Raw genomic sequence first — 60,621 nt, 5'->3', positions numbered from 1 at the left:
AGATTTCTTCAGAAATGTCTCTTATTTATTAGTCTAAAGGTTTTGTGAGTTTCAACTTTCAAAAGAAAAACTCTCTCAGGCATATTTTCCTACACAGCTAAAAGAAGCAAAACCTTTTTGAAAAATAGATCTCAACCACTTTTAGTTTCTTATTCTAGTAACTTAAGACTTTGGAGACAACTTTCGGCGTCCTTTGGCCGGCTGTTTGCCGACATCTTGGTGAGTCCGGCGAAGGAGTCGCTCCTCACAACAATCCCCACCTCATCCAAATACACCAAGCTGAATCTTGGAAAGCTTTACCTACAAGGGTGGGTCAAAAGTACAAAGCAAAGATGAAGTTAGCCATGCTCCACCATGATCTTACCCCACCTGAAGTACAAGCTTTCAATGTGGTAATCTCTTCTCTCTCTCTTATTTAAGTCTCCTATACTAAATAAGTTTGAACCTTCTCACCTTAGTGTGAAGAACCATATCTAGTTTGGGTTTTTGTAGCTGAAACTCTAACTCTCAGCTGGTTTTAGGCAAGAAACCACAGTCTTTAAGAGAAAATCATCTTAGCTCTGTATAAAGAACCCTCTCACCTTTGTGTGAAAAACCCTCTCACCTTCGTGTGAAGAACTTGTAGCTTCAAAATGGACAGAAAGACGCCTTACCACCTAAAAGGCAAAGGAAAACAGAGCGATTATGACCCACTTGTTCGCAAAAGAGTCAGAGCCCCAGAGCTAGATAATGTGGATCTCATTGAGGCAAACTCTCTTACCCTGATGGGAAGACTCACAAACCCTTCACATCAAAGAATATGGTCACTCATTCCATTCCTACCAAAAAGATGGAACTTAAGAGGAAAGGCTATTGGATCAGACCTGGGAAATGGCTGCTTCCAATTCCTATTCGACTATGAAGAGGACCTGCAGAAGGTACTTGACGACAGACCTTTTCACTTTGACCACTAGATGCTCATTCTCCAAAACTGGGAACCAATTATAGACCCGAATTTCCCCTCCAAAATTCCTTTTTGGATAGAGCTCAAAGGGCTCCCAAAGCACTTTTGGAAGTTGGAGATGATTACATCTATTGGAGAGGGCTTGGGAGAAATGATAGGGCATGAAATAACTCCCAAAGTCATCATGATGAGGATAATTATCGATGGACTGCAACCTAGAGTCAAGGAAACTATTGTGGAATTCCCAGATGGGAGCGAGACACTTGTGACTCTCATCTATAGAGGCCTCAAAAACCACTGTCTCCACTGCAACAGGTTGAATCACGAAAAGAAAGACTGCCCCGGGTTGACAAAAACTGCTCCGAGTAGAAAGGACCCTCCTTCTCATCAACAACTCCACTCCCTTGCTCTTCACAACTACTCTACTCACAGAGAGGAGAACAGCACATACAAAGAAACTCATGCAAGACACTCTCACCTGGAGTACTCTAGATCCCATGGAGTTTATCGGGACCAGAGTTCAGGAACCAGACTAAACAATAGCTATCATGCACCAAGAGAGAGGACTGAGTTCCAAAGGCCCCATTACAATGGAAAGACTCCATCTAGATCAAGCGAACAATCTCATAGAGGTTCACACAAAAACTATAGCACACCCTACTCGGAGAGACAGTGGCCTAACCTGCAATGGAGAGAGAAGGCTAACTCTAGAGGAACCGTTAGAGCTATCTCCCAGGATTTCTCTGGAACATCTCGACCTAGAAGACCTCCCCTAGAAAGAGCCTCAGCCTTCGAGGTCACTCCCCTTCCTCCTCTACCCCCGATCCCCACAAGGGAGGAAGTCTTAAACGATCTCAGAGAAGTCACGATTCTGTATACGAGTTGTGCCGACCCAACAGAACAAGTTGCTCGAAAACATAGAGTACTCCAAGGTGAGGCCAAAGACCTAATGAATGAAACTGCAGACAAGATCATAGGAGCAGCAACAAATCAGAACTTTACCTTGGCAGAAAAGCAAAGTGAACCTTGTCAGGACTTACCTTTACATCATGCTCTGTTACAAGATCCAGCTCATGCGGCTGCCAAAAAGAAAAGGGGAAGCCCCCCGATGTAAAAACCTCAGAATAAGACCGCTGTTCAACTTACGGGTGCAAAATCAAGTAAAAGAAATAAATTTTTAATCCAAAACTCACCAAAGAGGAAGAACACTCCACAGAAATCAAATCCTACGAGTGAGGAGACCCTTCCTACAACCATTGCTGCCCCTACAAACCAAAGATTCACTGCACTTAGCGAGGAAGGCGGACCCTCTACGAGTAAACCAGCACCAAAAAGCACCATCATACCTCCTATGGTGAAGAAGAAGGTGGATTTTCAGAATCCACCTCCACCTCTTCCTTAAGAGTTCTGAGCTGGAATTGTTGTGATTTGGGGAACCACATGCCAGTTCTTAGACTGAAGGAGATTCAAAAGCTATCTTCTCCTGATATAATTTTCCTCATGGAGACAAAGAATGTTGATGACTTTGTTCTCAACAAACTTCAATGCCTTGGATTTTCAGCAAATAAGTTGGTACCTCCAAATAGTCCTGGTAGTGGTAGACTAGTGCTCTTATGGAAACAACATGTGGATATCGAAATCCTCCAGGTCTGTCCCAACTTCATTGATACATACATTACTGCGGAAGGAAGATCCTTTTATGCTACTTTCCTATATGGAGAACCTGAAAAAGCAAAGAGAAAGGCAATTTGGGATCAGCTTTCGTCCCTGGGCCAAACTAGAGATGAACCATGGTTTCTAACAGGAGATTTCAATGATATTATAGACTCATCTGAAAAACAGGGAGGACCAAGTAGACCGGAAGGATCCTTTGTCGACCTCAGAACATTCATGTCTGAATGTGACCTATTTGATCTCCAACACTCTGGTAATTTCTTGTCTTGGCGAGGACAAAGATACGACCATATAGTACACTGCCGGCTAGACAGAGCAATGTCTAATAGCTCTTGGGCTGAAGCTTACCCTCGGGTCGTGCTGAATACCTCAGATTTGAAGCCTCAGACCATAGACCTTTGATCACCTATTTCGATCTGAGAAAAAAGAAAAAGAAAGGTCTATTTAGATATGACAGAAGGCTTAGAAGAAACAAGGAAGTGACACAACTAATCAGAGAACATTGGGGAGTGGAAAAGGTGGAAAAAGTATAGCACAAGATTGCTAGATGTAGACAGGCAATCATTCAGTGGACCAGAGAAAACCACAAAAATAGTCAAAAGCTAATCGAAAAAGCTAAGTAGGAACTGGAGCTAGCTATGACAAACCCCTCCTCCACTACTATCACAATTGCTTTCATAAACGATAAGCTAAAAAGGGCTTATAATGAGGAGGAAAAATTTTGGAAGCAAAGAAATCGACAACTTTGGCTAACTCTGGGTGATAGAAACACTGGTTACTTCCACTTAGTCAGAAAAGGAAGAAAAGCTGTGAATAAGTTCTCTGTTATTGAAGATGATAATGCGACAGCTTTCTACGAAGAAGATCAAATCCTCAAGGTCATCACAGATTATTATCAAAAACTTTTTACAATAACAGGCCACACAAACAGTTCCACTGTCAATGAAGCCCTTAGTCCTTGTATTTCAGAGGAGATGAATGATATACTAATAGCCTTACCTTCAACAGAGGAGATTAAAGCAGCCTGCTTCTCCATTCATCCTGATAAGGCTCCGGGGCCTGATGGCTTCTCAGCTTGCATCTTCCAATCCAACTGGCAAACAGTGGGACCTCAGCTATCCCAAGAGATACAACAGTTCTTCACATCAGGAGTTCTACCACAAAGGATCAACAACACACATGTTAGGCTGATACCAAAGATCCAAAGCCCAAAGACGATTTCAGATTACAGGCCAATAGCATTATGCTCTGTATACTACAAGATAATAGCAAAGATCCTTACCAAAAGACTTCAACCTATTCTCCATAGCATCGTGTCTGAGAATCAGTCTGCCTTTGTGCCACAAAGAGCAATCTCTGATAATGTCCTCATCACCCATGAGGTACTCCATTACCTCCATTCCACTACAGCAAAAAAGAGATGTTATATGGCAGTTAAAACTGATATGAGTAAAGCATATGATAGAATAGAATGGGGATTCCTAGCTGATGTCCTAGAGAGACTGGGTTTTCACCGAACTTGGACAAACTGGATCATTCAATGTGTGACTACAGATAGCTACTCATACCTGCTGAATGGCTCTGCTCAGGGGCTGATCCAACCTTAAAGAGGAATCCGGCAAGGCGACCCACTCTCCCCATATTTGTTTATTCTGTGCAGTGAAGTCCTAACAGGACTCTGCAAAAATGCTCAACTGGATCAATCTCTTACTGGGATCAAAGTTGGAAAGAATAGCCCAAGAATCACTCACCTCCTCTTTGCTGACGATACAATGTTCTTCTGCAAGGCTGACCAACAAAATTGCTCCACTATGACTGAAATCTTGAGGAAATATGAAGAAGCGTCGGGCAAAACGATAAATGCATCAAAATCAGCCATCACCTTCTCAACAAAGATATCCTCTAAAATCAAAAACAATATCAAAGAAAAATTAGGGATCTAGAAGGAAGGAGGATTGGGAAAATATGTAGGACTCCCTGAACTTTTTGGCAGGAAAAAGAAAGACCTTTTCACAGCAATAGTGGATCGAATCAGACAAAGAGCCCGCAGCTGGTCTTCAAGGTTCCTATCCACCGTGGGTGAGACCACATTGTTGAAATCAGTATTGGCTGCAATGCCAACATACTCGATGACCTGCTTCAAGCTCCCCTCCTCCCTATACAAAAGAATTCAATCAGTACTTACACGATTCTGGTGGGACTCTAGTATGGAAAAGAAGAAAATGTGTTGGGTTTCCTGGCAGAAACTAACACAATCCAAAGGAGAAGGAGGCTTAGGGTTCAGAGATTTACAACAATTCAATGATGCCCTTCTTGGAAAGATCAGCTGGAGAATCCTAACAAACCCAAACTGTTTGCTGGCAAAGGTTCTTTTGGGAAAATACTGTCATACAAACTCCTTCCTAGATAGTGTGGCTCCGGCAAACACATCGCACGGATGGAGAGGAATATGCATTGGAAAAGACCTGCTCAAGGGCCAGTTGGGAAGGGTAATTGGAAATGGGACTGCTACTCATCTCTGGGAAGATCCATGGATCTCTCTTACCTCTCCACTCACCCCAATGGGACCAGCTACAGAAACGACTAGGAATCTTACAGTTTCTCACCTTATCTCGCCTGTCACGTTGGATTGGGACAAAGAGAAAATTCAACAAACTGATACACAGAGTTTTAAACCCTATTTTCCTACTGCAAGTGCACATCAAAGAAGTAGTACTTAGGGGTCGAATCCCACGAAGACCAAGTTTTACTCTATGGTTCTTTTGGTTCAATTTCAAGCTAAAACAATTCAAAGTTGGGTTTGTTTGGTAACAGTAACGCGATTAAAACGGTATAAAAAGGCAATAAGCAAAACACTAGATCAGGGATAATTCTCGGGAATCTCAGAGATAGCAATTAAACAACTATTCAGGGCATAGATTAAGTACCAGTCTAGAACTCAAACATAAATATAAACTGATCCACTGTCGTGGTATCAATAACTCTATCTGATCGATTCTGTGCGGAAACGCGGAGCACATGCTCAGACATCCGGAGCACATGCTCGGCGGTCCATAAACCCTAAACTGTCGTTTGAGCCCAGAATCGCAGACAAGCATTAAAGAACAGGAATGATAAGTTCACAAATCACCTACACATCAACTTTCGCAGGTCTAAGATAATTTGCCCACTAATGTCTTTTCTAGCAACCTATTACACTTTTGATGAATAGATAAACCTAAAATCATAGATTGGGTGATCAAATCAACCTAAGCATTAAGACTAACAATAGTGAAGACAATCGATTATATAGAACCCTATTTGTGTTCTGTTGCTAACCCATGAAACCCCTTTTGAAACCCCTAATCTAGCAAAGAAAACTACTCAGACATAGAGAAATGAATCATAGCAAAAGATGAGAAATTCAATGACATAAAAATAAAAAGGGTTCAGAGAATGCTTCACAAGGTAGCCGCTCTTCTCCCTCTCACAAAAACGTCGCTCAAAAACAAAAAGAAAAGGTATTATTTTCTCTCCTAAAAACCCTAGGTTAAATAGCATACAAGTAGAGAAAAAAAAAGGAAAGAATCCAAATCAAATCTCCCTATTAAAAATCGATCTCCTCCCCCTTTCTCTCACAAAGGATCGCCTAAAATAAGGGGAATTAGGCAGGAAATTGGCGCCTAGATGCTTGCCACGTGTCGTCATGAAACCGTAGAGTTGGGAGCATGTGCTCGGAAATCGGGAGCATGTGTTCCTGGGTCTAAAATCAGCTTTTCTGCTCCAATTCAACTCCTTTCTGCTCCGATTGCTCCTGCTGTTCCAATCCTTGCTTTTAGCTTCTTAGCCTCTTATTATAACCTGAAAAGGACTCAAACAACTACAAAACTATCAAATAAACGGGGTCAAAGTGAGTCAAAACCATAACATATCAACTCCCCCAGACTTAGATCTTTATTTGTCCTCAAACAAACTCAAACCAAGCGCCAAGAGAGCCAAGGTGGGAACTCGCAAAAATCTCAGAAACCGTGAGTAGACCATGACCTGCAGACCACATGTGTTAGAACAAGCTATACCAAAAACTTCTCCAGCAAACATCTCCAAAACCAGAACCATAATTGGCAATCAAACCCAGAAAAAGATCACTTTCCAGACAAAGACTCTTTACATTCAATTAAAATTGGCGTGAGCTTCTCATTAAGGGCATTAAGCTAGTGAAATCGAGGCTTGGTAGATAAAAGACTGTTTTAATGGTGGAGCTATAGAGTGCTTAGGGGTTACCATTACTTCGAACGAGATGCAGGATATCGCACAAAATGGTAAGGGAGAGTGGACTCATTGATGTCCACAACCTCTAATCACTCTCCTCTTCTTATCTTCTCAAACTCAGCTTCTCTTTTCTCCTCAGGGTACAACGCATGCTCGGGGGTGTGTAACACTAGCTCTGGTCCCTTTCCATCATCCTTAAGCGTTTTTTTTTTTTTTTTTTATATATATATTTTTTTTTTAGAAATGAAGGATGATGGGGGATCTTCTTCTGATATTGCCCCTGGAGCATGCGGACCGTATCCTAGGCTCTCTCTCTGCTCAAAACAACTCGCGGACTCGGATGTATATAATTTCGGAGCAGGTGCTCGCTGGGTTGGAGCACGTGCTCTGTCCGTCCGGCTCTTTCCTCTTTGGTTCTCCAGCAAGAGCGAGTTAGAGATTGTGTCAGTCCTGCTCTCCCCGACCGTTTTGCACATAGCTGCACAGAATGAGAAAACAAAAATACAAGTGCAAGTGGTTTGAAAGGAGGTTAGGCTCGGGGTGGGTACTAACTTAAAATGAGCTAGCTATTCAGGATCAGCAAGATTGGCAAAATGAATAAGAAGTCCTGAATATGTGACATGTTCCCTATCCTAATGCCCAAAACGAGAAGAATTTAAATCCGGTTAGGTTCCAATAAAGTAGAGTCTAAGTCTTTCCGGTGAAACCTTAATGGGATGAAGCTTTTCTGGCCAGGAGAAGGGTCCGAATGTGAAGAGGTATTAGCTCGTCTCTGTACTCTTAGTTCTGCAACAATGGTCACTAGGAAAAACGGTCAAACTCACAAATGGTTAAAAACATCACAGATTTCGGTCCTAATTCCCACAAGTTTTGGTTCGACTCACATGACAAACTGACTCAATAAAAAGAAAAATAAAGAAAACCAAGGTCATAGGTGACCCTCCCCCGGACTTACTTCACACCGTCTCCGGTGTGAAAATAAGCCAAAGAGAGACCTAGAAAATAAGAAAGAAAGAAGAAGAAGGAGAAGAAGAAGAGAGGAGGGTGTGCGATTTGGTGGGTTACCTGGGCCTGGTGGGCCTGGGCCTGAAATTCATTAAACTTACCTGGCCCAATCGCTCTTCTCTTTTTCTTCTTTTGTTCTCTGTTCGCCGAGCATGTGCATCGGGTTGCTCGCGTCCTGCGAGCATGTGCTCCGCATCTTTTTTCTTTTTTTTCTCAGTTCGCCGAGCATGTGCATCGGGTTGCTCGCGTCCTGCGACCATGTGCTCCGCATCTTCTTCCAACATTCCTGAAACCAAAAAGAGAAGAAACAAATCCTAAAAAGAAAAAGAAAAACTCAGCAATATATACCTGGTGGGTTGCCTCCCACCCAGCGCTTGTTTTAAGTCATTAGCTTGACTCGAAAGCTCCTTAGGTAATAGGAGGGTCGCCTAGGGCGAAGGTTTCACCCCTTGCGTGCTCAGAGGCGACAAGATATGGTTTCAGCCTCTGTCCATTCACCACAAATTCTCCTCCTTTTGTGTCCAGCAACACAACAGCCCCATATGGTCTAATCTCCTTGATGGTGAAGGGTCCGGACCAACGTGATCTTAGCTTTCCGGGAAACAGTTTCAGCCTAGAGTTGAACAACAAGACTTGATCATTAGGAGCAAAGGTCCTAGTGAGGATCCGCTTGTCATGGTAGGCTTTGGTACGCTCCTTGTAGAGTTTTGAGTTTTCATAGGCGAGGTGCCTAATCTCCTCTAGCTCATGCAGTTGCATCTTCCTCCTTTCATGGGCGCTCTTAGTGTCAAAGTTCAGCATTTTCACTGCCCAAGCGGCCTTGTACTCTAGCTCAACTGGAAGGTGACACGCCTTACCATACACCAAGTGAAACGGTGTAGTCCCCAGGGGTGTTTTGTAGGCGGTTCTATAAGCCCATAGAGCCTCATCTAGCTTCAGAGACCAATCCTTCATTGTTGTGTTCACTGTTTTTTGCAAAATGCTCTTGATCTCCCGGTTAGAGATCTCAACTTGGCCGCTTGTTTGTGGGTGGTAGGGGGTGGCGACCTTGTGCCTCACTCCATTCTTCTTGAGAAGACTCTCAAAGACCTTATTAATGAAATGCGATCCACCATCGCTAATGAATACCCGTGGGACACCAAACCGTGGGAAAATAACCAACTTGAACATCTTGAGCACGGTCTTTGCATCATTATTGGGGCTGGCCAAAGCTTCTACCCACTTGGACACGTAATCTACAGCCACCAATATGTACTCATTGCCGAATGAGTTCGGGAAAGGTCCCATGAAGTCAATTCCCCAAACATCAAATACCTCAACCTCCAAGATGAAATTCTGAGGCATTTCATTCCTCCTGCTGATGTTCCCTTGTCTCTGACATGTGTCGCAAGTAGACACGAACCGCTGTGCATCTCTGAACATGGTAGGCCACCAATAACCCGCTTGAAGAGCTTTGGACACGGTTTTGAAAGTAGCAAAGTGTCCAGCATAGGGTGAGCTATGGCAATGAAACAAGACTCCTGGAACCTCTTCCTCAGTCACACACCTCCTGAAAACACCATCCGAGCAATGCCTATAGAGGTAAGGCTCATCCCAAAAATACCGCCTTATGTCTTTTAGGAACTTTTTCTTCTTGTTCCCCACAAACTCAGTAGGTTCTTTCTCTGCTGCTAGGTAGTTTGCATACTCTCCAAACCAAGGAAAACTCGGCTGTTTGTTGGTATCGATTGCCTTGCACGGGGTTTTCGGAGCATGTGCTCCCAGGCGGAGCATGTGCTTGGCGGGATCAAAGATGCCAATCGAGTAAACATGTTCTTCAGGAAGGCTATCATCCAAGGGTATCTCTTCTTCTATCCTCATTCTTGACAAGTGATCTGCAACTCCGTTCTCAATACCCTTCTTGTCTTTAATCTCCAAGTCAAACTCTTGAAGCAACAAAATCCAACGGAGTAGCCTTGGTTTTGCATCCTTCTTGGTCAGTAGATACCTCAATGATGCATGATCAGTGTGAACAACCACTTTGGAACCAACAAGGTATGATCGGAACTTCTCAAAAGCAAACACAACCGCTAAAATTTCTTTCTCGGTTGTAGCGTACTTGCACTGAGCCTCATCCAAGGTGCGGCTGGCATAATATATCACGTGCAGCTTCTTGTCTTTTCTCTGTCCCAGAATCGCTCATACGGTATAATCACTCGCATCAGTCATGACCTCAAAGGGAAGGTCCCAATCTGGCGGTTGTACAATCGGAGCGCTAACCAAAGCTCCTTTGATCGTGTGAAAGGCCTCCAAGCAAGCAGAATCGAAATCAAACTTCACTTCCTTACACAACAGCTGGGTAAGTGGTTTTGCTATCTTGGAGAAATCCTTAATGAACCGTCTGTAGAAACCGGCGTGGCCAAGGAAACTGCGGATCCCTTTTACCGAATTAGGCGGTTGTAAACTTATCATCACCTCAACCTTGGCTTTGTCAACCTCAATGCCCTTTTCAGAAATCTTATGTCCCAGCACTATCCCAATGACCATGAAGTGGCATTTCTCCCAATTCAGCACCAGATGTTTGTCTTCACACCGCTGCAACACCCTGCACAAATTAGACAAACAAACTGAAAAGGAGCTCCCATAGACGGAGAAATCGTCCATGAAAACTTCCATTATATCCTCAATCAGGTCAGTGAAAATGGACATCATGCATCATTAGAAGGTCGCTGGTGCATTGCACAAGCCAAACGGCATTCTGCGGTAAGCAAAGGTGCCGTAAGGACATGTGAATGTGGTCTTCTCTTGATCGTCGGGATGGATTGGGATCTGAAAGAAACCTGAATAGCCATCTAAGAAACGGTAATAAGGATGGTTAGCCAATCTCTCAAGCATTTGATCAATAAACGGCAAAGGAAAATGATCCTTACGGGTCGCAGCATTAAGTTTTCTATAGTCTATGCACATGCGATGTCCCGTAACTGTCCTAGTAGGAATCAACTCATCCTTATCATTCTTAACCACTGTAATTCCACCTTTCTTAGGGACTACATGAACTGGACTAATCCAGGAAATATCAGAAATAGCATAAATTACACCCGCATCTAGAAGTTTCATTATCTCTTTCTTAACAACATCCTTTAGATTCGGGTTCAACCTCCTCTGATGTTCTATCGAAGTCATTGATTCATCTTCTAGATGTATCCTATGCATACAAAGATCTGGTGAGATTCATGGGATGTCATCTAGTGAATACCCTAGAGCATTTCTATACTTCCTAAGTTCACAAAGGAGCAAAGCGGTCTCTACATTGTTTAGTTCAGAGTTCACTATCACGGGGTATGTAGAGTTAGGACCGAGGAACGCGTACCTTAGGCCGGCTGGAAGTGGTTTCAGCTCTATCTTTGGAGCTCTTAACTCGCTCCAAGGACCGTCCGCTGACTTTACCAGAGCATGTGCTCCGAAATCCGGAGCAGGTGCTCCCTCGGCGGATTCCTCCCCTGATTGGTTCTCATCGTCTAGGCTGGCGTAAGCTACCAGTTGCTGGAACCGTGTACCTGCATCCAAAATGCGTGTAAAACCATCAGCTTCCTCATTCAAGAATCCATACTTACCCTCTGCCTTTGTCAAGGCAACCTCCAACGGGTCGAGAGTGAGAACTTCATCGGTGACCTCATGTGCAACCTCTGAACCATCATCAACCACAAAAGTCTGACCATCTATCATAGGTTTCTTGAGCAGCTTATTCATCTCAAACCTTGCGATCATATCCCCCAGCTGGAGATCGATCGCTCCCCCTTGCACATCTATAATCGCGCCAGCCGTGCATAAGAATGATCTACCTAAGATCAGGGGGTCACGTGGTTCTTCTTCAAGTTCCAGAACCACAAAGTCTGCTGGTATAAGCGTGTCCCCTATCTGGACATGTAAATCCTCCAACAGTCCTATGGGGCGCTTGGTGGATCTATCCGCGAATAGTAACGAAATCCGTGTAGACTTGAACTTCGTGTATCCCAGCCTTTTAGCCACTGAATATGGCATAAGGTTCACACTGGAACCTAGATCACAGAGGGAGTTTGCAAAAATCGTTTTACCGATTCTCACGGATAAGACAAATCGCCCTGGATCATCTCTCTTCTTTAGCACTTTGTTTTGCAGCACAGCACTGCACTCTCTTGAAACCATCATCACGTTCTCTTCCTCTGACACTCTCCCAGAAACCAACCCTCTCACATATCTCTTCAAAGCAGGTATCATCTGAACAACATCAGTTAGGGGTAGTTTTACCGTCAATTCTCTCAACATCTCCTTGCACTTTGCATCCTCCAAATCCTTGCGAGATTTCTTAGGAGGAACAGGGTAAGGAACCCTAGGGGTGTACACGCGTGCAGGAGGTACCTCAGTAGGAACGGTCTGATCGGGAGTCGGGAGCACATGCTCGCTGGATGGGAGCACATGCTCGCCGGATGCTTCGACTTCTTTTTGTCTCAACGGTAGAGTCTCAGCAGCATGTTGAGGAAGGTATTCTTCAGCAATACCTTTGCCCTTGTCAAGCCTAGCGGATGGTGCTTCTCTAGGGGGTAACTTCTTTCCTCCCCTTAGCTCAATCGCATTGACATACTCGTTCTGCGGGTTTGCTTCCCCTTTTCCGGGCAGAGTCCCAGGAGTTCTTTTCACGGCTTCAGCAGTCTGTGCAACCTGAACATCAAGCTTCTTCACATGTGACATTACTGCCTCATACTTCCCATTAAGGTCATTGTACATGGTATCGACCTTAACGTTGATTTCCACTGAAGCTTTTTGTTGATTCACCAAGAGTTGTTGCATCATGTTTTTCAGCTCATCCTGAGAGCTGCTAGCAGATGAAGGTCCCAACTGCTGGTTCATGAAAGGCAGTGCTTGCTGAGCGCTTGTATATGTCTGCTGGTTCCCCCCTTGGAAACGGTTTTGAGTGGGCAAAAACTGTTTGCCTTGGAAGTTTTTTGAGAAGGTTTTCTGATAACCCATCTGATTCTGAGCTCCTTGCTGCGGATACACCTGATCCTGAGGATTCTCCACGTTGGTGCTTCTATAGGACAAATTCGGATGGCTTCTGTAGTTCGGGTTGAAACCCCTGTTCTGCACAAAACCTTGCCCACTCACATAATTAACCTCCATCGTTTCATCCTCTCCATCACAAATCTCCTGAGCTAGCGGCATGCCTCCGGTCTCATCGACAAAATGGACAGTTTTCTGGCTCCCCTTCAGAAGAAGGTTCACCTTGGCTGTTAACTCGTCAATCTTTTGCGTATCGACACTGTTGACCTTCACGGACCTGTCATACTCAGGAGCCTTGTTGCTGGAGCTTGCAGCTAGGTTCTCAATCAACTGATATGCTCCTTCCTTAGACTTTGTCATAAAATCCCCATTACTGGCCGAGTTGAGAACGTTTCTGTAGTCCCAGTTAACTCCATCATAGAAAATGCCCAGAATCTGTTCATCACTGAATCCATGGTGCGGACACTCTCTACGGTACTCTTTGTACCTCCCCCAAGCCTCAAAGAAGGCTTCTCCAGTGTGCTGTTGGAACGATGAAATCTTGTTCCACAGGGCAGCGGTCTTAGCCTTGGTGTAGAAATGGTCCAGAAACGCAGACCTACACTGTTCCCATGATGTCAGAGACCCAGGTGGCAATGACTTCAGCCAACGTGAAGCTCTATCCGCAAGAGAGAAGGGAAAGAGCTTGCACTTCAGAAAGCCTGGCGGTATCCCATTTGAACCAGTGGTGCTACATATCTCCTCAAAATTCTCGATGTGGTCCATCGGAATCTCAGCTGGGAGACCGTGAAATAGGTGCTGCTTCACTAGAGAGATCATCTGTGGCTTGATCTCAAAATCTTGGTTCGGGATGGTGGGAGGAACAATCGCCGCTCGGTTGGTGTAGAACACATGCGGGTTGTCCTTGTCCCCAATGGACGGTTGTGGCGGCGCGGCTCTTTCGTGTTGAGCACGGAGCAACTGCTCCAACTGTTGTCGAAGTTGCTGCAACTCGGCAGCCATATCCTCATTGTTTCTGTTGTCACCCATGTTGACGGATTGAAACTTTCTATTCTTGCGGTTTGTTCTTTCTGCCAAAGAGAGCTCTGCGACTGACAAAGCAACTAGTTCTTCGGTGTTGTTTCTTCTTGTAGATCTTCTTGACATGCACCTGAAACACACGCAAAGAAGAAGCAGAAAGACAAATCAGTAAAGTCTTAGTCTAGTAATTTCGCCGAAAACCAAAGGTAAAAATTTGGTCCCCGGCAACAGCGCCAAAAACTTGATACACAGAGTTTTAAACCCTATTTTCCTACTGCAAGTGCACAGCAAAGAAGTAGTACTTAGGGGTCGAATCCCACGAAGACCAAGTTTTACTCTATGGTTCTTTTGGTTCAATTTCAAGCTAAGACAATTCAAAGTTGGGTTTGTTTGGTAACAGTAACGCGATTAAAACGGTATAAAAAGGCAATAAGCAAAACACTAGATCAAGGATAATTCTCGGGAATCTCAGAGATAGCAATTAAACAACTATTCAGGGCATAGATTAAGTACCAGTCTAGAACTCAAACATAAATATAAACTGATCCACTGTCGTGGTATCAATAACTCTATCTGATTGATTCTGTGCGGAAACGCGGAGCACATGCTCAGACATCCGGAGCACATGCTCGGCGGTCCATAAACCCTAAACTGTCGTTTGAGCCCAGAATCGCAGACAAGCATTAAAGAACAGGAATGATAAGTTCACAAATCACCTACACATCAACTTTCGCAGGTCTAGGATAATTTGCCCACTAATGTCTTTTCTAGCAACCTATTACACTTTTGATGAATAGATAAACCTAAAATCATAGATTGGGTGATCAAATCAACCTAAGCATTAAGACTAACAATAGTGAAGACAATCGATTATATAGAACCCTATTTGTGTTCTGTTGCTAACCCATGAAACCCCTTTTGAAACCCCTAATCTAGCAAAGAAAACTACTCAGACATAGAGAAATGAATCATAGCAAAAGATGAGAAATTCAATGACATAAAAATAAAAAGGGTTCAGAGAATGCTTCACAAGGTAGCCGCTCTTCTCCCTCTCACAAAAACGTCGCTCAAAAACAAAAAGAAAAGGTATTATTTTCTCTCCTAAAAACCCTAGGTTAAATAGCATACAAGTAGAGAAAAAAAAGGAAAGAATCCAAATCAAATCTCCCTATTAAAAATCGATCTCCTCCCCCTTTCTCTCACAAAGCATCGCCTAAAATAAGGGGAATTGGGCAGGGAATCGGCGCCTAGATGCTTGCCACGTGTCGTCATGAAACCGTAGAGTTGGGAGCATGTGCTCGGAAATCGGGAGCATGTGCTCCTGGGTCTAAAATCAGCTTTTCTGCTCCAATTCAACTCCTTTCTGCTCTGATTGCTCCTGCTGTTCCAATCCTTGCTTTTAGCTTCCTAGCCTCTTATTATAACCTGAAAAGGACTCAAACAACTACAAAACTATCAAATAAACGGGGTCAAAGTGAGTCAAAACCATAACATATCACAAACACTGCCAAACTATCTGGAGTAGATCCTGGAGATCAAACTGAGCAAACTTGGTGGAAATGATGAATTTGCTTGGCTCCCCACAAACTCAGGATTATACTCTGCCAAATCTGGGTACTACGAAAGCGTAACAAGGAATCAAGACTCCTCCCTGCAACAAGACATAAACAGAGATTTCAATTGGAACTCACATATTTGGAAATTATTGGTCTCATCAAAAATATAGTTCTTCATGTGGAAAATGATGAAAGGAGCATTACGAGTGGGAGACCAACTCAGAAGCAGAAATATCAACTTGGAAGCTCGCTGCCCTTTCTGTGGCGATGTTAAAACCACTAACCATCTCTTTCTCACCAGCATCTTTGCAAGACAGGTATGGTACTCAACGCCTTTCAAGGAGCAGATGGATCCGGATCAATTCACCACGACCAGAGCACAGCTGGAATTTCTCCATCACAGTATTTGTCTACCACCGATTGGAATTGGCGCCGGACTGCTTCACCCCTGGATTATGTGGAAGATCTGGACGGAACGGAATAGTCAAGTTTTCAACAAAAAACATGCGACACCAAGCGAAACGATTCTTCAGGCAATTACCTTAACTCGAGAATGGCAGGAGGCACAGATAACCTCGACAGACCCCCAATCAGCTCGAAACAAGCAAGTGCTCAAACCCCTTGAATCTGACGTAGTACTGTGCAAGTCAGACGCAACGTGGGATGGGACATCAAAATTAGCGGGACTAGGATGGGTATTCTCCAATCGCAGATCGAACTACCACCTTGTAGACTCAAGCAAAGCAGACCACGTTAGATCGCCTCTAATGGCCAAAGGATTGGCTGCTCTCCACGCTCTCAAACATGCATCAAGGCTTGGCTTCACAAAAATATCTCTAGCTTCTGATTCAACTCAACTTATCGAAGCCATAAAATCGGTGATTCCGCAGAAGGAGCTCCATGGGATTCTCCAAAATATCCTGATTCTATCATTTTCCTTTCTCTTTTATGATTTTCGCTATGTCTGTAGAGAAGAAAACAGGGAAGCTGATGCATTGGCAAAAGCCTCCCTAATGAACTCTGTTTCCATTTAGGCCTTTAATGAAAAAGCCTAGCTTAGTCCAAAAAAAAAAGATTTCTTCAGAAACTTGTGTGTCAAACTGTTATTGGCTGGAGAAAAAAAGAAAAAAAAAAAAGAAAAAAAAGTTTTATTTTATATGTTTTGTTATTGTTCGATTTCGTCTCTCTCTCGAGAATCATGTCGATGGCTAAAGCTTCGAAGAAGTAGAAGAAGAAGACATGAGAGAGGTGAAACAATCGAATAAGCTAAACGGTCGAAACACGGGTTTGAGTCATCAGTTTATGAAACAGCTTAAAGGAGATATTTTTTCTGGAAAAATTGAGGTTTTTAAGTAGAAATTAGAGTTTTTGAGTTGTAATTAGGGTTTATGAATCGATTTGTTTCAGTTTAAAGGAGAGATTTTTCTGAAGAAATTGAGGTTTTGGAATAAGAAATAGAGTTTTTAAGTATACATTAGGGGATTTGAGTCGAGACTAGGGATTATGAATCGATTTGTTTCAGTTTAAAGTAGAGATCTTTCTGGAGGAATATGGAGTTTTGAGTAGAAATTATGGTTTTTTTTAGTTTAAATTAGGGTAATAGGGTTTATGATTTGTTTCTTCTTTTGTGATTGTTGTTAGATTGGAGAACACAAGTCCAGTTATCTACACTGATGGGATCAATGAGAAGAGTAAAAAAACAATTAAACGAGGGAATGTGGTGATTGGTGAAGGGGCAAGGCCTGAGATTTACACTGAGGAACATGAGAAGCTTCTTGGGAATACAGAACGAAGTTGGACTTGTTTTGTTGATGGCTATGAGAAGGATGGGAAACGGATTTATGATCTGTTTAAGGGTAAGACTTGTCACTAGTGCAGGTAAAGAACAAACACTCATTTTTGGTATTACAAGTTGCAGATACTGTGAAACGTGGTTTGCTCAATGCTTTAGTATGTGTGTGTTCTACGTGTGCGTGTTACAGGCAGAAAACGATGGGACATCGTACACAGTGCAGTGAATGAAACATGGTTCAAGGACAATTCTGTGGAGATTGTTTGTTCATGAGGTTGGATGCTGTATGGTTGCTAGCAGTGGAGTTTTACTGTTATTTGGTGGTGAATGTATTTTAACTGTTTTTGATGAACATATATGGTGAGATGTGCTGGAAGCTCTGGAGAATGCAGACTGGACCTGCCCTGTTTGTCGCGGGATTTGCAACTGCAGTTTGTGTCGGAATAATAAAGGATGGGTTCCAACTTCCAACTGGCCCAATTTGCAGAAGGGTAGATTGTTTTCTTTCAATTGTTCTTTTCTATTATCTTTGAATAGATTCAAGAGCTTAAGATTTCTTTCTTTATTGGGGTTGTTTTTTAGATAGCTGCACTTGGCTTCAAGTCTGTAGCACATCATCTGGTTCAAACCAAACGGTCCCAAACAAACAAGGCTATGACGTTCGTCGGTGGATGAGAGGCGGTCACAGGCTTGTTTAGTGGTGGCGAGAGTGAAGTGTAGGTCGGTTCGTGCGAGATGTTTGGCGTATTTGAGCATCAGAATGGTAATGCTACCATTAGAACATATGTCTTGCTGATAGATTGTTGGATATAAAGTTGAAGAACATCACCAAAGGCATAGGCTTTGCTTCTGAAGGTTTTCAACCATTACTTATTCAAAAATAAGAAATCTGATTCTTTTACTGATTCATTGTGCGTTTGTTAAGAATTCATTTGTAAATCTTGTTTGATCTCACAATGATGTAACATCAAACTGGAATTGCAATAGAAAATGTTTGATTAAACCGCGGGTGGCTAGCCCAATACAATCCAAACACGCAAAAGAACAAAATAGACGACGATGAATAGAAGAAGCAAACATACTGAACAAAATGAAAGGAAAAATAAACTCAAGTCTCACAACACAATAACAATCCTAACAGTAACCATAGCCAAAATGACTCAAAATATTGATTAGGATGATTTCAATATCACAGCTGCTCTTCTAGCCTCAGATTCTAGTGCATGTTGAAGTTGTAACTTGACATGTAGTTCATGTTGTAACTCGGAACATAACTCCATTATTGTTGTATCCAAACAATGGTGTCTGGTTAGAAAAAGCCATGATTGGATTATAGTTGAATGTATTCCATTCTTTGATCAAACAGATCAATGCCGCCAACATCAACATTACGATCACCACCAAAAACAGTATTTTCTCCCATGTAATTATGATGAGAAACATTTAATTGAGGATAGTGAGACATGTCACTTACCAACGTCTTCTTTACATTTTGAAGAGCGCTAATCAGATCGTCGGTTTCGGTCAGGTCGAGTTCTTTCACATCTTTTTCATACCAGCAGATTCCTCTTCGTTCTCTTGATTGTTTCACCATGTCCAATGTCATTCTATTATGTTCAGCTTTTTCCTGTTTGGCCAGCACCTGCAATGATGAGATTCAATCATTTAATTTTGTGAAATAAGAAAAGAGATATATATTGTTTATGCACATATGAACATTGAAAATAATAAAAATTATAGTTATATTTTACATGAGTGAGCATCTCGTTGAGGTATTGGACATTTATGTCTGGACGAGATTCAACAAGCTGTAGGTTGTTGTTTGGTTGGTGGGGAATGAGAGAATTGTTGTTGTTTGGTTGGTGGGGAATGAGAGAATTGTGATTAAAGTTTGTAAAACGATAGATTAGTTCTCTAACACCAGGATGACCGAAAGAAAACACTTTCCTACCGGGAGAGAACACAATCATCAAAATCTCTGCACCACACAATGTGCAAAGTTCACTGGCTTTTTTGAAAAGACCAAACCTTCTTTTCGAGAAAGTCACTTGAAGGTTCTTCTCATTTCTCATTTTTTTCATCTCTATTTTCTGACGACCTTTGTTACTCTTCACCATTTTCTCAAAAGCTTTGGATAAACAAGAGACAAAGCTGATGATGATTAAGAGTACAACAACTTCTTTTTATTTATAGAGGCGTGTATGATACATAGAACCATTTATTATTATAAGCCATTCTAAGTATTATTTTTCCTACCAACCCTTATTTTTATCAAAATTGAATTTTTCCCATTTGAAAAATATTTCATACTTATCTCTAAAATTTCTTAAGAATAGACATTCATGGTAATTTAAATGCAATATCATTGTATTAGTTTGACAAATGTATGCATTAACTCCCCCATCACAGACACAATAAATTATTTATGAGCTGTTTTATAAACACCTATTCTATATATTAGGGAACAATTTAATAAAATTATTCATTTTATTATTTAGAGCCAATTTTGGTCTTTTTTTACAGCTAATACAAGTAATCTATAAACAGAAAAGAATATTATCTATTTTTGAGACATTTCAAGCATGGCCACATCATATTCAAATTTTAATTCAAATAAAAATGGATTAAATGAGATTTTAATTTTGTGTTATGGGGGCTCAAAATTTTCAAGATAGATATATATAATTTACCAGAGTTTAATGTTCCTAATGATAGTGAGTTATGTTTATTAAAATCAACAATTATAAGATATGATTCATACTCAAGTATTGTAGATTTTTGTCACTCTCTTTGTTTTTCAATAAAATGTTTGAAGATTACAATCATAATTGATTCCTGTAGTAAACATTTTCTTTCACATAAAACGTTACTTAATTGGTTCTTTTGTTGTTGTTACATCAGTACCAAAAGAATAAATCACGAAGAGCAAATGTATAATACACACGATTCTAGCAACAGTCAATTGGACTTATCAAAACAATTTACAATCAAATTGCATGCGTACGTAATGTGCAATTTGATTAGTTTGCTAATGATAAAATAGAATAAATATAATGTAAAATTTTTAGTTTTATTAAGCATCGATCGTTAAATTAGATGTTTTAAATTTTTTTAGAAACTTGTGTGTCAACCTATGATCGTTAAACTTGTGTATCTGCTAAGCGTATTGGCTTCGGTTTCCTAAACCGGTTATGAACATGTTTTCTGAAAACCTTTTAAGTTTAAAGTATTGAAACTGCCTCTACGTGGCTATGACCACGGGGTCGGGTCGGGAAGACACTGGCCCTGCAACTACAAGTCCTAACCAGGAATCAACACGTGGCAAATAAGTCAGACATTACTTCCCACCTCTTTAACCGCCACGTAAACATCGAATAACACACGTGTCTATCGTTAACCGCTTATCTAGTGAAAAAAAGGGAACACACCTCTCTCTCTCATCTGATAACTATAAACTTCCTCCGTAGAGATTGGAACCAGAATACAAAGCATAAACTATCACAAATCGGAAATTAAAAAAAAATTGGGAATGATGGCGAAAAGAAGTGTCATGATGATGATGATGCTTATGATGTTGGTGATGCCGACGTGGCCAAATGAATGCTATGGATGGGGAACAGAGACGGCAGATGATATGGTTAGAAGCAAAGCAGAGGATGCTGGTAACGCAGCCGAGACCGCTCATGACAAAACTGCCTCTTGGACTGGTTGGGTTTCAGACAAAATCTCCACGTAAGAGTAATCTATTGTTTAAGCGTGATCATACTTTTATTTTGGATCTGTGTTTGTTTCTTTATATAGAACCATATATAGTTAATATCTTTGGTCTTTGATAATAATTACAAAAAAAAAACTTTTCTAAATTATGAATCGTAGTTTTGAGTTTTGTTTTTACAGAATGATTCTTTTATTCATGTGCACGCTTCACTTGCATTTCGAACATTTAAGTGATTTAGTATTTTATTTTTATTTTTGGTTGAACAGAGGATTGGGAAGCAAGAAAGACGAGGCAGAAGAAGCGGCTGAATCTGCGAAGAACTATGCTTATGACAAGGCTGAATCCGCATATGACAATGCGGGTTACGCCAAGGACTTTGCAGCAGACAGAGCCGGATCTGCTTACGATAGTGCTCAAAATGCGAAACATTATGCTTATGATAAGGCTGGTGATGCAAAGGATATGGCCTATAATAAGACCGGTGAGGCTAACGACATGGCTTACAACAAGGCCGGTCAAGCTAAAGACATGGCTTTCGACAAGGCAGGTCAAGCCAAAGACATGGCCTATGACAAGGCGGGTAAAGCTAAGGACATAGCCTACGACAAAGCCGGTCAAGCGAAAGACATGGCCTATGACAAGGCCGGTCAAGCCAAGGATAAGGTTTATGAGAAGGCGGGATCAGCCTACGACATTGCTGGTCAAGCCAAAGACAGGGCCTATGACAAAACCGGTCATGCCAAAGATAAGGCATATGACACGGCGGGATCAGCCTACGAAATGGCCGGTCAAGTAAAAGACATGGCCTACGACAAGGCCGGTCAAGTTAAGGACATGGCTTACGACAAAGCCGGTCAAGCCAAAGACATGGCATATGACAAAGCCAGTGAAGCCAAGGATAAGACCTATGACACGGCGGGATCAGCATACGAAATGGCCGGTCAAGCAAAAGACATGGCCTACGACAAGGCTAGTAAAGCTAAGGACATGACTTACGACAAGGCCGCTCAAGCTAAGGACATGACTACCGACAAAGCGAGATCAACTTATGACAAGGCGGAACAAGCTAAGGACATGGCCTACGACAAAGCACGATTAGCCTCTGAAAAGGCTGGTCAAGCCAAGGACTTTGCCTATGACAAGGCGAGTCACGTAAAAGACGTTGCCTATGACAAAGCGGAAGATGTGATTAGGATGGCTACCGATAAGAGTAATGAAGCTAAAGATAATGCTGATGAATCATACGAAAGATTCAAAGAAGGGTCTAAGAATGCCAAAGACATGGCATCAGATAAAGCTCAAGATGTTAGAGACAAAACAGCGGACGCATACGGATCAAGGAGCGAAGCAGACGAAAGATTCGAGGAGGCCTTGCGTAAGGTTGGGGAAAGGTATGGTGCAGCTAAGGATTCAATGTCAGAGAAGACAAAAGAAGCTTATGAGAGTGCAAAGGAGAAGGCTTCTGATGCTGCTGGAGAGTACGGTACATATGTGAGAGACCGTAGTGCCGAGCTGTAGAACCGGAGAAGTTATATTTACGTCTAGGGTAAGAGTTAAAAGTATGGTTTTAGATATCTAATCTTCGTTTGTGAAATAAATTTTCTTATATATATGTGTAATATATGTATATGTAAGAATGATGGAGTTACTTGTATTAGTTTCAAAAGCAGATTCTGAATTAAACTTGAGTTGTTTCTTAATCTGGATATAAAGAAACGCTTATTCAATCTCGATACAAATGATCCATATATATCAATATCAAATATAATTTAATTTACTGAAGAGATTATTAATCTTCATAGTGAATGGATGCGAGAAACTTTTTGAGACGCCTGTTGTAAACACAAGGTCTTTCCAAATGTACCAAATGGCCTGCCTTCTTTATACTCTCTATTGATGCCTTTTCACCTAGTTGTCTGAAAAATCAGCGATGAGCAAAATTAGAAGAAAAAAAAAGAGAAAGAAAAAAAAAAAGAGAAAGAAAAAAAACATTTCAGATGGCAGTAATTGTAAAGTTTTAAGATCTTCAAACTCACTCTTTCATGTTTTTAGCCAATTCAAGGTCAAAGATTTGATCACTTTCACCCCACAAGAAATGTATTTTCTGCATGCAGACATGGAATGTTATTATATAGTCTAAATGATAATTACACATATAATATATAGCATTGTTTAAGTGAAAAATGTGATAGACAATAATAATCTTTCGGATGTAGATATTTGTTCATACGTACCCGTGGGAAAAGAGGGATTTTCGCGTCCTTGTTGCTGACCACAACAGCCTCTAACAGTTCAGCTCTTTCTTTCCTGTTGTTGAACATTATCTACCAATTTTTCACCAGTAAAATAGAATTGAGAACCACAACATAATAAATACTCCTTTATTCAACAAAAGTCTTGAAATAAATAATATCTATTAGAAATCTAGTTAATAAATCCTCGGTAGACAAATAAAATATTGCTACCAAATATAAACACGAGATAAAGTTGAGAGCTAACCTCTTCAACAAATTATAGCTAACCTAACCACATATTCTGTATAATAAAATATTTTATATATTACCTGCAATACATGTAGATTTATGTATACTCTATCTTTTCGTCACTGACTATAGATAATGTTTGGAGAACGAATTAGCTAGAATGAACAGAATGCTAAAGTTCGAACACATTTTCAAATGATGAAGAATATAAGGAAAATATATAAGGAACGTGAAGATTTAAGTAATTCTGAATTCTTTTTTTTCAAAAAAAAACTCTGTTTCAATTGACATACAGTAAGCACTAGTTTATAAACACGAATAGAGTTGGTTTACTCTCTGAAGAGGTTTGTTAAATTTAAAGGTATCAGAAAATAGTAGCTTTATATTATAAATTTGAGAATCCAATTTATATCCCACGAACACTATATTTTAATTTTGAAAGAATCAACGAAACCCTACAATCTATGAATAATAATGGATCTGAATAAAATTAGCAGCATTAATCCATAAATATAATTTGTGTAGGCGCCAAAAGAGATTTGAAACTTGAAAGAAAGAGGCAAATAAACTTTGCGAGTGCCACCTAACTCTCACAATCACTCTTTTCTTGGCAACGTGATCCATATGATAATATACCTTGTGAGTTGCGACACTAAATATATTTTTCATAATGGAAAAAAAAACTACAAAATGCAATTAATTGTTAACGGTACATCAAGTTAATGCAATTCCCTATCATCTACTATTTAAAGAAGATTAATAATCGAATTAAATTTGGGCAGTAGTAAATAATTAATTACCTCGATGTAGTCTTTGAACAATCGATTAGGGAACCACAAGGGTTTATGCACAGCAATGGTAAAGAGAGCCTTAAGTCCCTTAACCGAAGTCGGTAACAAGAGTTCCGTGGAAGAACTAAACCCTAACCGGTTCAAGCTCGACTCATTAATGGTGTTGGTCATTGTGGGAATCGAACCAGACACAACGATTGCTCTAACCATGTCCGGGTAAGCCTCAGCGATCTTAAAAGCCACCATGCCTCCGTAGCTAAACCCTACGGGGACAAACTCCTCCACGCCGAGGATACGAAGCCCCTTGACCAAACAGTCGGCTTGAAACGCGGGAGACCGGTCCGGGTTGTCGGAGTAGGATCCACCGAAAAAGAGGAGGTCCGGTATGTAAACCGAGTATTTCTTGGATAGTGCACCGACTTGGAACTGCCACGTCACGATCCCTTCGCCGGCAAAACCATGGATTAACAAGACGGCAGGCTTTTTCGGTTTCTCCGGTTTGGTTGGTTTTCCCGTACCGGATTTCTTCTTTAGGGTTTCCTTAGGGACCCAAAAGTTTATCTTGGTCCCTGGTTCGATCTCTAAACTGTAAGGAACGACGCCGGCTATTTTCATCAGACCGTATAACAATGGTTTTTGTACCTCAACAAAGTTCACCATCTTGAAACTATGTTTGTGTTGTGTTTGCCTTTTTTTTTAAGAGGTTTGAAGGGAAGATCAAATGGGAAGTAACATTATATAACGTAGAGACTTGGCTCCTACTGGCACTTGGATTTGAATTTATTAAAATGTGTTTGGTGTTGGGTTGTTATATATCTTTGTCTGTTGTTTTCTTTTGTTTTTGATTTTTTTTAAAAAATTGGTTTCCTCACCTTGTAGAAGAACACACTAATTTAGAAACTAAAAGTGTCCTATTATCAAAATGTATGTATAACATCCATTAAAATTCCTTATATGATATTGACTGATTAATAAGACCGAAATCACTAGATTACCCATCATTTGTCTTTGCTTTTCAGTATGCATGGTTAAATACAAATTTTAATTTTTGGTTAATCATATTCATTTACTAGTTTAAAACTGTTATTGGATATAGATGATGTATATTTGCTTTAAGCCGCCGCCTTTGCGGAAAAAAATAAAAAAAAATTGAGAGAAGAAAAGAGAGTAAAAATGTCTTAAAACTTGTTTTTCAGTGAATGAGCTATACAAAAGTTTGTTGGATCTAATTACAGTTGGAGAGAAAGCCGGTGGATGACCTACACATCCTACTTCTGTTGGTATCTTACAGTTTCTTAAATAAAAAATCTTTGCGTAGCAGATAAGTAATAGTGTATATACATTAGTTGTTCTTGGTAACATTGAGTTTAATTAGTAGATATATAATTCTGGCGCCTGACAGTGACAGTGGTCTATTCTATTTTTCAAAAAGTCGTTCAAAGTTTGGAACTTCATTTGACTTTAGATCGGATTTAAATCTACTGGGCTTTGGCCCAAATAAAAATCATAAATTATATTCGTGCATAATAGTAAAGCTAAGGGTTTTTTTTTCTTTTTTTGCTATATGAGTGTAAAAAAGCACTTTATTAACTTCGGTTAAGTTTCAGGAAACATCTTGGCATCAAATTTGATTTCAAATCCGATTTTTCTACCGTTTAAATAAGTCATGAACAATCAAATTAAAACGATTTTTAAAACAATACAATGAAAAAGATAAATATTCGTCACATGCAGTTGGCAGCAACAGTGCTAAGCAGAGACTCAGAGAGCAACACACGAAGACCCGTTTGATGGTCAAATTTCCAAGACAATTTGGGCATAACACGACAAACATTCCATCTTGTCCACCCTGCAGATACTTTTTTTTTTGGCTGAATTAGTATTTGTTTTATTTCTCATTTGAGAATTCGGTTCTATTTTAATTATTTCAGTTTGGAAAAAATTGTGAAACATTTATTTCGAATATATTACAAAACCTCGCAAACTAGACGTTTAAGGGAAAACGTTTGTGAAGATAGTATCTGAATCCCAAAACATTCGCATTCTCAGTATAAAAGCTAAAATGCCAAAAAAAAAAAAAAAAAAAGAGAATTAATGGAATAGAATATGTATTCTTGATATTGTATAATATCACTGAATCATGGTCAAAGTAGGACACACGTATGAAAAGGTTATAAAGTAAGTAATGTATCATCAGTTCATTACCCGAGACCGAGAGAACATTTAAAAAGTCATGTAAGGAAAGCACATACACAAGTAGCTTCATGCGAACTTTAATTATAAGAACAAAAACAAAAACACTTACACATTGACCCAAAAAAAAAAAAAAAAGACATTCAATATATATAAAAGAAAGTAAATAAAGAATTTAACCAAGGCTTAATAGAGTACTTTTCTTTTTTTCGTTTAAAGGTATCCAAGGCTAAGATGAGTTGGGAAAATCTATGTATGCAATGATCACTCATCACATCGTAAAATCGTGGACAAGGCTGGTCCGGTCGGCGACGTTAAGCCTCCAAGACAAGAACGGGTCGGACGTGGCGTCATGATCAACGTCTCTGACGTCACCAACGAATGTGTATTCGTTATTCGCCGGCGAGTAATTATAAGGCGTGTTATGCTGATGGTGGTGTACCCAAGGCGACGATGAAGCATATTGATCACGATTGCTAAAATTATAATGATTTGCACCCGCTTGATGATCCGAAGTTGGAACTCCAGCCGCCGTTGATCTTCCGCCGGTGGTCGAGTTTCCGACGGTCGATGCCCGTCTCTCTTCTTTCTTGAATCGGATTCCACACGCGTTACACAATGACTGACCAAATTAGAAATCATACAAAGTTATTATCGATATATTTTTTGAGTGTTAAATATGAGAGTAATCACTATTGGTTTACAAGGAGTCATTTTAAATGATTACTGAGCTTAAAAAGCTACAAGTTTAAATTTTAATTTGATTGACTTTTGGCGTAATAAAAGGAAAGTTAGACTAGAGTATTTGGTTTGATATAAAGACTGATGTAGAGGTTACATGTTATCTACCTTAGGACCTCTTGGACCGTTTCTCCAAAGAGGAGTAGAAGTGGTGTCGCAGTTGGCGCAACGGCGAGAGAGGAGGTTATTACCGCCGCCTCCACCGCCTTTCTTGGCACCGTTCAAGAAGTCCCAGCCTAAGGCGTCGGAGGTATGTGAAGAGAATCTACATCCATCGTCATCGTTGCAGAGGCGAGTGGAGGGAGTTCCAAGCGAGAGAGTGCAGTCAACAGAAGCATAAGGAGAAGAATGATGGGCCGCGACGTCGTTTTCAGAGGAGAAGAACATTGAGAAACCCATCAGTACACGTAGATATGTGATCTTGGAAACCCTAGAAAGTTGATATTATATATATAGAGAGAGAGAGAGCCAGCGAGAAGTGTGTGTTGCGTTTGGTGGTTTACGAGATGAAGAAGTTGTAAGGAAACGGTGAAAGAAGAGTCAGCCAAAACAAAGAAAGAGTCCACGTTGCTGTTATGAAATGAAGACAAGACGTATTTATAGAGAATATGGGAACTTGACAAAAGAGGAAATTTTTTGGTCTCGGTCTTATCTATGTATGGTTGAATTCATTATTCTTCTGTTCTTTAGATTTACATGTGATTGCTCCTTTAATTTGTCTAAAAAGATGTTGCAATGAATATTTTAAATATGTTTTGGGTCTTTGTTCAGTTCTAGGATAATTAACTTTATTGAAGTTTCACCATTTCCATTTCTTTTTGTATTGGTGATCCACACATATTAACACACGACTAATTACTTTCAAGAATTTTCTTATTAAATTACCAAATAATTTTCGAAACCATGATTTTAGTTTTACTCTAAATGAATAACAGAAAGAAAATAGATTAATATGTATAATTTCTTAGTTAGTTAAGTTCCTTTTTATGTTTGATAATCCTATCATTTTTAAGCGATTTTGCCATAATGTAAAAAATATATATATATAAAAGACAGACCACGGCTATAGTAAAACGTTTCACCTAGTAGATTATGCTGACGAATTAGGCAAATTCATTGAATACTTTTAATTTTTAACGTGGAGGAAGTTTTACTATACCACCACCAAGTGACCAGTCTTGTTTAACATAGCTAAGCAAACTACAGTGTTTTTGATGTGCACTTCTATGGAGTAATATTTTAAATTGTAAAGTAAGTAAATAAAAATGATAAGTACATCTGCAGTTAAAGCAGCAGCAGAGAGGGGAAGGTAGTCAAAAAAGAAGCACGTGACTGGCAATGTCACGGTCTTCCAAGGATCTGGTCTCTCTCTCTCTCTCTTTGATCACGATCATCTCGAAACCCTCTTTCTCTTATCTCTCCCCTTCTTTCACACGTCATCGCTTTGCTTCACTAATTTGACGTGTCCTACTCTCATCTATGCATGAGGAGCCTATTGTATTTTTATTCACTTGATTTGTATGTGTAAAAAGCCTTGAATGTTGATACGATATAATGGCCAATGCATGAGAGATCGTAATCGCCAAGATCGGTGCTTTTAAGGAGTTAAGGAATCAAACTAGCCAATGTTCTAGTTAGAAGTGGAATAAAAAGGAATAAAGGTAAATGTGACCCAAGTGAGATACTTTGCAAAGATTTTAAAGCAATTAAACATATTGTGTTCTTTCTTTAGCTTGATGAGACAGAGATAGAGAGATTCTATATTTCTATTGATTAGTCAAAGAAGCAAACTCCAACTCAAATTTAAATTATATAAAATAAAAAGGGTACAAAGAGAATGAACTCATCAAATGAGTACACTCTGTAGCTCTAAGCTCATCTTGACTTTATCCCTTATCCTCCTCTTTCCCTTCTATCTGTTATTTTTGATTCAAATAACGAAGTTACGTTATTCTCCAAGAACATATATATATATATATATATATATATATATATATATATTCATCCAGCACCAAGTAATATGGTTTTGCATCAATAATAAATTTAAATTAGATCGACCGAACCAATTTCAGTTAAAGCAAATGATTCAAGTATGGGTTAGGTCAAAATGTGTTACGTTTTTTAAACTATGTTTACTTTATAAGCTTTGAATTAAAAATCAATTAATATTAAATAATTGTAAGTTTTATGTTTGTCATATAAAAATATTTGAGATACATTATCTTATTTACGGTGTACATTTTTCAATATAATTAAGTGTTGTCAAAACACTAATATTCCAGAACAAACATACTGAGGTTAATTTATATCAATAATAAAACACAGTTAAGATATATCAATACAATAATAATCTTGTTGATCGTGTGCCGCCAAACACGAATGGACAAAATACGTAAAACAGGAAAGAGTATAAATGATGAATATATAAAGATTAAAAGAACACCAAGAAGAGACCCAGAGAGAGAGGGAACAAAGAGAATCGGATCGGTCTTGAGATTGGTTAATTTTTGGTTCAATTGAGATACGACCACCGCTTTCCCAAAATATGCCTCTCTCTCTCTCTCTCTGCTCTTTGCTTCGTAGAACACGAGATCTAACGATTACCCCAAGACACTATTATAATCTACCCTGCATTTATTCCTAAGTAAGGCACATTTCTTGCTCTATATGTAAAATCATAATGCATGGCATGCATGACAAAAATCAATGTGCTATATAACCTGTTTAAACTTTTAATTACCGATTTAGCATAGGTAACGTCAGCTCGTTTTAGCCATACCGCATCTAACAACTTAAAAATAAGAAAGGAACACAGAAAAAAAAAATGAAAAAGAAAAGAACAATTCTAGACCTCAAAAGCAACAAGATCAGTTACTCCATTCGTTGCATTGCAAAGCCCATAGTTACTCCATTCTTCTTCTTTGGTTCTCTCATTCCCCGACGTAACGAACGAGACAGCGTGTTTTACACCCATTCAAGCCCATAACGTAACGAACTATCGCCTTATATAGGCACGGCCCAATTCAGGTTTCCCGGTCCATCACGTCAAAGCATTTTTTTTTTGAAGTTAAATTAAATAAAGTATAATTGTTAACTAATAAATTTATATATTCAATGATCAAAGAGAGCACCATACACATCACTCATGACCAAGTCCCAATTACACAAAATCTCTTATAGTCCCAATTACACAAAGTCTCTTATATAAACCAACTCAGGAAACAGATTTTACAACAAGAGCCAAACTGGTTTCCTCAAGACCACATCATTGTCAACCAATAAATAAGAAAATACCACAAAAATATTAGCTCCAGCTCTCTATAAACAGACACACAACGAAAAGAGCTTTTTCTTTAACTGCACTTTGGAGTTTTGTAAAAAGAATAAAGATGCTTTAAACCTGTCTTTGTTACAGGAATGATGATGACCTCATCGTCTTCTTCCATGTGATGTCTTTGAAACAGCTTTCATACCTTGAGAATCTCTGAAGCAGACAAAGTGAACTAACGTTTTCCCGTTGGGGTAAACAGCAAAGACGCTTGTGCCTATCTTTTTGTTGCACAATGAGCACATGCTCTCGCTTGTTACTTGCGCTACTCCTTTCCTATGTTTGTACAGTTCTTCTTTCACCTATTTGTTTCACATTTATTTGCTTCGTTACAAATGACATCAAGTTCTTCTTTCACCTATTTCTTTTTATGCTAGGTGCCAGTAGTTTATAGTAAGCATATGTGGTTTCAGTTGACTTATTCCAAATAAGATTTGATCGAGAAAGATATGGGTTTATGCATGTGATTACTTTGACTTCCAGAAACACAAACATACCTGTAAGTTTTCACTCTGCCGCAAACTCTTGATGACTGAATAGTTCCTGTGTGCTTCACTTGAGTTTCTTAGAAGGGGTGCAAGAAACGGAAGCAGGTTCTGTAAGGAATTGGATAAAGAATTGGGTAAGCTTGAATAAGATGCTAGTAACTAGTTACGAGACAAGTCAGATTCAAAACATTTTACCTGGAGCTTCGTTTCTCTAGGTAGAAGCTTGAGGGCTTGTGCACCATTGATCCTTTCCCACCTTTGGCTCAACAGATCAAGAACTTCAGAAATCATAACGGTGGAGTCTCCTTCTTCCATGGGTTCTTCAGCATCAACATCGCTTCTTCCACTGTCAGTGCTGCTACTGAGACCAAATCGCATATCCTCAGCACCTTCTATTGCAACAATTTTCTTGGATCGACCTCCTTTAACTTTTGAAGACAAAACAGAGTCCATCATCTTCGTGGTGTCTGAACTTTCGAATGATCCTACAGCTACAATCCGTTTTGCAAAGTCCTTTGCGCTTTTCTTTGGGTTCAGGTATATTTGCAGCACTGTGAGGTAGATATTGCTTGACGGTTTTCCAGACGGTAGGTAAGAAACGGACTCATATATACGATCACAGTAAGCCAGTGCCAGATCAGGTGCATGAAGCTATAAGAAAAGAAAAAAACCCAATGAGTTAAGCCATAAGAAACACTCCATAGACTCCAAGGATATCTGAATTCTATATAGTTTCACAAATTACTTATCTATACAACGATATATCTACACAATGCATTTGCATATCGAAGTGTTTTATAAGCACAGGTAGCCAACATGTAGAAGATAATTTGTTCAAGGAAATCAATCTGTATATGTGGAGATTATCGATTGGTACCTTATGAACATAGATCGACAAAGCAAGCTCATGTTGATTCATTTTTCCCAATATAACTGCACGCTCTTCATAGAGAGCATCACGTGGAAGACGCTTCAGCAAAGGCTGTGGACTGTACCCAGAGATGCTCTCTAACGCAGACAATAGTTTTTTCCTTTCCGGAGGATGATCCTTCTCATCCCATTGCTGCTGCGCACTTTTTGCAGCATACAAGTCAAGCACCTCCGAAAGGTAGATTTGTACCTGTAAAGTTATCCAAAATGGTTAGTGCCAACAATATGTAACGTAATTTCAATGAAAAATGCTTCCCATAAAGTGATATTTCCTCACCATCTCGTTTTGGAGATTTCCAGAAACTGCGGTTTCATTCATTGCCATCATGAGTTCTAAATATCTACCCTGCATACTTGGAGCATGCTGCTTCAGATACGAATTGACAAGGTCAGCCGAGATATTTCCAGACAAAAACAAGTCGATGGTTTGAGTTGGACAGCTTTCAAGGACAAGCATAGAGTACTCCAAGACAAGCATAGGATCAGTCCTGCAGAGAGGCTGCAGAGAGAAATCCACCAACAGACAATTAGCATCTCACAGCTGCCTCTTAGAATACTCAAGTTTAAAATGGGAATGTAGACTAAGTTATCTTCAATCGGTTCTATTGTTCTAATAAATTTTAGTTTAGAATTTTAGTTTTCTATAACCATTTAGAATCTAATAATAGACGAGACCAAAGGTTAGCACCTAGAAAACCTGCCTTGAGATATTCAATGATCAACTCAGGACTAAATATCTGTGTAGCTTCAGTTTGTGACTGGTTTGATTTGGACTCCTCCGACAGCTGATTAAGAAGCTTAAGGGCTTCATGGTGCATCAAATTACTCTTGAACAATTCTAATAGTGCCGGATAACTTTTACTTTTCATGAGAATCTCCTCACAAATTTTAACGTCACAGTAGTTGACACCCTTTAATAACTCTATCGCAGCTCCAGACTGGCCTGTGTGTAGAAGTGCTTGGAGAAGAGCTGTATCAAGGATCGCAGCCATCTCCCTGGCACCTGAGTTGAGCGGGATCGTACCACGTCCCTGCAGAAAAAAGATGTTAAACCCTCAACAAAATTACTATCAAACATCCAAATCAAGGAAAACTGTTTTCAAGGAAGCAGTCATCAATTAGCTATTAGGGAAGATAAATCATATGGACCTTGCTAGACTTCTTAGACTTAGATGAATCATATGCCCCATATGTTTTACCAACAGCATCTGAAATGACCTCTTCTGTTCCTTCGGAAGTGGCCTTCTCGATAATAGCCGGCCTCCTCTTCTGCAAGTACTTTATAAGAGCCATCAAAGTGTTGTGACTCATTTTCTTAGATTCAAGGGCTTCATTTTCCTCAGATTCCAAAAAATACCGCGGAGATGAAGACTCCATCTCATCTGAAATACCGGATGAACCTCTTGACAGAGATGCTTCATCACCAGAAACGTCCACCATCTTCTCTGGTTGAGGTATAATAGTTGTTTTAGGAAGAACGATGGATGGATACATGGAAAGTACATGCGTTATATCTACTTGAGATGCGAGGAAGTGTTCCATGGCTTCCTCATAGCTCCCGTTATCAAAAAGATAATGAGCAAATCTGTATCATGATAAGGAGACAACGAATATGAACATAAAGATTCCCATGAAACTGCACATTACGATTAATGGGTAACTATTAGAAGGTAGAGAAGGGCTACTAGCTTAACACACCTTGTATGAATCGAACTCTCTTTCGCAGCTCGTAGGCTTGACTCCTCAGGGGGGAGTAATTTGCATAGAGCTAAGGCTTCCTCAAAGTTTCCCGAAGCTGTTAATTGCACAATCTGCGATGAACTCAACCTTATCAAAATATTTCAAAGCATCTACTAGAGTTAAAGCAAATTCCCATTACTTTAACATACCAAGGAAAAAAAACGAGCAAACTGAAATAGTGTCATATTCAACGGATATATGAGATCAAATGTAATATCATATTATTATATTTTTTGTAACACATTCTCATATTCATTCATGAGAAACCATAAGCAGTAGCAAGAAACATTAATATTCTCAGAGCTAAAGTGAATACCTGGGCACCAATGGAGACAGGGAAGAGAACATAAACAGAGTTATCCAAACCAACGATCACAGCATTGTTGCTCTTGACAAGGCGACGAATGTTTTGAAGAACAATTGTCTGTATTAAAGGATATGGACTTCGAAGCAAGCGAATCTATCAAAACAAAAGCCAAAAGGCATAAGAGCAAACGAGAAGAGAAGCAAACTGGAATATCGCTAGGCAGGCAGTCTATATACCTCAACTCGACGAGGCAACAAGGCTATCGCATACGGGTTTTGAATAACAATAGCCGTTGGGGCCTCTGACCAGCAAAGTCTCTCTGTTTGGAGGAGCTTTCCATTTTGATCAACAAAAACTCCAATGTTCTCCTACAAGTACCAGAAGTAACTAATAAAGAAGACACTCCAAAACAATCTGAAATCTACGAAGAGATCAAAGTGACAATACTGGGGCCAAGAAGAATATCACACACAACAACTAACAGATGTTAAAACACTGTTGCCCACGAAACACATTCAAAAACTTAATACAGAGTCCGTAAGAAAACCAAGCCAAACACATACCTTTCCCAAAATAAGTTCACCAGACGGTAGAGATATCACAAGAGGAGGAGCAACCCTACCAGAAGGAAACACCTCAGAGATTGTCCCATTGGCAGTATTAAGTATCACATACTCTTTTCTAATGCCTAAACAAATGTTTTCTCCGGTCCAAGAAATGGACTTGACAGTATCAGGAACTCCATAGTCCCTCACTTCTACAAATCCCCCTCCTCCTGAACAATACCACCAGAAACAACACTCTTCATCAAAATCTAACCCAAATGTGGTAGACTCATGATTCAAAATTGAGTAAACATAATCTCAGAGATTTTACCATCGTGCTTGTAAACACAGACCCTCTTTTGCCTAGAGAAACACAAGTACCCACGCCGATCATCCCAAGAATAAGCATTAGCTCCTTTAGCTTTAGTAATGACAGCAACAGTCTCCAAATTAGGAAGTCCATGAAACGCGATTGACTCAGAGAGAGACAAAAGCAACTCTCTCGAAGCCAACACCTCCATCGCCACAATCGGTTTCTTAGAGAATCCAGATACGGTCGTCTCGAGCACGTAAGTCTCTTGATGCAGCTCCGACGGATCGGAAGCGGAAGATTCCGGCGGAGAGTAAATGCGGAGAGAACCGTCATAGCATCCGGCGAAGAGCTTAGAGCCATAGGATTCAACAGCATCGATCCTAGCGGGACAATCTTTGAGAAGCTGGAACGAATCATAAGCGTTGTGAACCATTCCTTCGAGCTTTTGAAAATTTATGGGTTCTTCTTATTCTTCTTCTGGGTTAATCACCAAGGATTCATGGAGTTCAAATCCAATCAGAACAAAACAAATTGGGGCAAAATCTGGAGAATGATGGGTAGGATCACGAACCCTAAGTCCAATGATTACAAAGAAACGATTTTTATTACGGAAGTTTCATCCTTTTCGATTTCTGAGCTTTGAATTCTACTTGGAGCAGAGACAGATATGATTTTTTTACAATCGAACGTGCGTTTGATTTAGTAAATTTTTGTTTAATAAAAAAGGGCAAAAAAAAATAGCAAAATAATTTATTTTAAATTAATTTAAGCCAAATGGTCCCGGCTCATAAGACCAACGCTCTAACCAACTGAGCTACGGGACCGTTTGAGTTTACTAATCTCCATAAATATATTTAGTTAATATAAATTTAATTATTTCATATGGAGTAAACGACAATAGCAGCAATTATTTCCGATCTGAAATGTTGACATAGAAGTGTAGAACTAGAATTACTTACGAGCACAAAAAGATATTAATCTCATATCTTCAATTAATAAACACAAAACTAGGAATTACACTTGGAAACAATATTCTCACACGTACATAAGCTTTAATGGCAAGGATGGTCTCTGCTAATTTTAAAACATAATTAAAAAGTCTTTGGCTCACTAATGGAACTTTATTAATCGTCAAGGTAAACCAGCACATTCTATAATTGGCTCTTCCTCTATCAATGAGAATAAACCTTTATTTTTCTTCTTTCTCGATATATATAATGTATATATTCAACTCTAAGGTCTCAGCTAGCTGCTGATGCTATAGAAGTCGCCGGCTCAGGAACAACATCGGATGGAGAGAAACCGTTTGGTTTGGGATAGTGCTTCTCTTCTAATCCCCAGTAATTTTCCGTTTTGACATCGTCCTCACACATTTGTCTTGAGAAATCCTCATGGTTATACTCTAGTGTTGCTTCTCCACCAAATTCTTTGGGGAGGTTCTCTACATCGAAGTGTGATGTCATCAGTTCATCACTTGCTTTGTCTTTCGGGTACACAAATTTCACCTTTTGAGCTGTTCTTGGGTCCAAGAAGTACTTAACAGCCTACACAGAGAGAATAGTAGGTAGTGAAACTTTTTGTAAATTAAAAAAGAGATAAAGACAAATTTTGATGAATGTTATTATTTTGTACCCTGTAGACTGCTTGGAAGAGTCTTGGTGGATTGTAAAGGAAAGCGATACCGAGTCTCTCAGGGTAATGATTCTGTAGAATGTAGACGATTTCGCGTGTTGTTTTCATAGGAACATTAGCGGCCATAGACCAACCAGTGAAATCGATGAGCCAAGACATTTGTTCTTGTCCCTTGGGAAGATTTAGGATTGCATTTTCAAGAAGATATACCAAATGCCTTATATTACCTTCTGGTGATGTTGAGTTCTGTTTCATAACATTTATTTGAGTTAAGAAAATGGTTTAGTTAGATATGTTAAAAAGGCGAAAAATCGGCTAACTAACCTGTAACGCGGGTCTCATTATAAGCACTACTCTACCTTGTCGATCATGAAAACTAGCTCTTGAAACTTTTCCGGTCTCACCTTCATGTGCTACTTGATTCTGGAGAGAAACATTCATAAGATGATTCAAGCGGAAGAAAATAAAAAGAAGAGAACAGAATGAAGTATATAATAAACTCAAATTAATTAATTGTACCCAACGGATCTCTTGAGGTTTGTATGTTGATCTCCATTTAAGAGTCTCTTCAATCATTTTTTTGGCTTTTTCCACATTCCAGTTACGAGCATCCAAATATCTCCTTAAAGAAGCATCAGAGCAGAAAACTAAACTATGTCCCGAGAGTGGTCCTATCGCGGTTTTCAATTCGCTAACCTGAAGTTGTAGAAGTTCTTATAACTGCAATAAGATTTTGGAAGTAATATCATATATAGTGAAAAAGAAGCTTCTTGCACGTACCTTGTTGTCTTTGTGAGAATCATCCTCGAGTTGGTGAGCATTCCTTCTCTTGAACATGTTTACTTAACAATACTATTTAAGGCTTAATAAGATAGCTTCAAAGCCTAGAAAAAGATCATAACAGATTTTGAAAATTTGTAATCAAGTTTTAATTAAGCAAACCAATTCCTAGAGACTATCCAATAATCGGCTATAAATAGAAAACTAATAAACACAAAAATCTTACATCTAAAACGGGATCAAGAATTCTTCTAATGCTGGTATTTTTACCACATAAAGATCTCAAATGAGGAAAAGAATTTTCATTATAATCCAACTTTGAATCTTCTTAATTAACATCTGATAAAATTCTACTATAAAACAAGATGACTCGATGACTAAAAAATCTTCTAGAAAAGCACTAATAAAACGACTTGTCAAAAGACATAATAAATAAGGCTTTAAATGACCCTTGTGATTCAAAAAAATTATTACCTTAAAACAAAATAATTCTCCACCATGAAAACTTTTCTAAACATGATCGCGAATCTAAACAATTCTAAAATATTCAGTAAATAAAATCATGATACAGAAAGAAAGAGAAAAAAAAAAAAAAGAACAACAAGAAAATAAAGAAGCTCACGGAGTTATATGATCTTCGTCGTCTCAAGAGAGAAGAGAAGAAAGCTAAATCTAAGCGAAAGAAACGTAAAAGAGAATCATATCACCTGATAATACGGGATCTTTCTTTCTTTCAGTAGATGAAACTGATCAGAGAGAGAGAAAGAGAGAAGGGTCAATGGGAGTTTGGTCGTCACGCGAGTATCATTCCCATTTCCCACTTCAAAAGGAGTTAAAAAAAAAAAAAAAAGCTTTAGAAACGTGAAGACATAATATTATTAACCAATTTATGTGGCATGTAAAAACTTATACTGTATTTAAAAAAAAAACCCTTTAAAGCTGGCCCTATGTTTGTTATTGTGAAAGGCCCATTTGGTTGAAAATATTATAATATATTTTCTATTTTTATTGTTTAAAGATCATTAGTTTTCAATTTTGGCGTTGGACAAAAATAATTCAGATCTGATTGTCAAAAAAAAAAAAATTCAGATCTGACACGTTTTTTATGACAAGAGGACAAGATCCCCGCATCAAGTAATCATAGTTTGGTGATTTTTCCAAAATGCTAACCTTCTTTCACGTTCAACAAAGGCTTTATCTGTCTTTGTAACTTTAATATACAAATGGTTAAATTATCTGTCTTTATCTATGTTGTGTCACGAACTCACGATCTAGTCATATAGAATACGTAACTATAATTAGAAAAGCAATTAACTCCAAAGAAATACAAATGTAACAATTTTTCAAATGTGCAAACCACTCTTTCAAGGTTTAGGTAGAACAACAAAAAATAAAGAAGAGAAGTCCAACGAAGACAGCATCAGCTAACATAATATAAAATAATTTAAGCGTAACGTTTTACTCGATCTATTGAATTTAAAAATACATTAAAGATTCGGTTTATAAACACTATCATGTGCATATGATTTGGTTTAATCTTCAAAGAAAACGGTATAACATAGAGTTGGCATCTCTATGATTTTGATTAAATCAACAGCATTGACATTGGAACGATTATTATAAGGCATAACATTATAATATCACCATGTGACGTTAATCCGATACCAAATCATTTCTTAATTTAATAGTTTTACCTATCATGTCTTCTAGCTACTACGAAATATATATTTGTACTGGTCTTCTCTCAAATAGGTATATACTGAGAACGATGCTATTGTATATTAATCTCGTTTTTTTTTGTGGGGTACAATATTGTATATATTAATCTTTTTTCTTTGTTTTGCAGTCAAAATTAAGCATATACATTATCAGTTGTTATTACCACATCGTTAGCTTAGTTTACAAACGTTTAGCCTACCTCGATAACCTTGGAAAACAATAATTCAAAAAATCTTTACAACGCAACTAAACCGAACTACAGATGGTTATTTATTGTTTCTTTTTAAAAAAAAAAAAAAACAAACCAAAATAACATGTAAGTCCATTTTAAATATTGAGATTCCTCTAGAAGACTAGAACAGAATACACAAATTAGAGTATTTGAAATGATTTCTTTGCACATGTTAAGATAATTTGACAATTGACAATTTATACAAATCAAGTCTGGTCACATTTACATGATACTTTTTTTTGTTGATGAATCTTATGTTCTTATATATATAACGGTTCAATTGTAGGATTGAATTGCAAATTTATTTAAAGAAATAATATTTTTCACACCGTAAATTGCGAATGAGTTAGCCTTAAAAGTCCCCAACAATGATAAACAGGATTCTGAATGTTGACGCATCGATTTTAAACAAATCATATTACTGTCTTTGCCTGTTGCTTTGGGCTACAAGTGAAAAAAGTGAGTATTGTGGTCCGGCTCGGTATTTGCAATCGAAATACCATGTCAGCCACGATAATAAATTCCAGTATCCTTCGTGCCGGTTGCTAAAGCAAAGGAGGAGGCCCATCTTCACAATCCTTGAAAAAAACACAACAAACCTAATTTCACTTCAAAAATTGTGTTATTATTAGAACAGCAACATGAAATTGTGAAAAAGTTGAAAATAGAGTAGACAAATCTGGGTGGATTCGAACCACCAACCTCTCATAACATGAGAGCTCTACCATTTTGAGCTTACAGATATAGTAACACAAACCTTGCCCAATTGGTTTAAAGCCAAATGGGCTAGCTAGAATTTAAACCTTTATTCAACAAAGTTCCTTCCACCCATCTTAATCCCCACTTAACCACCATGATAGCAAACCTTATCAGAGATATCAATCAAAATTTCAAACATGTATAAATCGGCAGTTTAAAATAATATGAAGATGTAAAATCAGAAAGTCGGAAATAAAGAATCCAATGTCGCTAACTGAAAAAATTTCCATCATAAAATGCAAAGTTTTTGTAGCACACTCTTGTAACACATGATGATACAACAATAGGTTAAAGCTTCAAAAACTTAAGACTATCAACTACAATAAATATGTAAACAAGAGCGGGGGGATCAAATTATATCCAAACCCAATCATACCATATCAATATTCATCACAGGTTACTTGATCTAGATACCTTCTATACTCAGTATTACTTCTTCTCTGGAGACTAGCTACTTGAGCCAAAGCTACAGCGGTCTTGCCAGTGCAGTGCAGCCATGGTCGTAAAAGCCATACAAAACAAGATAAAATATACTTCTAAAGAATTCGACACAGTAATTTCACTGTAATACTTCTTTACATAGATATATATGAAGAAAAAAAATAAGAGTACATTCCTACAATCGTTCTTTAAACTGCGTTTCTGAGAATAGCAAATTGCTAATATTTGATGTAATAATCGAACAGAATTAAAATTTCCAACGAAACTTAGAAAATTAACGATTTCATCTACCAATATGGGAGTATGAAGCAAAATTTAAAACCAATTAGGAGATGTATGATTACTGATGGAGTCAGATTTGTTCTACTGATGCAGATCTGTTAATTATGAATTTATGATAAAAACAAAGTGCATAAAATTTAAATTGAAACTTCGAAAATTAAAAGTACCTCTTCGTTGGAGTATGTTGGATTTAGGTATGGCCAGGCTTGTCTCCAGATCCGCTGGTCTTTAGGATCCGGTTCGTTTGAGATTTGTTCTGTGGAACTGAGAAATTTTTGATGAATCGAGATCAAGGGAGTCAAAGAGTAAGAGAGTGAGACGCAAGACAGACACACAAGAGAGGGGAGAACCCGGGCAAAAAAAATAATCCCCCGTGCGAACTCCCCTCACCCAACACGAAACTATTTTTTTTTTATTAAGGATTTTGTGACCTGCCATGCAAGCGCACCTGTCATGGCAAAGGTCGGATGACAAAGATGTTTAATCAGAACTCAAGCCTCTTTCAAAGTAATATCCCCAGAAGGCTGTATCGTCCCTAATAAAACATCTCATACATCCATCAACTTAACTCACATCAATTCACATATCTGAATCTTCTCTCTCCCTTCTTCTTCAATCTCTCCTCTCCACGGATTTGAATTAGCTCGATCTGAAAGAATCGACGAATTCTCATCACCTCATCGATAGATCAGCACCGTGTAACCATAGATCTGACGAACCTTGAGCCCGGTTACATGATACAAGACCAGATCTGGAATCCGAAATTAAACGAACATATAAAAACCAGATCTAACTCAATTGAATAAAACGAATCCGATCCAATTCAGAGAAGCCATAATTACCAGTTCTTCAACCGATCGTCGGCGATCTTGAGCTCTTCGATCCGTCTTCTTGCGCTGAATCAACCGGAGAAACTGGATCTCTTCATATAAGACGTCGATCTGTAGATCGGAAGGAGATACGTGACGATCTACATCGAAAAGCCTCCGAAACGACGACGTCGAAGAGGGATCTAAGAGAAAACGATGAACAAAAGTTGAAGGCATCAATGAATATAAGGCGTATATGAATGAGATATACTAATTGATAGACGCGTTATTATATATATAGAGGGTTAGGGTTAATGGACGGACGAGATTGATTGATTAAATATAAAATGAACGGTTCGAGATTTATCTTGTTGGAGAGATTACGTGTTTTAGGGCTTTATTATTATTGTGAGGCGGTTGTTTTACACACAAAAGAAAAAAAATAAAAATAAAAATAAAAAATAAAAGAAATTACAAGAGAAAGGCGTTTTGGGAAATAGACAGCTAATATGCGGTGTTGGTGTTTTACCAATTCATTTCATTGCGTCGAACCTAAGCACGTTTTCTCATTGACAAATGGTATCTTCGTAGCAAGTTCCTTCACGACTCTTCCTTTCTTTATTTCTTTTTGGTCTTTCTTTTATATTTTATTAAAATCATATCACATTTCAAGAGAAAATATTGGCCTACCTTCTAGAACAATCTTTCACGGGCCATAAAAGGAAATGAGCTGTTACAAAGCCCAATATCAAAGGCGGCAACTGCTCTTGTAAATCCCGACCAATCACATATACTCAGGAAATACTATCTTGTATCCAAAGACAATACAAGAATATGTGCGTGCATTGAATCACCTTCAAGACTAATCTAATAGTTTCTCTCTAGCAGAAGTCTCCATGAGGATTACTAACATTCTTGTTTCCTGTTTGCGATCCACTACCTCTAATCTCAGCATAACCTGGGGGTAGTTTTGGCGGATGGACAACAGGCAAGTTCATGGAAGATCCCGGGACACTAGAAGGTCGGAATGACCAATTGATTGTGCTGATACCTGTAGATGGAGATGGATTTGAAGGGAACTGGTTATGTGGTCTTAGATATATAGGCAATGTGTCCTTATCACTTAGCTGCTGCTTATCAGGGTGTTGCTTATCATAGTCCAGAGCATTAGGTTTTCCTGCTTCGCTTATCATCTCCGCTGGGTTCATGACACTGGCAGTTCCAAACAGCCAAGGCTGTCTGAATTTTGGCTGCTTATCTTCTTTGCCTTTCGGTTGTTGGTAGGTATGATCAAAAGCTTCGATTGGTTTGACAGATGGCTTGTCTCTGTCCGTGAAACTTGGTTCAGGTTGATCCACGGCTCTAGGAGTTGTTGAGCGGGTTGTGGATATTGTCGTTGTGGGAAATGCTTTCTCTGGTGGGACGGCTGGTGTGTAGTTAGATGGGAGCAGGTCGTCCCAATTTTCTAGCAGTTCCTTGTAGACTTTACGTAAGGTTACCTCGGTTAGTCCGGTTATTTTACAAATCTCTGCTTGAGTCTTTCGTTTGTCTTCAAGCTGACATGCCAGATAGATAGCAGCTGCAGAAATGCTGATCGGGTTTCTACGGGTGCAGAAGCATTTGTTGATTACAACTTCTCCAATATGTGTTGCTAGTTCCTAAGAAGATTAAAAACAGACAAATACGTTGGGATCAGAACAGGCATCAGAGTTGTGTATTTGGGGATCTTGCAATGGGTCTCATTCGATGATGAAATATCATTAGCAGATATATCTAAGTCTCACTGAAGGAGGAAAAAATCCAGGCATTGATACACCATTCACGTTGCAATTTAGGCTTTTCAAAAAGAAGCATAAGTTAAGTGGCACACCTGAGCAGATTTATTTAGTTGAAGGAGGGTACAGAATCTTGGCATATGAACGGATATAGAGTTGCTATTGATGGGTTGACTTAGTTGTAGAGCTTCTCCCAAAATCTTGATGTACTTCCCAATTTCCTTCTGCTGTACATTAGCTGCAATGGAGATTTCCTATTGTGCAAAGCAAGCAAAAAACATAAGAGAAAATTTTAGTCCGGATAATTAACTGAAAGAAGTGCTGCTCATATATAAATTCATAAGTAATGGTCCACACTGAGTGGTAACAAATCCAGTCTCTAGATAAGAATCTTATGTTTCCTAGGCTAGAATATGCATCTAAAGGCTAATTTATGAGGGAAATAGTATCATCAAACGACTAGGAAAATTGAAAATTACAGTTACTGATTGAGAATATAATACACCAACACAGAAGCTTGATTCCTTCCTGCAAAAACACAAGCTTCAGAAACCTAGCAAACACAGATTCTAGTTCCTGAATTCAAAAAGTTCGACAGCATTGAGCATTCTATGGCAGCTGTTCAAGACACTGCATCGATGATTTATCCAGGATCAACCATCAAAACACCAATTCATTCAAATCAAAATGATTAGAACGAAATGGACTAACCAGATTGCACTAAGGTAGATACAATTACAGGCAAATGATTCCATCCACAAAGAAAAAGATGTCCTACATAACATTTAACATATAACTCCAATTCATTGGTGTCTTCAATGCAGAGCCATGATTTCAAGAAAATTGAAGGTTCAGTAGCTGAATCTGCAATTAAAACTGGTAATGAAATAGGTTTACTAGGTACCTGAAGAGTTCTAGGCTCCTGGGCTTCCCTAATAGCTTGAACAAGGCAAGCAGTAGATAAAGCTTCAACGCTTCTGTTCCGCAAACAAGTAGCTGAGCAACAATCCCTAAACAGCTGAAAAGCATGCTCAGAGATATCAGAATCTAACCCTAAAATCGACGCCACATCGATTATCTGCATATAAGCCCTAAGATTATCCACCACAACCGTCTACGAATTCGAGTTCGTGGAATTCGATGTGGACGAAGCGAGTTCTAGGGTTCGTTCGAGCTCAGCGAGATGACCGGAGAAAGAGAGGGAAGAGCGAGCGAAGATCGGGCTTGGCTCGAGGGACCAAGTAGAGAAGGCGGTGATGAATCCGGTTGGTTCAAACGGATCTTCTACGTCTTCCGGAGACGGTTGCGCCGCCTTTTGGAGGTCGGAAGTGACTAGGCAGAGAGGAGTGTCTTGGGCTCGGAGATGAAAGAGATGGTGGTTTTGCGTCTGCCGTTCTTCTACTACGCGACCGCATGATGAGCACTCCGTTATCGATTTACCGGAACTTGTGGTGGCACACCGTCCTTGCGCCGATGAACAGTACGGGCACTTCATTGTTCTGTTTTCTCTCTCTTTTTTTTTTCCTTTTTTTATTGCTCTTCCGACGTTTTGATAAAAAGACGAGAGTTAAAAAAAATCGCGCTAAATTGTTCTTTTGAGAGACATCAAAATATTGTAATCATTTTGTCACTTCAAACATATTAAAAGTGACTGCTAAATGTAGAAAAATATATATATATATATTACATTTGCAACAATGAAGATCTTGAGCTTGGCACAATGAAGATCTTGAGCTTGGCACTAGACACGCTGATTCAGGAGTCCCAATTCGAAGACCTTAGTAGAAGAAATGTATTGTTTCTTATATAGCTCTATGTAATTATCAATCGATAGAATCATAGAATGTAAATTGATCTCGAAACAAGAAATTTAATATTACAAATTGAACTATCCATTTGGTAGGTCATCTTTTGGCTCCATATGATCGGAGGTTTACATGTAAAACGTGTAATACCAATACCATAATCAGCTACTTGTTGCTGGCTTGTGTAGAATTCTCTTCAAGTTTCTTCCCAAATCCCTTGCGTTCTGAGAACAAACAAAACAGAAAACACTCGGGTTAACTCTGTCTTTGAACAATCCAAATATCAAAAATTGAATTATGAAGTCTATCAAGAAGCTAACTTGAGTAGTGGAAGCTCTACCAAACTTAACCAACCAACTTACACAAAAGGCGTTTTGCAATAAATGCAAGAAACAAAACCGAAAGCTATAGCTATCTAAAATCTCATAACATAATTTTTAAGAAGACACAATCTACTCAACCACATGCTATTATAGTATTATACATCCCTGTATCTCTAAAATGTAATAACCTATACTCTAACACTAGATCTTAAGAACCAATCTCCAGCAAAAAAACTAGACCTTCATCATCTTAAAGTACATACGGGTCTTTGAATGTTTAGATACAATTGAAGAGAGAAAGAGAGAACCAAAAGAAGGTACTAAAACAAAAGGCAAGATCTACCATCTATTCAAAACTGTATCTAATGACTCTAATTCACTAATCCCACACCCATCAAAAAACACTAAACAATTTAGTTAAAAAGGAAAAACGGAATGTAAATGAAGAAGCATCACCATTGATCTGGAAGGAGGTGGATCAATAGTAATAGACTGCACCGACATCTTGGCGATTTCACCAATAGCAGCCTCTCTAACCCCAGGGGCATCACTAGTGAGTTCTTCATAAGCAGCTACAAAAGCCTCTTGCCAAAATCTAGGCAATTTGATCCGACGACTACTCGTATACACATCCCACATATGCTTCACCACTTTCTCCCTCTCTTCCATTTCCTACCACAAATTCCAACAACCTTCCAAAAATCAGCCTCCAATCAAATTACAAATATACAAACCAAAATCTCAAGAGAGAGTAACCAAACCAGAACGTCGAGGTTATCGTAGTTTGGAATCCCGAGATCTTCAGAGAACCGGTTTAGATTCCCGGTGGTTAACCGGAGAGTCACGGTGCCAGTAAACATGGACCAAAAAGCCAAAAGCAAAATCGCACCAAACGCCCAGAACTTGTATCGACCTCTTCCAAACAAGATCGAGTCAGAGTTCTCCTTCTTCGAATTCGCCATAGCTGTTCCCGTCGCCGTACCTGTAGCCGTCGTCGTCGGCAACGCATCGTCCTCCTTCATCTCGATCTCAGATATAAACTAAACTCAGTAACCTTGCGTAGTTGTGAAGCTAACACCAAATCTGAGCTCTCATGAATCGATTTCAGTAGACTCAAGTGTGTACTCGAAAGTGTCGGCTATAGTTTTGTTAAATCTGAGAGTTCACTCTCTTCACACTAATAACTGGGCCATTGTTTTCGTTTAAGTAATTGGCGATATATTAGCCGTTGATCTTAAATTGGTAACGAACTACTTTATAAGTGTGCGTCAATCGTGACCGTTGGTTTATAAATTGATAAAAGCCACACAAAAGAACACATTAAAACGGCGTCGTGTAACGAGAATCAAACCGCTAAAGCGCAGTCGTTTCATTGAAAGATTAAAATAGAGATTAAACATGCTATGCTAAGCTGCGCTGCTGCTTTCGCCGCGTACTTTATCACCGTCTCTTTGGAAAAGCGCTTCGATTTCTTCTAGTGATTTACCTTTCGTCTCCGGCAAGAGGAAGAAGAAGAAATTCCAAGCCACCGCCGCTACTCCGGCGAACATAAAGAATGCTCCTCCGGTGGTTATCGCTTTACTTAACGACAAGAACGACATCGACACGGTGGCGTTCATTATTCTGTTCACCGCAACGCCGAGACTCGCTCCTTGTGCACGAAGTTTCAAAGGGAAAACCTCAGAACTGTAGACCCAAGTTATTGGGCCGAGCCCAATAGAGAAAACCGCCACGAAACTATAAGCTGCGACGATGCTTAGAACCAAAGCCCACGCTAATTTCCCACCAGAATTCTGGGCCATTGTAAGCCCAAATCCTAACGTTGTCAACGCTATGACCATACCTCCAACGCTGGTCAACAAAAGCTTCCTCCGACCTACCTTGTCTAACAAGAAAGTTGCTGTGAAAATAAACGTCGTTTTCATGATTCCGACACCGATTGTAACAAGGAAAAGCTTGTCTTTAGCCGTGATTCCTGCTTTCTTGAAGATCTTCGGACCGTATAAAAGCACGGCTTCGATTCCTGTCGCGTGCTGGAAGAAATGGATCCCAAGAGCGGTCAAAAGAACTCGTCTCACTGCAGGGGTCGGTCTTAAGATAAGTTCTTTCCACACTCCTTCACCATGAGTCTTCTTGTTCACCATTTTAACAACGTCGTCTTTGCATTTGGGGTCGATTCCCGCAGCAGATTTGATATCTTGAAATCGGAGTTCTGCTTCTTCGGTTGAATTCGATACCAATTCCAAGATGTCCCTGCCTTCCTTGAGACGGCCTTGCATAATCAACCACCTTGGAGATTCTGGCATTTTCAAGATCCCGAACGCTAGCACTAGGGACGGAACCGCGGCTATACCAAGCATGAGTCTCCAACCGATATGCATAGGTAGCTTGGAGAAGAAGTAATTCACGAGATAACCGAGTAAGATTCCAATACTGATACAGAGATGAGGAAGAGAAGCTAAGAGCCCTCTATGTGAAGCTGTTGCGATCTCGGCCGAGTAAACCGGAGCAACCATTAGAGCAAAACCAACTCCGAGTCCAGCGGTGCATCTACCGGTGAGGAGAACTGGATAATTCGGACCCCAACCCATCATAATCGAACCCAACATGAATAGTATCGAGGCCAAGACGATTGTGTAACGCCGTCCGATTATATCCGACGTTCTTCCGGCGAGCAATGATCCGAAGAGGGCACAAAGGTTGAGAATCCCGGTGAGAACTTCGATTTGAACATCGTTTGTCTTCAAATCTTCTTCTATAAACACCATCGCTCCACTCATCACACCAGTATCTATACATATACATATCTTATCAGTTATCAGTGATCATTAATAAAAAAATAAAAATAATACTATCCCACATAATTTAAATCGTTAAACAATAATATATGCATGTATAATCAAAATTACAATCCTATGATCTTTTCAACAAAAAAATATTGTTATTTTAAGAGATTTTTTTTTAATATCAAATACTTACCGTAACCGAAGATGATGGAAACGATGGAGGCGACAATAGCACATTGAAGAGCGAATCTATTAACTCCGACCGGCTTCTCGCCGGTGATTTGATCGGCCATGATTAATACACCACCACGTTAGTAATTACCAGAAAATATAATCAGAGATCTATAGTAGAGAGTAGACAGACTAAAAAATATATAAATGTATCTCCCAACTATATGTATAAGCTTTTTATATCTGAAAGTTAGTTAAGAGTTTGGTCTTAATCTCTCACTACCAGAGAAGATTCGATGAATGTATATATAGAGAGACAGTACTCGTGTAAGGCACAAGCTTGTTAAGAGAGGATTTAGTTCTTTGAATCCAGTGGACAAGAATCATCCACATCTTCTTTATTTGTATTTATAGAAGAAAGATCAGATTCGTAAAACCCGATCAAAGATTCTAATTACGGACCTTTGCTACTTGTGTAATTACTTAATTTACAGCTTGACCAGACTCTAAACTTGGTAACTCGATCTGTAATGCTTTAGTTGGCAGTAGTAGTTTTAGCTAAGTTGTGGTTTTGGATAAGAACGTTTATGTCATTATGTGTAACAAAGTTGACTCTTTTTTTGGTATTTCATCTACAAGAGTCCGTTGTAATTATTGGATAAGAACTATTTTTAATATCTGCTTTTTGTTTTTATCCTCGTGAAGATTATTAAATTTTCTTGTTTTTTATCCTCGTGAATAATTTAAATTGTTTGTCACTGACTCACTGTGTGTAAACCAAACACAATTTTTGGCTTGACTCATGAGGGTCAACTATGAAGAGTGTAAAACGTCATGGGTCCATTTTAATAATTCAATTCAAAGTTTGAACTTTTAGATGATTTACTTAGAAAAGTCAAGTGGCTATCCCATTAAATGGATTTATTTTAAGAAAATACAAAAGGTTGCGTTAGTTTAGACTTTGAATCATGTGAAAAGCCATATACTGTCTTTGTGAATTCAGCCAATAACCAAATACTTAAATTCGGATATTTGTTGAATTTTTTTAATTATGTAAATATATATATCTTCTAGGCCTGGACATAAAAACCGTACCCGAATACTCAATCCGGAATCCAACTCGAAAAACCAGGTTCAGGTTTGCCTATAAAACCCTATTGGGTTCTATTTTCTAATATCCGTGGATTTGGGTTAGGATCGGGTAATACCCGGTACCCATTTGGGTACCCATTAAACCCGAACATATAAACATATTTATAATATTTATAAATATAATACAATTACCCCAAAATTATGATTATAATTTTGAATATTTCATTTAGTTTTATACCTAAATATCAAAAATAATCAAAATATCTAAAATAGTTTGTTATGTAATTTAACTAAATTTATTTAAATTTAATTATATTTTTTCGGGTACCCGTTGTTCGGGTACTAATCGGGTTCTAAAATTTGTAACCCAAACCGACCCGAACCCGATAGTACCCAAACCAAACCGAACCCATATATCTAAAAATACCCAATGGATTCTATTTTTCTAAACCCGTTTACCCAAACCCGAATGGGTAATATCCAAATCCGAACGTGTTACCCGAATGCCCAGCCCTAATATCTTCAAATTTCACATACATGAATATTTTCTTACCAAGAAACTATTATTGGAAAAAAAAAAAAAAAAAAAAAAAAAAAGGAGGAGGAAGAGATGTTTTGTATACAATTTCGTACTAAAATGTAGGATTTTTATAAATTTTAACGTGATACAACAACTAGTTCCGAATAAAACTGTCGTTTTGTAGTGAAAAAGTTATATATCCCATCAAAAATTAAACGCAGTTTCTTGCTATTCAAGAGCAAAGTACAAAACCTAACCTACATCTTGTGGATTGAAACCTACATCTATAAAAAAAAACAAAAAACCTATACGGAGCTAAAAGTCTAATTGGGTCCAATTTAAGAGCAATAATTAATATTGATTCGATATCTTAAAACTAATACTTTGTCTTAATTATAAAAAGAAATCTAAGAAAAGTCTCTTTATACTACAATAATTTTATCAAATGTTGGACTAAACAGTATACACCATATGTGCGCAGCCGTAACCTCGTGTGGTGGTAAACGTCATCTAACGGATGTACAGTTTTATCAAATATCAAGATGATTAAGATATATTAGCCGATGAAGTACTATTAATCCTGAACATAACATTACAAAAACAACAAACCAAGAGGAAATATTATGTGCTTCATCTTAATATAATTACAAAGATAAGGATCCATTGGATTTTGGATATTTGAAATTCATGCAGTATTGTTCATTGAAAAACGTCGTGACTTGAGACAAACGGTTTGATTATTGAAAAACAAAAACAAAAATTAGTGTCACTTATCCAAAAATTAGTGTTCGGATTTTTGACCTTCTCTTTTGGTGTTTGCTCAGAGTCTGAGATATGAACATGAATTAAGATAGTGACTTGAGAGAGGGGACAAATTAAATTTGTATTCCTGATAGCTTTTTTATAGACGCTCAAGTAAAAAATAAACATTAATCGTGGAATTTGGAATCAACTGTTGAAACGACAATACAGTTCATTTACACGTTCCTCATTTAACGTTGTTAAAAATTTTCAAATTTTTGTTAAAAGTTAACTTTTTTTAATTCATCGAAGTTGATCGTGTTTTTACAAAAACTCACTTTATAAACATTCCACAGATTTTATTCACCTAATTTGTACTGTTCTGTTTCCAAGTGAGTGGTGACGTTATTGGACCTTTTTCGTCAAAAGCTAACATACTTTTCAACAAATATGTTCCAATATCATTAACGAGCCATCTGTGTAATGATGATTATCTTACACACTCTAGGATTTGCCAATGCGCTGAAAGAAGTTGCAACTCGAAACACTTCGTCATCAGAATCCTTATGAATCCATATATACACACACCATCGTTGAAGATTTGTCAATCGGGCAAATCAAAATTAGGGGAGGTCATGTCATAAACTGAGTTCGAACGAGGTTAAGATTCCACTATACCCAGAAGCAAAACTTAGGTATACCAACAAGCGGCAAACAGAAGATTTTGTAAAAACAACATGAAATGAATCAACTTGAAATTCATCATGAAACAAGTGTGTAGAACATAGCAATGACACTATCTGAAGCTCTGGATATTGTTGAACACCAACAAAAACTTCAAGCTAATTTATGAGGAAAGAAAAAATGCAGGATGAGCTTATAAATAAGCTGCATACTACTAGATTATAGTTTTCAGTAACTCTTAAACAGCTCAAGCAGAAAACATAAGATCGACTTCAACCACAATGCTATTGAGCTATTTAAGCAGCAGCCTCTTTTGCAGAAGCATCCGTTTTGGAATACAGCCCGAGTTCCTCCTCGAGTTTCTTCCACGCATTCATGAAGCTCGGAGGAAACTTCTTCTTCACCGTTCTAATCAGCCCTTTAGCATCATCTATCTTCTTGTTCGCTACCAATCCCACAGCCAAATGCTTCAAAGTATTGAAATCAGGAATCTTGTGCATATACACACTCTTCTTGAAGATCGCATAGCCTTGCTCGTACAATCTGCTGTAACACAGATGAAATATCAATGTCCTAAACGTAGCTGCGTTTGGAGCACAGTTGTTTCCTTCAAGCCCTTCATACACTTTCTTAGCTTCATCCAACATTCCTCTCTCGCAATACGCAGTCATAAGATAGTTATAGCTAATGGTATCAGGTTTCAATCCCATAGTGCTCATTTCTTCGATCAACTCCTTAACTCTTTCAGGGCTTTCCTTTTGAGCACTCATGATACGAACATTATAAGCTGCACTATCCAATTCGCAACCTTTCTTAACCATCTCGTTCCACAAGTTTTCAGCAACCTCAAGCTCACCTTTCTTATACAAGGAGCTCAAAATGGTGGTGAAAGCAATGGTAGTGACTTCCATGGCTTTACCTTGCATCTGTCTCATAATCTCAATACCTTTTTCAGGGGAACCAGAGTCACAGTATGACTTAATCAATATACCGTAAGAGATTTTGTCAGGAGTGACCTTACTGTACCTCTGAGGAATTTCGTCGAACAGTTGGGGGACTTTATCAAACTTCTTAGAATGGAGACAAGCGTTGAGCAAGGCGTTGAAGGAAACAGCTGATCTGGGTGTGCCGTATTGATCCATCTGCTCGTAGGCTCTCATGGCGTGATTAAACATAGAGGCTCGGCCGTAAGATCTGATAAGCGTAGAGTAGAAAGGTTCTTCTTTGATTTTGGGATCTTTTTTGCTGGATTCGATTAGGGTCTCGATGTCTGAGAAACGGCTACACTTTGCGAGACGACGAACAGTGAGCTCTTGGGCGTAGCGAGATGAAACAGGTGAAGCAGAGTGGTCTGAGACATTTGCGTAGATCTGAAGGGCTTTGTCTGGATCGTGTTCTTTCCGAAGAGTAGACTTAGCTTTGGAGACAGTGATTTTCCCTGAAAACGGACCAGTAGCTTCGACGGTGGTCGTACCATCTGCGGCGGCTGTGGTAAAGCGGCGAACAAGGCGGAGAGAGATACGAGATGAAGCCATTTTGCAGAAATGAGTGTTGTTGGACAGTGGTGGCGATAAAGGAGACGCCTTTTTAGGGTTTAGTTTGCTTCACAGAGATTTTGGGTTTTACAAATTGTTTTTTTTTTTCCTTCAATTCAGCACTTCAGAGAGAACCAAAACTACTTAATGGTTCCGATAGAAATTATTACTCAACTTTTTGTGTTGCTATAATTAATTTACAACACATCATGTCACATTTACGATAAACTTGGTCATTGTTTTTGAGATTAATATAAAACCAAAAGACTGGATTTGGTAAAAACGTTATAGCAAGCAATGTACCGACGAACTATATCGATCATCTCTTAGTCTTACAATCACGCAAAAGAGTCTTCAACTGTAAGAAAGTACTTAGAAAATTTAAGTAATAGAGAAAGCAAACAAACAACAAGGCATCTCAGGCACCATAGTCACCCTGTTCAAACTTGTCTTCGGGGTAAAACACTGCAACGACTTCGTTTCCTCCAAATTTCCTACCATTCATCCCGATTCTTGCCTTGGACGAGCCATCTGTATCGAGATACTTCAAAAACACCTGCACAAAAATATATCAAGACTGTCAGATTAAGACTAAATAGAAATATACAAGAAGCAGAGAATAAGAGAGATATAAGGGTTTTGGTACAAACCTTGCCAAGGCCTGGCACTGGCTCACCATTGGGGCTTGGACGCGGAATCACAACATTGGTCAAAGCACCTGCATTTTAAGAGTTAAAGTACAAACATTTCGAAAACAAGAGAAGAACACAGAGACAAAAACAAGTTAGTTTTTTTCTTTTTAAGAAAAAGTGGCCTTTGATGAAAATTAGATTAGGAGGTTTATGCAGTCTCCTGTCTGTGTATGTTAGGGCTGATTCTTTATAGCAAAAGGCTGTAAAACAGTACAACCAAGAAAACAGAGAGACAGATCAATATGCTTTTTATCTTATATTTCAAATTAGACCATATTACGCAATAAAGAGGTCTCTTACCAAACTTTCCGCCTTCTTGTCTCATGTCTTCCATTATATCTTCATACTCCTCGTCATCTCTAAGCTCATCCTCAGTAACAACTTGAGTCAGACATACCACAGTTGTTGCCATTACACCCGGCTGTAACATAATCCTCTGCAAAAGAGAGAAGCATCAGTCTTTTAATCTTATAAATGGAACATCCAAGTTAGTACTTAAGTAACAAAAGTCTACCTGAAAAGCAATTTGCTGCTGTGCATGCAGTAATACATTCTCTTGTTCAGGCTTTGGTTGCATTGTTCCCTGGTTGGCACGTCTCACTGTAAGAGTCTTATCTCCCATCTTGATACCATTTAGGGCAGCGCACGCAATATCTGTAACAGAAAGATCTTGGTATACACAAAAGGCGTATCCTTTAGAGTTTCCTGTTTCGCGATCTTTTACAAGATCAAATCCCTTTAGGGCTCCAAAGGACTCCAACAACTCCCTGACTTGTGATTCGGTGAAGTAATATGGAAGTCCACCAACAAAAATACGATCTGGTCCCTCAAGCCCACCCGAAGCACCTGGAGTCAGACCAACAGCAGCTAAGTTTAGATTGGAACTGGGCTGGCTTGGACCAAGAGTTGCAGCTAGGGACGGGTTATAGTCACTAGGTCTCCTCACCTTCACTGGAGCTCCCTGGGAGAAAGAAAAAATCTTATTAAAAAAAAAAGCATTCAGAGAATAACCTACTGTATATACCAAAGAAATACAAGTACTAAAACTCAACTAAATATTTGGTAGTGTGGTAAGCATTAAACGTACCTCAAATATAATTCCATCCAAAGACATAGCGTTACTTGCTTCTTCAACAGATCTCATCTCCACAAAAGCAAACTTCTTCTCGTGGTTTATATATACATTAACAACTGCATCACCTGCGAGTAAGAAGAATAAAAAACGATTAATATAAGCATCAGACAAAGGATTCTCTACTAGTATCTGCACCAGGATTACATACCTGGACCAGCAGTGTTTCCACCAACAGCAGCCATAACTTGACTAAAAAAAGTAGCCACAGACTGCATTACAGGATAATAAATCAATGTTAGTATCAGTTGTTGGAACATTATATAAGTGCAAAAAATTAAATGGATATTAACCTGTTCATTTGCCGTAGGGGAAAGTCCACCGACATAGACTCTACGAGCATGCCTAGTTGCCTGAAGACACATAGTAAATAAGGAGGCAATATTAGAAACAGAGACACGTATATTATCTTGCATATATGATATAACCATGTAAAATTAAAGTTAACCTGTTGTGTCATAGCCTGAATTGGCATCATAGGGAGACCCCCAAATGGCTGCAGGAAAAGGAAATAGAAGAATTAGTGAAAGAAAGACATAAATTAAGGACAAAAAATTAAAGGGTAAAGACCACGGACCTGTCCAGTCGGCAAGGGAAACATGTTGGGAAACATCCCAGCCCCAGGAAGAGTTGGTGGAGCGGGTGGAACTTGGCCTACAAAAAGGAAAACAAGTTAGTACATGATAAAAATACATGTGAGAAAACCTAGTTCACCGTCCCTGGAAATTTATTGGCGATATAGCGATATCACGATAGGTTTGAGTCTTGTATGGGGAAAATTTTTGCAAGACTAACAACCAGGGATATGTACTGAGGATGAGCAATACCCATATAATTATTGCAGTAATTCGTCCTTGTATATAAGAAGAGCTAACCAGCCCACACCCACTGTTGCCTTACCAAAACAGAAAAGCAAACCAGAAACACAAAGAACACCAAACAACCAGAAACTCTGTTTTTGGCTGTATGAAAACAGCCTATGTTTTTTTGTAGTTAATTAGGATAAACAGAATTTATCAAACCCACTATGTGCCTTAGGTATGAATGCTACGTTTATGAGAAGGTGCTGAATTGAAGACATAAAACAGATACCTGTAACAGCAGCACCAGAAGCTAACATTGCAGAGGCTGGAGGTGCCATATCGAATCCACTGACTCGCTTACTGCAACAATATATATTGAAGTTAGAAACTCTCTTAGATTCAAGCAATTATTTCAAAGAGTAATCCAATGAGGAACGAATTACTACCTTTTGGATGGAGATCGTGACCTTGATCTGCGCTCAGACCTATCCTTTGAACGAGAACGAGATCGACGGCTACGTCTACCTCCTCGATCATCTCTACGCCTAAAAGAAAGAAAGAAAAAAGAAGCCAAATCAGTACCTTCCATTAAATAGAAAAGTGGAAAATATAAAATTTTGATTCAAGAAGAGTCACCTATCATGGTCACGATCACGGCTTCGGCGGTAGTCATCATCATCCCTACTACCACGTTCCCTTCTTTCAGTACGCTCCCTGCTATGTTCCCTGTGACGACTACTTCTGTGATGACGCTCGCGATCTCTGTCCCTGTCTCTACTTCTCTCCTTGCCTTTCTCTCCATCTCTGTCCCTGCTTCTACCAGAGACTTCAGAATCCCTTTCTCTGTCCTTATCACGTCCCTTCTCTCTCTCTCTATCTCTACTTCTTGAAGTCTCTCTTTCATTGTCACGCGTTTCCCTCTACACAAACCAAAAAAAAAAACAAAACTCGTCAGATACAAATCAAGAATCAATGAAACTAAACAAAAACACAACAAATGATGAATAAATTAAACCTAATATCAATCATAGATTCTAGAGTTAGAAGATAAACAAAAGTAACCTCTAAACCCTAACAATCTCAATTTTGCATTCCTATATCAAAAACTCGACCCCAAATTGAATCCAATTTGCTAAGAAACATAGATTTGAAACTCGGAGAAACAGAAGCTGGAAGATTTAAAGGTAAACAAGAGAACAAATTACCTTAGGTTTCGAGTCTAATTGATCCTCGATTTCGCCGCCGCGAGCTCCGTTATCTTCGGCGTAAAGGGCGTCAGCAACCGTACCGTTTCCCTCGTGATCTTCGAAGTCCGTCATCGTTTCACCGGAATGAACGCTCTCACCGGGGATAAGGTTTAGATTAAGTTTTTGTAGCTTCGTCTTTGTTTCTGCCGTCGAGATTCGAAAGAAGAGGAAACCAAAACTATTTTTAGGGCAATTCTGATTACTCTATTATTATATAACAAAAGACTAGAGTACTAGACCGCCATGGAGGGTATTTTTGTCAATTCATGTTTATCTATTTCCATTTATGATCTTATCTGCGATGAGAAAATAGGCCGGCCTATATTGATTAGGCCCAATATGTGGCCCGATCCGTGTTTAAGATAAATAGACCCAGTTTTGAGAGTTTAGCTGCTAGTTACAGCAAGTACATTTGTAAAACAACGACAAGAACAGAACTAAACAAATGTAATAAACGAAAGAGTTATCAATAACTTGAAGTAAACGTCAGCCACTCAACAAATGTCTCGGAAATCTTTTAATTATTTCACATTCCCCATCTACAAAGATTTAAACAAAACATAATACAATATACAACCTGAAGACATGGCAACAACAAAAACAATACAAGAGATACACAAATAAACAGGATAAGAGGAAAAAGAAAAAAGAAAAGAGACGTCTGAACAAGTTATAACCATTAACAACAAACCAAGATACTCTTTTGGCTATTTAAACCTTCCTCTCGGCGTTCTCCAGATTACATTTCCTCTTCATCTGCCACTCCCCATTCTTTCTCCATCGGTAGTTGAGGTTCTTCTTGCGATGGTTGCTGAGGCTGAGGTGGCCACCGCTTCTTCTCTTCTTCTTTTTCTCGTTTCCTCCTCTCTTCTTCTTCCTTCTTCGCCTCTTCTTCTTCTTTCTTCCTCTCATCACGTCTTCTCTTCCTCTCATCATCCATCTTCTTCTTCTCCATCTCCACCTTAAGCTTCTCCACTTCTCCTTCTGCACAAGAAGGACACTCCAACACAACCGCTTCCTTCTGAGCTTCAAACAATCCATCAATCGTCACACTACTCACGTTAAACGAAGCAGCCAATACTTGCCGGTCAAGCATCCGCAAAGCCGAGCTCTTCCCGGATAAAAACTGTGGCTTGTTATTCTTAGCTGAAGTTGTAAACCCAATGAACACTAACGAGTCATTGTTGAAAGACATTTGCGCCATTGGATGTAACCTTGGAACAGCAAAAATATCTCCTTCCTCTACCTTAAACCTCACGTTCTTACACTGATCATCAGATGATGATGAGCCCCTTGAAATCGAAGACCTAAGCACCCTAACCATTCCTGCTCCTTTCAACACAATTGAAATCTCGCAAGCCCATGGATTCCAGTGCGGTCCCATCATTGACGCTTGAGTTAGATTCACCATGGAAACTCCAACCATTGAGCCTTTCAAAACTTTCAAATCTTTTCTGTTAATTGTTATAGTACGACCGTTGGGGCTCTCGAAATCTGGTTCGGATTCAAAAACATTAAATGTTTTTGCTTTCTTCACTTTCTCTTTCTTCTCTTTCTTCTTCTTGTTTTCTACTGAGTCAACGCTTCCAGCAAAGAGTTTGAGTAATCGCGGCTGCAGCTGCCATGTGTTGGGCACACATGGTGGTGAGCACGGCATATCACTCACGATCAATGGTGGCTTCGTCCGGTTCCTCATCAGCCCTATAATCTCCTCAGGCACCTAATCAAAATCATCGACTTTAATCAATCACTTGATCATCTACAAGAGTAACTTGGGAAACAAGATAAATGCAATACCCCAAAAGCTGACTGGAGAATTGTCTCATCAAAACCAAACAAGAGTTCTGTAATACTCGAATACGCACCAAAGCAAGGATCCTGCATCCATTGAAGAATAAACAATGAGAAGAAATTAATAAGTCAAGAAAATGAAAAAGAAATAAATCATATCATACTCACATGTAAACACTCCTCGTTGTTGGAGAAGATTGCGTAAAGCCTAAGTTTGGTTCCAAGGAAGACATCAACCGGTTCGCTCTGTAAATAGAAAACCGAACCGGGACGTAGCCTGTAAACATCCCCTCGTCTTATCTCGGAACTCCTCGCTTCCTCCTCCACCCAATTCAGTATCCCACTTCCTATACAATAAAATCACCACAGGTCCGCAATCAAAGTTTAACCTTAACCGAAACTGATCCATAAACAAAACCAGAGAAAATAAACCGATTCTTATTTAACCAGCGTCAACCGAACCAAACAAAATACATGACATTGAAATTAGTTGATGTACCAGAGTCAACGAAGAAGACCATATCAGAATGAAGAAGAAGAGGTAGCAGAAGCATGTTTGGCTCCAAAGTTATGGAATGTATTTTGTAAGGACCCATCCCACCGCATCCATCTCCGATTTGGACGGTTGAGATCTGTCCGAACTTCGATGTAAAGATTGGTTTCCATTGATCTTTTTTAACGAGTAGAGGCGACGAAAACCCGCAACATGACGGCACAGGGACGTCGTTTTCGTCAGACTCTTCCGACTTAGCGGACGACTGAGTGCAGAGGAACAAGAGAACGAGAAGAACAGAGAGTGGCAATACCGTAAATTTAGTCATTGTGTGCTCTGTCTTTTTTTTGTTATTCAATGCAAAAGCGAATTAAAATCGTATAATATAGGAACCATAAAAGAGATACAATGACCACGTGGCTTAATTGTTGGACACGTGCTTGCTTTACGTTGACAAGTGCATGGTTCGATCTTACCAAGAACAAATTGCCGCTAAAATACAAAGTTTGAATTTGAAAGATAAGAAGTGTTGTTGATGATAATGTTGTGAAGACTGAAGAGAATATATATATGAACAACAGAGATGCATAGTTTCCATCGCGCGTTAGTCCAATTAAATGACACGGTTTTAAGTGTGATGGCAGTGCATATCTAGTTTTTATCGTTACGGTATTGAGATATGCATAGAGATAGCATTATCAATAATGCTTATCTTTCTAATAGATGTGTATTTACAATTACATGCAACTGTTTCACATTTTAATTTCATTAAGTTGCCTTATCTCGAAACTCAAACTATTGAATTTTAGCCCGTTACTTGTTTGAAGGAGACTTGCAAAATAGTTTGTTGTCTGTATTTGTGCATCAAGGGCAAAAAAAAATGTCAGGCCCGCCCGATTATTCAGTGTTTGGGCCAATCTACGTATGTGTGACTGTGAGTGCCCCCAACCAACTTGTATGTGTGAGAACTGAGATTCTCGTTTTAATCATACTTTTGGGTGATTGGATTCTGTATAGAAGTTGATTTTTCCCATGATCATTAGTTGTCTAATTATCTTAACCTAAATATAGTAATAATGAATGATATAAGTTAATATTATTCGTTTGACAGGGTCTAAATATGAGCTACATACAGGCGAATCTAAAAACCATATAAGAGTGATCGGTTCACCGAAGTTTACACGTAACATCCCAAAAATGGAAATACCAAAAAATAAAAATAGAATCAAACAAGTTTGGTAACGTGTGAACATTAAAGACTGCCTATGATGCTAATTGATTTAGGAATTATGATTTGTGTTTGACTTTATGAGTGATATTCGATGCATGGAAGTGAAGTTGAGAACGTATGTGACTCGTGACTGTGTTTGGTTAATTGTTGGCTCGTGGACAAGAAAATTTTTTTATCTCAAGTGTCAAGTCTCAGGCTTATCACATATATATACCTTATATGGTCATAAACAGTTCACATGTTTGGCTCTACGTACTGAAAGAGTTACGCTAGACAATCACCGAATCACGCCAAATACGTACTTACGTACAAAAA

At 39.0% G+C, this 60,621-nt stretch overlaps 15 protein-coding genes, 1 long non-coding RNA gene, 1 other non-coding gene and 1 pseudogene across 43 annotated transcripts; 5 read left to right on the top strand and 13 right to left on the bottom strand.

Annotated features, from left to right (window-relative positions):
• Window positions 1-2,383: 2,383 nt before the first annotated feature.
• On the top strand, window positions 2,384-3,019 carry LOC147935724 (uncharacterized). Its single transcript, XM_087470239.1, has one exon. It carries the CDS (start codon window positions 2,384-2,386, stop codon window positions 3,017-3,019), a length of 636 nt encoding a protein of 211 aa, XP_087326365.1.
• Window positions 3,020-13,334: 10,315 nt separating this feature from the next.
• On the top strand, window positions 13,335-13,441 carry LOC147935723 (small nucleolar RNA R71). The gene has a single exon (XR_015569792.1). It is a non-coding gene; the product is annotated as a small nucleolar RNA R71 (small nucleolar RNA).
• A 2,206-nt stretch (window positions 13,442-15,647) lies between these two features.
• Window positions 15,648-16,496, top strand: LOC147935722 (uncharacterized). Its single transcript, XM_087470238.1, has one exon. The coding sequence runs from the start codon at window positions 15,648-15,650 to the stop codon at window positions 16,494-16,496; it is 849 nt and encodes a 282-aa protein (XP_087326364.1).
• A 516-nt stretch (window positions 16,497-17,012) lies between these two features.
• Window positions 17,013-17,929, top strand: LOC104719956 (uncharacterized). The gene is made up of 5 exons (XM_087470237.1): window positions 17,013-17,017; window positions 17,104-17,318; window positions 17,445-17,515; window positions 17,632-17,745; window positions 17,837-17,929. The coding sequence occupies exons 1-5, from the start codon at window positions 17,013-17,015 to the stop codon at window positions 17,927-17,929; spliced, it is 498 nt and encodes a 165-aa protein (XP_087326363.1).
• Window positions 17,930-18,228: 299 nt separating this feature from the next.
• On the bottom strand, window positions 18,229-19,391 carry LOC104716478 (agamous-like MADS-box protein AGL62). 2 transcript variants are annotated; one of them, XM_087467954.1, is made up of 3 exons: window positions 19,006-19,391; window positions 18,729-18,896; window positions 18,229-18,559 (listed from the first exon to the last, which is right to left on the bottom strand). In XM_087467954.1, the coding sequence occupies exons 1-3, from the start codon at window positions 19,369-19,371 to the stop codon at window positions 18,506-18,508; spliced, it is 588 nt and encodes a 195-aa protein (XP_087324080.1). In that variant the 5' UTR covers window positions 19,372-19,391; the 3' UTR covers window positions 18,229-18,505. The 2 variants fall into 2 exon arrangements, with proteins under 2 accessions (XP_087324080.1, XP_087324079.1); XM_087467953.1 differs by having other exon boundaries at window positions 18,229-18,896.
• Window positions 19,392-20,686: 1,295 nt separating this feature from the next.
• Window positions 20,687-22,672, top strand: LOC104716476 (uncharacterized). Its single transcript, XM_010433858.3, has 2 exons — window positions 20,687-20,986; window positions 21,239-22,672. Exons 1-2 carry the CDS (start codon window positions 20,784-20,786, stop codon window positions 22,488-22,490), a joined length of 1,455 nt encoding a protein of 484 aa, XP_010432160.2. The 5' UTR covers window positions 20,687-20,783; the 3' UTR covers window positions 22,491-22,672.
• Window positions 22,627-25,004, bottom strand: LOC104716477 (uncharacterized). The gene is made up of 4 exons (XM_010433861.3): window positions 24,256-25,004; window positions 23,207-23,296; window positions 23,009-23,076; window positions 22,627-22,888 (listed from the first exon to the last, which is right to left on the bottom strand). Exons 1-4 carry the CDS (start codon window positions 24,904-24,906, stop codon window positions 22,762-22,764), a joined length of 936 nt encoding a protein of 311 aa, XP_010432163.1. The 5' UTR covers window positions 24,907-25,004; the 3' UTR covers window positions 22,627-22,761.
• A 1,499-nt stretch (window positions 25,005-26,503) lies between these two features.
• On the bottom strand, window positions 26,504-27,752 carry LOC104716475 (GATA transcription factor 19). The gene is made up of 2 exons (XM_010433857.2): window positions 27,289-27,752; window positions 26,504-27,061 (listed from the first exon to the last, which is right to left on the bottom strand). Exons 1-2 carry the CDS (start codon window positions 27,577-27,579, stop codon window positions 26,711-26,713), a joined length of 642 nt encoding a protein of 213 aa, XP_010432159.1. The 5' UTR covers window positions 27,580-27,752; the 3' UTR covers window positions 26,504-26,710.
• Window positions 27,753-30,267: 2,515 nt separating this feature from the next.
• Window positions 30,268-35,647, bottom strand: LOC104716474 (vacuolar sorting protein 39). 2 transcript variants are annotated; one of them, XR_015568328.1, is made up of 12 exons: window positions 34,850-35,560; window positions 34,537-34,748; window positions 34,210-34,341; window positions 33,983-34,126; window positions 33,625-33,737; window positions 33,076-33,511; window positions 32,615-32,957; window positions 32,204-32,425; window positions 31,874-32,116; window positions 31,192-31,647; window positions 31,006-31,104; window positions 30,268-30,810 (listed from the first exon to the last, which is right to left on the bottom strand). XR_015568328.1 is itself a non-coding variant. In XM_087468908.1 (12 exons), exons 1-12 carry the CDS (start codon window positions 35,262-35,264, stop codon window positions 30,610-30,612), a joined length of 3,003 nt encoding a protein of 1,000 aa, XP_087325034.1. In that variant the 5' UTR covers window positions 35,265-35,647; the 3' UTR covers window positions 30,268-30,609. The 2 variants fall into 2 exon arrangements, 1 of the variants encoding a protein (XP_087325034.1); XM_087468908.1 differs by having other exon boundaries at window positions 32,628-32,957; window positions 34,850-35,647.
• Window positions 35,648-35,801: 154 nt separating this feature from the next.
• LOC104716473 (uncharacterized) lies at window positions 35,802-38,407 on the bottom strand. 4 transcript variants are annotated; one of them, XM_010433852.3, is made up of 6 exons: window positions 37,951-38,407; window positions 37,244-37,347; window positions 36,983-37,159; window positions 36,788-36,886; window positions 36,464-36,709; window positions 35,802-36,375 (listed from the first exon to the last, which is right to left on the bottom strand). In XM_010433852.3, the coding sequence occupies exons 2-6, from the start codon at window positions 37,298-37,300 to the stop codon at window positions 36,073-36,075; spliced, it is 882 nt and encodes a 293-aa protein (XP_010432154.1). In that variant the 5' UTR covers window positions 37,301-37,347; window positions 37,951-38,407; the 3' UTR covers window positions 35,802-36,072. The 4 variants fall into 4 exon arrangements, with proteins under 4 accessions (XP_010432154.1, XP_087325716.1, XP_010432155.1 ...); XM_087469590.1 differs by having other exon boundaries at window positions 37,718-38,128; XM_010433853.3 differs by having other exon boundaries at window positions 37,866-38,123.
• Window positions 38,408-39,479: 1,072 nt separating this feature from the next.
• On the bottom strand, window positions 39,480-41,798 carry LOC147935721 (uncharacterized). Of its 11 annotated transcripts, none has more exons than XR_015568745.1 (5): window positions 41,519-41,798; window positions 41,125-41,427; window positions 40,330-40,940; window positions 39,897-40,059; window positions 39,480-39,772 (listed from the first exon to the last, which is right to left on the bottom strand). It is a non-coding gene; the product is annotated as an uncharacterized LOC147935721 (long non-coding RNA). The 11 variants fall into 11 exon arrangements; XR_015568746.1 differs by having other exon boundaries at window positions 39,998-40,059; XR_015568747.1 differs by having other exon boundaries at window positions 40,368-40,940.
• Window positions 41,799-42,231: 433 nt separating this feature from the next.
• LOC104716470 (plant-specific TFIIB-related protein 1-like) lies at window positions 42,232-44,900 on the bottom strand. Of its 3 annotated transcripts, XM_087469587.1 has the most exons (5): window positions 44,165-44,829; window positions 43,972-44,034; window positions 43,740-43,788; window positions 43,356-43,514; window positions 42,232-43,143 (listed from the first exon to the last, which is right to left on the bottom strand). In XM_087469587.1, exons 1-5 carry the CDS (start codon window positions 44,287-44,289, stop codon window positions 42,367-42,369), a joined length of 1,173 nt encoding a protein of 390 aa, XP_087325713.1. In that variant the 5' UTR covers window positions 44,290-44,829; the 3' UTR covers window positions 42,232-42,366. The 3 variants fall into 3 exon arrangements, with proteins under 3 accessions (XP_087325713.1, XP_087325715.1, XP_087325714.1); XM_087469589.1 differs by lacking the exon at window positions 43,740-43,788 and having other exon boundaries at window positions 44,165-44,898; XM_087469588.1 differs by lacking the exons at window positions 43,740-43,788; window positions 43,972-44,034 and having other exon boundaries at window positions 44,165-44,900.
• Window positions 44,375-44,755, bottom strand: LOC147935720 (plant-specific TFIIB-related protein 1 pseudogene; annotated as a pseudogene).
• A 142-nt stretch (window positions 44,901-45,042) lies between the features above and the next one.
• Window positions 45,043-46,632, bottom strand: LOC104716471 (uncharacterized). Its single transcript, XM_087469591.1, has 3 exons — window positions 46,150-46,632; window positions 45,845-46,060; window positions 45,043-45,289 (listed from the first exon to the last, which is right to left on the bottom strand). The coding sequence occupies exons 1-3, from the start codon at window positions 46,408-46,410 to the stop codon at window positions 45,227-45,229; spliced, it is 540 nt and encodes a 179-aa protein (XP_087325717.1). The 5' UTR covers window positions 46,411-46,632; the 3' UTR covers window positions 45,043-45,226.
• Window positions 46,633-46,650: 18 nt separating this feature from the next.
• Window positions 46,651-48,946, bottom strand: LOC104716472 (putative polyol transporter 6). The gene is made up of 2 exons (XM_010433851.3): window positions 48,368-48,946; window positions 46,651-48,179 (listed from the first exon to the last, which is right to left on the bottom strand). Exons 1-2 carry the CDS (start codon window positions 48,465-48,467, stop codon window positions 46,795-46,797), a joined length of 1,485 nt encoding a protein of 494 aa, XP_010432153.1. The 5' UTR covers window positions 48,468-48,946; the 3' UTR covers window positions 46,651-46,794.
• Window positions 48,947-51,420: 2,474 nt separating this feature from the next.
• Window positions 51,421-53,136, bottom strand: LOC104716469 (small ribosomal subunit protein mL103 (rPPR7)). Its single transcript, XM_010433848.3, has one exon. The coding sequence runs from the start codon at window positions 52,915-52,917 to the stop codon at window positions 51,679-51,681; it is 1,239 nt and encodes a 412-aa protein (XP_010432150.1). The 5' UTR covers window positions 52,918-53,136; the 3' UTR covers window positions 51,421-51,678.
• Window positions 53,137-53,189: 53 nt separating this feature from the next.
• On the bottom strand, window positions 53,190-57,000 carry LOC104716468 (splicing factor U2af large subunit A). 10 transcript variants are annotated; one of them, XR_015568740.1, is made up of 14 exons: window positions 56,750-56,995; window positions 56,181-56,464; window positions 55,991-56,089; window positions 55,834-55,904; window positions 55,319-55,395; window positions 55,190-55,237; window positions 55,035-55,094; window positions 54,893-54,953; window positions 54,697-54,809; window positions 54,556-54,570; window positions 54,124-54,455; window positions 53,910-54,045; window positions 53,568-53,809; window positions 53,190-53,473 (listed from the first exon to the last, which is right to left on the bottom strand). XR_015568740.1 is itself a non-coding variant. In XM_087469586.1 (13 exons), the coding sequence occupies exons 4-13, from the start codon at window positions 55,570-55,572 to the stop codon at window positions 53,336-53,338; spliced, it is 1,062 nt and encodes a 353-aa protein (XP_087325712.1). In that variant the 5' UTR covers window positions 55,573-55,904; window positions 55,991-56,089; window positions 56,181-56,464; window positions 56,750-57,000; the 3' UTR covers window positions 53,190-53,335. The 10 variants fall into 10 exon arrangements, 4 of the variants coding, with proteins under 4 accessions (XP_087325712.1, XP_087325711.1, XP_087325710.1 ...); XR_015568741.1 differs by having other exon boundaries at window positions 53,568-53,635; XR_015568742.1 differs by lacking the exon at window positions 54,556-54,570 and having other exon boundaries at window positions 54,124-54,476; window positions 54,693-54,809; window positions 55,569-55,904; window positions 56,750-56,997.
• A 293-nt stretch (window positions 57,001-57,293) lies between these two features.
• On the bottom strand, window positions 57,294-59,615 carry LOC104716467 (vicilin-like seed storage protein At4g36700). The gene is made up of 4 exons (XM_010433843.3): window positions 59,082-59,615; window positions 58,751-58,929; window positions 58,589-58,669; window positions 57,294-58,511 (listed from the first exon to the last, which is right to left on the bottom strand). The coding sequence occupies exons 1-4, from the start codon at window positions 59,401-59,403 to the stop codon at window positions 57,531-57,533; spliced, it is 1,563 nt and encodes a 520-aa protein (XP_010432145.2). The 5' UTR covers window positions 59,404-59,615; the 3' UTR covers window positions 57,294-57,530.
• Window positions 59,616-60,621: the final 1,006 nt, after the last annotated feature.

The sequence above is a fragment of the Camelina sativa genome, chromosome 10 (genome assembly GCF_030686135.1).
Source record: "Camelina sativa cultivar CO46 ecotype springtype chromosome 10, ASM3068613v1".
Lineage (NCBI taxonomy): Eukaryota > Viridiplantae > Streptophyta > Magnoliopsida > Brassicales > Brassicaceae > Camelina > Camelina sativa.
This window is presented reverse-complemented; position numbering and strand designations above follow the sequence as displayed.

Excerpts from the sequence above, each read along its gene's own strand:
- LOC147935724 (XM_087470239.1), top strand. The coding sequence starts at position 2,384 with ATGCCAGTTCTTAGACTGAAGGAGATTCAAAAGCTATCTTCTCCTGAT.
- LOC147935722 (XM_087470238.1), top strand. The coding sequence starts at position 15,648 with ATGATGAAAGGAGCATTACGAGTGGGAGACCAACTCAGAAGCAGAAAT.
- LOC104719956 (XM_087470237.1), top strand. Across the intron at positions 17,319-17,444 it reads GATTTATGATCTGTTTAAGG|GCAGAAAACGATGGGACATC; the intron begins GTAAGACTTGTC and ends TGCGTGTTACAG. Across the intron at positions 17,746-17,836 it reads CTGGCCCAATTTGCAGAAGG|ATAGCTGCACTTGGCTTCAA; the intron begins GTAGATTGTTTT and ends GTTGTTTTTTAG.
- LOC104716478 (XM_087467953.1), bottom strand. The coding sequence starts at position 19,371 with ATGGTGAAGAGTAACAAAGGTCGTCAGAAAATAGAGATGAAAAAAATG. Across the intron at positions 18,897-19,005 it reads TCAACGAGATGCTCACTCAT|GTGCTGGCCAAACAGGAAAA; the intron begins GTAAAATATAAC and ends TCATCATTGCAG.
- LOC104716476 (XM_010433858.3), top strand. The coding sequence starts at position 20,784 with ATGATGGCGAAAAGAAGTGTCATGATGATGATGATGCTTATGATGTTG. Across the intron at positions 20,987-21,238 it reads GTTTCAGACAAAATCTCCAC|AGGATTGGGAAGCAAGAAAG; the intron begins GTAAGAGTAATC and ends TTGGTTGAACAG.
- LOC104716477 (XM_010433861.3), bottom strand. The coding sequence starts at position 24,906 with ATGGTGAACTTTGTTGAGGTACAAAAACCATTGTTATACGGTCTGATG. Across the intron at positions 23,297-24,255 it reads TGTTCAAAGACTACATCGAG|ATAATGTTCAACAACAGGAA; the intron begins GTAATTAATTAT and ends AAAAATTGGTAG. Across the intron at positions 22,889-23,008 it reads TTGGCTAAAAACATGAAAGA|ACAACTAGGTGAAAAGGCAT; the intron begins GTGAGTTTGAAG and ends CTGATTTTTCAG.
- LOC104716475 (XM_010433857.2), bottom strand. The coding sequence starts at position 27,579 with ATGGGTTTCTCAATGTTCTTCTCCTCTGAAAACGACGTCGCGGCCCAT. Across the intron at positions 27,062-27,288 it reads ACGGTCCAAGAGGTCCTAAG|TCATTGTGTAACGCGTGTGG; the intron begins GTAGATAACATG and ends TAATTTGGTCAG.
- LOC104716474 (XM_087468908.1), bottom strand. The coding sequence starts at position 35,264 with ATGGTTCACAACGCTTATGATTCGTTCCAGCTTCTCAAAGATTGTCCC. Across the intron at positions 34,342-34,536 it reads GTGAACTTATTTTGGGAAAG|GAGAACATTGGAGTTTTTGT; the intron begins GTATGTGTTTGG and ends TGGTACTTGTAG. Across the intron at positions 30,811-31,005 it reads GGCAGAGTGAAAACTTACAG|GTGAAAGAAGAACTGTACAA; the intron begins GTATGTTTGTGT and ends TGAAACAAATAG.
- LOC104716473 (XM_010433852.3), bottom strand. The coding sequence starts at position 37,300 with ATGTTCAAGAGAAGGAATGCTCACCAACTCGAGGATGATTCTCACAAA. Across the intron at positions 36,887-36,982 it reads AACCTCAAGAGATCCGTTGG|AATCAAGTAGCACATGAAGG; the intron begins GTACAATTAATT and ends GTTTCTCTCCAG. Across the intron at positions 36,710-36,787 it reads TAATGAGACCCGCGTTACAG|AACTCAACATCACCAGAAGG; the intron begins GTTAGTTAGCCG and ends GTTATGAAACAG.
- LOC104716470 (XM_087469587.1), bottom strand. The coding sequence starts at position 44,289 with ATGCTTTTCAGCTGTTTAGGGATTGTTGCTCAGCTACTTGTTTGCGGA. Across the intron at positions 44,035-44,164 it reads AGGAGCCTAGAACTCTTCAG|GACATCTTTTTCTTTGTGGA; the intron begins GTACCTAGTAAA and ends AATGTTATGTAG. Across the intron at positions 43,789-43,971 it reads ATCTACCTTAGTGCAATCTG|GAAGGAATCAAGCTTCTGTG; the intron begins GTTAGTCCATTT and ends GTGTTTTTGCAG.
- LOC104716471 (XM_087469591.1), bottom strand. The coding sequence starts at position 46,410 with ATGAAGGAGGACGATGCGTTGCCGACGACGACGGCTACAGGTACGGCG. Across the intron at positions 46,061-46,149 it reads ACGATAACCTCGACGTTCTG|GAAATGGAAGAGAGGGAGAA; the intron begins GTTTGGTTACTC and ends AATTTGTGGTAG. Across the intron at positions 45,290-45,844 it reads CACCTCCTTCCAGATCAATG|AACGCAAGGGATTTGGGAAG; the intron begins GTGATGCTTCTT and ends GTTTGTTCTCAG.
- LOC104716472 (XM_010433851.3), bottom strand. The coding sequence starts at position 48,467 with ATGGCCGATCAAATCACCGGCGAGAAGCCGGTCGGAGTTAATAGATTC. Across the intron at positions 48,180-48,367 it reads TTCCATCATCTTCGGTTACG|ATACTGGTGTGATGAGTGGA; the intron begins GTAAGTATTTGA and ends GTATATGTATAG.
- LOC104716469 (XM_010433848.3), bottom strand. The coding sequence starts at position 52,917 with ATGGCTTCATCTCGTATCTCTCTCCGCCTTGTTCGCCGCTTTACCACA.
- LOC104716468 (XM_087469583.1), bottom strand. The coding sequence starts at position 56,863 with ATGACGGACTTCGAAGATCACGAGGGAAACGGTACGGTTGCTGACGCC. Across the intron at positions 55,396-55,833 it reads TTCTGGTGCTGCTGTTACAG|GCCAAGTTCCACCCGCTCCA; the intron begins GTATCTGTTTTA and ends TCCTTTTTGTAG. Across the intron at positions 54,810-54,892 it reads TGGAAACACTGCTGGTCCAG|GTGATGCAGTTGTTAATGTA; the intron begins GTATGTAATCCT and ends TCTTACTCGCAG.
- LOC104716467 (XM_010433843.3), bottom strand. The coding sequence starts at position 59,403 with ATGACTAAATTTACGGTATTGCCACTCTCTGTTCTTCTCGTTCTCTTG. Across the intron at positions 58,670-58,750 it reads ACAACGAGGAGTGTTTACAT|GATCCTTGCTTTGGTGCGTA; the intron begins GTGAGTATGATA and ends CAATGGATGCAG. Across the intron at positions 58,512-58,588 it reads TTCTCCAGTCAGCTTTTGGG|GTGCCTGAGGAGATTATAGG; the intron begins GTATTGCATTTA and ends GATTTTGATTAG.